The sequence below is a fragment of the Nicotiana attenuata genome, chromosome 6 (genome assembly GCF_001879085.1).
Source record: "Nicotiana attenuata strain UT chromosome 6, NIATTr2, whole genome shotgun sequence".
Lineage (NCBI taxonomy): Eukaryota > Viridiplantae > Streptophyta > Magnoliopsida > Solanales > Solanaceae > Nicotiana > Nicotiana attenuata.
This window is the reverse complement of record NC_031994.1, coordinates 14,473,176-14,545,264: the sequence shown is the minus strand read 5'-3', so window position 1 is coordinate 14,545,264 and position 72,089 is coordinate 14,473,176. Positions and strand designations below refer to the sequence as shown.

Sequence of the window (72,089 nt, the reverse complement as noted above, 5' to 3'; positions counted from 1 at the left end):
GTGATGACCCAAGGGTCATCACATAATTTTTTCAATTCTCTTGATAATTAAGTGAAACTTCTAATATAGTGACAAAACTAGTTCAAAAATTAAACATGTGCCTAAAATGGTCCTATTTGTGCAAATCACCCAACATTCAAAGGTGAAATCGGCCCACTTCAGTAAATCAACCAAAGGCCATAATGGAAAGAAAACTTGGCATCCTAGAACAACCTATAACAAGAATTGACAATTTTTTATCTTTATATTAGGTTTGGCAAAGATATTCCCAAACAATTGGCATTATATAGTCAAATCCTAAAAAAACTACTCTCTTTTATATTCTCTCTCATAAAAACTACAAGCTTATTTTGGCTTCCCTCCCCCTTTCTCTCCTTGTATTTTTTCTTCTATCTCTTCTCTTTTGCTCTTATAGTTTAGCAAAAAATCTTGAAAATTATGCAAAAAAAATCAGTTGGGTGAAAAGGTAAGGTTAATCTCACAGTAGAGAAAATCAGAAGCAAAAACTAAGAGAGAAAAAATATATTTCAACTTTGTTTTTCTTCTCTCTTATTTTTATTTGGTTGGATTGATGAGTGGGTGTGATTGAAATTGGTTGAAAATAACTTAACGAGGCTATATACAAAATTTGAGCAAGATTAGCAAAATCTAAGAGAGAAAAAATATATTTCAACTTTGTTTTTCTTCTCTCTTCCTTTTTTGGTTGGATTGAATGAGGGGGTGTGATTGAAAATACACAAAAGATACTATATACAAAATTTGAGCAAGATTAGAAGTGATTTAGACTGGTTTCAGGCAAAAAATCAGACATAAAAATCCAACTGCGACATGTGTATACCACGTAGTATATTGTGTACATCAGTGTATATCACACACAAGTTTTTAAGGACGTCTGTGTATATCACTTTGTATATCGATATACCACACAATTTTTTTATGGACGCCTATGTATATCACATTGTATATCGTATATATAACACAAATTTTCATGGATATACACAGATACACATAATATACATGAGATATCACTGATGTGCATAGAGATATACACAAGTTACAATAGGGGATACACATGTGGAGTCATCTTAAACTTGAGTTTTCAATCTGAAACGTGTTATACATAGAAGAAAAATAAAATTTTAATAATTGTTTTTGATATACACGTTATTATTATGTGTTATACACTGTGATATACAAATAATATAATTATTAATTATTTATCAAAAAAGGAAAATAAATTTTTGATATAGCATGTTTAAGCAAGTTCTAAAATATAAAAATAATAAATATAATTGTGGGAGAAAATAATATTTTAGTATATAAAGAAAATTAATTTTGATGTACACAAAAAAGAAAAATAAACGTATGCTATCTATTTTGGTATACACATGTCCGATGTGCTATACACTGTAATACACAAATAATACGATATTTTTATTGTGATATACATTGATATAAAGGCAGCAATAACTATATATATAATTTTATATTATTGAAATACAAAGAATTAAAATAAAATTTTAATATACATGTTGGTATAGACAAAGAAGAAAAAAAAAGTAGTGATATACATATTATTACTGTGATATACATTTATTGGCTATTTGATGCCAATATCTATAACTAGAACTATATGTTATCAGTCTGTATTGCTATAAATAAATAAAAACAATAATCTTTCTGAAAACAGAAACAGAAAGTTAGTAGAAATAAATTATGAAAAATAGTATTTGAACATCAAAATAAATTTCGAAAATGGTATAGGAACAAATCGAGCCCACTGAATACACAGTGTGTCCTTAAGGAAATTATTCCCCTCAAGTACCCGAGGTTCTGGAATATATCCTCCCAGGATAGAACGATTTAACTCACCGGAGTGTTGGTACCAAAAACGCCGATGAACAGCGAACCATTCGAAGGCTGTAAAATACACTGGAATTTTTGTGCAAAAGAAGAAGAAGATTATCAGAAAATTTCGTAAGTAAATATTCTGGGATTTGAAGGAATATTTATAGCCAATTTGGTACTGTTTCTAAAAAGGTTTGCAACCTTTCAGAACAACCATGGCTGGTGGAACACGTGTGACACTGTTTCAGAACAGCCATAGCTGTTGAAAATATTGCGGGAAATGTAAAAACGGATTTAAAATAATCCGGGAAAGAAAAACGGGCCAGACCGGACCGGGTCGCGGGTCATGGGTTATTCCGTATTGAATTTTCTTTAATTAATTTAATTAATTAATTAAATATTTAAAAAGAATTTTGTCCAAAAGATTAATCAATCAATCGATCTTTGACAAATCCAAATCCAAATCCAAATCCAAAGCCGAAGCCGAGCCGAGCGAGCGAGCGACGACGACGGCGCGAGGCTTGCCTTCTTCTTAGCTCTTTAAGAGCTAAAAGATGAGCTTCTCTTTATATACACAAAGATTTTCTTTCCTTCTACCAACGAGGGACAAAGTGCATTAGTGAAGTCATTCAAAATTTCTCTTCCCTCCATTTCTTTTCCCACCATTTTCCATTCACACTTCTTTTGTTATTAAACAAAAAAATCCAACAATCCCCCACATGAATGGGAAATGGCTATATACTTAAAGGCATGCACGGACGTGTGTGTGTTTTACATGCAAGAATTAATTGCATCTGGATAAGTAGGTTTTCCTTTGAACTTCCCGTAGTGAACTTATATCGGATATACTCGGTCAATCGGTAGATTTGATATCTTTGAACCGTCGAGCTTTATTGTATACCTAGACAACATAAGTCATACAATCAATCCTTAACCATCTATGGTTCTCACGGTTGTGTTCGTTTCAGCCATGAACACTGCCTGGTTTCATGAGTGCTTAGAGAATGGGCCTTTACTTTTATTTTCCTGGAAGCGGCTTACACTTCACACTCACATAGGTGATTCCTAAACGTGTAATCCTAAAGACACACTATCTGGTCATATCCTGCCAGAGTTAACATATCATTAAAAAGCTTTAAGCTTTATTGACTCGTCAAAAAGCCTTAATGCTTTACCTCATTTTTGAACATTATCTTCATCACGAGAATGGGTTGAGTTATTTGACAATGTTGAACCGTCATTCATAAATTTGTTTGATCTCTTTGAACCTAGCTCTTGGGATCTCCAGTCTGCTAGGTAGAGTTACCGCCATGATGACTTGTCCTAGGCCTTTAACTCCATTCCCTTTGATGATCTTTCAACTGCCTCTCTAGATAGGCCTTTTGTAAGTGGATCCAACACGTTATCTCTTGACTTTACGTAGTCAATTGTGATAACACCACTAGAGAGTAGTTGTCTAACGTTATTGTGTCTCCGTCGAATATGACGAGATTTCCCGTTATACATAACGCTCCCTACCCAATTGTGAAAACATATCCACTCGTGGATTTAACTTTAGATGATCCGGTGATCCAATTTGCATCACTATATCCCTCGATCACGGAAGGATATTTGTTATAATGCAAAGCATAATTTTGGGTATGTTTCAGATACCCCAAAACTCGTTTCATTGCCATCCAATGTATTTGATTGGGATTACTTGTAAACCGACTCAGTTTGCTATGCTATATCTGGTTGTGTACAATTCATGATATACATCAAACTTCCCAATACTCTTGCATAGTCCAGTTGTGAGTCACTTTCACCTTCATTCTTTTGAAGTGCATAACTCACGTCAATTAGAGTCTTGGCAATTTGAAATCCAAATACTTGAACTTGTCAAGTACCTTTTCAATATAGTGAGACTGTGATAATGCTAGACCTTGTGGAGTCTTGTAAATTCTGATTCCTAAGATCACATCAGCAACTCCTAAGTCTTTCATGTCGAATTTGCTAGCCAACATGCTTTTGTAGCATTTATATCTGCCATACTTTTGCTTATTATCAACATGTCATCAACATATAAACAAACAATGACTTCATGACCTGGAATATTTTTAATGTAAACACATTTGTCACACTCGTTGATTTTAAATCCATTTGCCAACATCGTTTGGTCAAATTTTGCATGCCATTGTTTGGGTGCTTGTTTAAGTCCATAAAGCTTGCACACTTTCTTTTCTTTACCAGGAACCACAAAACCCTCAGGTTGTTCCATGTAAATCTCTTCCTCCAATTGTCCAATTAGGAAAGTTGTCTTAACATCCATTTGATGGATTTCAAGACCATACACGGCCGCTAGTGCCACTAACACCCTAATAGATGTTATTCTTATTACTGGCGAGTAAGTGTCAAAGTAATCAAGGCCTTCCTTTTGTCTATAACCTTTGACAACAAGTCTTGCCTTATATTTGTCAATAGTGCCATCAGCTTTAATTTTCCGTTTAAAGATCCATTTCGAACCTAAAGGCTTATTCTGGAGGAAGATCAATTAATTCCCATGTATGGTTATCCAAAATTGATTGAATCTCACTATTGACTGCCTCTTTCCAAAATGCTGAATCAGAAGACGACATAGCTGCTTTAAAAGTTTGAGGCTCATTTTCAAGCAAGAATATCACAAAATCTGGTCCAAAGGAAGTAGATGTTCTTTGACGTTTGCTACGCCTTGAATCTTCTATATTTGGAGTATTTTCCTTTGGTTCCTCCCGAGGTCGTTTAGGTCTTTCACTTAACGACTCGCTTTCAGTTTTATACGGATAGATGCTTTCAAAGAATTCAGCAATATCTGATTCCATTACCGTATTATCATGTATCTCGGGATTATCAGATTTATGAACCAAAAACCGACATGCTTTACTGTTTGTAGGATATCCAATGAAAACGCAATCTACTATTTTTGGTCCGATTTTATTCTTTTTAGGTAAAGGAACTTGTACCTTTGCTAGACACCCCCACACTTTGAAATATTTCAAGTTGGGTTCTCTTCCTTTCCATTTTTCATATGGAATAGATTGTGTTATGCTGTGGGGAACGCGAATGAGTATTCGGTTAGCTGTAAGCATAACTTCCCCCCACAAGTTTTGGGTAAACCAGAACTTATCAACTAGACATTCATCGTCTCCTTTGACGTTCTATTCTCTTTCCACAATTCCAATAGATTGCGATGACTAAGGGGCAATCGTTTGGTGAATAATTTCATATTTCAAACAAAAAAAAAATTTATATTCGCGCCCCTATTACATTGTTGAGTCAACCACAAGAACTGTTGTTTGTTTCACGGCAGAGCTAGAATTAATAAATGGTGAAGTTTTTAATCTTCAAACCAATCTGACATATTCAGAATTAATAAACGGTGAAGTTTTTAATCTTCAAACCAAGTAACATCTGATACAACTAGACCTAGTAAACGGTGAAGTTTTTAATCTTCAAACCGAATAATATGTGACACAATCAAATTTAATAAACGGTGAAGTTTTTTAATCTTCAAACCGAATAATAAATTGGAGTAGAAAATCACTAAGATTTTAATCTCCAAAACGAGTATAAAGTCACTTAGACTTTAATTTCCAACAAATGAGTAGAAAGTCACGAAGACTTTTAATCTCAACGTACGAGTAAAATATCACGCAGATTTCGATCTCGAAGCAGGAGTAGAAAATCACGAAGATTTTATTCTCCAAAACAGGGGTAGACAATTGTGACGACCCAAAGGGGTCATCACCTGTTTTTAACTAAATTCTATGACTCCGAGGCCTTGAAAACCTCATTTAAAGTCACCTCGATTTGCGTGCGCAGTCCGGGCGCATAGCCGAAAAGCTTAAATATCAAATTCTGTGAAAAAATGCTAAGTTTTGATGTTAAAATGAATATATTTGACCTTGGTCAACATTTTGGGTAAACGGACCCGGACCCGTGATTTGACAGTCCCGGAGGGTCCGTAGGAAAATATGGGACTTGGGCGTATGCCCGCAATCGAATTCCGAGGTCCCAAGCCCGAGAAATGAATTTTTTAGTAAAATTGTTTTTTGAAATTGTTTAGGGAAATTGGAAATGAAATCTCATTTGAAAGCGATGGTATTGGGCCCGTATTTTGGTTCCGGCGCCCGGTACAGGTCTTATATATGTTTTAAGTCCTTCCTGTGGAATTTGGTTGAAAACGGACGTCGTTTGACGTGATTCGGACATAAATTGGAAAATTCGATGTTTTATGAAGTTTGAAAGAATTCATGGATTTTGAGGTTTAAGTCAATGTTTATGATGTTATTTTGGCGATTTGATCGCATGAATAAGTCCGTAGAATGTTTTTGAGGTTGTGTGCATAATTGATTTGGAGCCCCGAGTGCTCGGGTGAGTTTCGAGTGGGTTCCGGGATGCCTTAAGCTTAGAAAATCAGATGTTGTAGGTTCAGGAGTTACAGGTCTCTGAACCCTCTAACGCGGTCCGCGAGAAATCGCGAGCAACCGCGGAGGGGCCAGCGCGGCCGCGGTCGCCTTTGTGCGGGGCGCGGTTAAGGTTGTGCGGCCGCAGTCGGCTTTGTGCGGTCCGCACAGGGTGCTGAACTGTAGGTCTTTAGGTAAGCCTGTGCGGCCGCGGTCCATTTAATGCGGTCCGAACAGGGGGTCTCAGAGGGGCATAAATAAACGGGATTTTCAGTCATTTTTCACTTTTCAAAACCCTAAAAACATAAGAGGCAATTTTTCAAATAATCCTTCTTCTCCAAAACGTTGGTAAGTGATTTCTAACTTATTTTCTTCACTCCTTAACATCTTTTAACATGGTTTCAACATAAAATCAAAGATCTTCATGGGGGAAATTGGGTGTTTTGGGTAGAACCTAGGTTTTTCAAAAATTGGGGATTTGGACCTCAATTTGAGGTTCGATTTCAAACCAAATTATATATTTGAGTTCGTGGGGGAATAGGTAATCGGGTTTTGGTTCGAACCTCGGGTTTTGACCATGTAGGCCCGGGGGTGATCTTTGACATTTTGGGTAAAACTTTGGGAAACTCATTTTCATGCATTGGGGTGGATTCATTTAGCACTTATTGATGTAATTAAGTAACTTGTGACTAGATTCGAGCGAATTGGCGGCGGAATCGAGGGGTAATGCTATAATTGAGACTTGAGTTGTGTTCAAGGCATCGAGGTAAGTGTTTGGTCTAACCTTAGCTTGAGGGATTAGGAGTTGAGTCCTATTTGCTATGTGGTATTAGTCGTGTACAATGTATAGGCATGGTGACGAGTATCTATACGTTGGTGTCTAGCATGACCGTGAGTCTTTATATTGTGAATATCTTGATTTCATTGCATTCTTCATGCTTTGGTGATGATTTCTAGTTATTGTGAAAAGTTTGTGGAAGAAATTGAGTCCTTTGAACATCTTGGAGCATTAGCTCGAGTTATATTGTGAATTTTGAAAGTATATGAGATGATTGAACCCTTTGGAGCATTGGCTCAAGTGGTAAAGCGAGTCATGAAGAAAAATTGAAAGATAGAGAAAGAGTTATTGAAATGTCCCTTGCCAGGATTTAATTATTTAATTGTTGTTCCCTTGCCGGGATTTGATTGTTTAAATATTTCTCCCTTGCCGGGATTCCTATATGTTCTTATTTATTTTCCCTTGCCCTTGTTTATGATTGTTGTTTGGGTGAGGATGAGTGTTAAAGCACGAAGGGTGATGCCGTGCATTATTTGCTTTGGTAAGGATGAGTGTTAAAGCACGAAGGGTGATGTCGTGCATTGTTTGTTTTGGTGAGGAAAGAGAGTAAAAGCACGAAGGGTGATGCCGTGCCGCACGATGTACCATTCCGTGCCAATTCTATTGATTATATGTGAGGAAAGAGAGTAAAAGCACGAAGGGTGATGCCGTGCACCTTTTATTATGCTAATTGCTTTGGTGAGGAAAGAGAGTAAAAGCACGAAGGTTGATGCCGTGCACGTTTTCATTATATTATTACTTGGTGAGGATGAGAGTAAAAGCACGAAGGGTGATGCCGTGCACTTGTTTGATTTATGCTTCTTGTTGACATTGTAGTTATTTTGTTCCTTTCCTTACTTGGTGCTTTATTCGGAACTGTTATCTCCCCGCAACATGCTTCCCCCATCCCATCCTTATTTGTTTATTTCTGCTTGTTTTCGCTGTATGTTATATAATTGCACATGTTTATGTGGTAGTCTGGTCTAGCCTCGTCACTACTTCGCCGGGGTTAGGCTAGGCACTTACCAGCACATGGGGTCGGTTGTGCTGATACTACACTCTGTGCTCTTTTGCACAAATCCAGGTATCGGAGAGCAGCAATAGCTCGGGAGCCATCCTTCAGTCCACGAGATTTCGAGGTAGTCCTGCAGGCGTCCGCAGGCCCGGCATCTCCTCCATCTGTTTATGATCTGTTTCCTTTGTACCCGAGATGGAGTCTTATTTCATTATTTCAGACCCTTGTATTTAGCACTCTTAGATAGTCCGTGTATGTTGTGATACCAGGTGCTGGGTAGAGACATGTATTGGCTATTGTGCATTTTGGGTTTCCTATTTATCTAAGACTTCCGCTAAAAGTTTACTTTCCGCTGTTATTTAATTGCTTTTCCATTGTTAAATTAATTGCTTAACAGGTATAAAACGAAAAGGGTTGATGATTTTCAAAGGTTTGTGGCTTGCCTAGCTTCTACCCGTGCAGGCTTGCTTCCTGTAGCACCAGCCACTTCTCAGGCTGGAGGAGGAGTCCAGACTCCTGCTACTCCCCAGACTCAGACTCCAGCAGTTCAGCCAGTTGGAGCAGCTCAGCCGGGCGTGGTAGCCCAGGCCGGTGATGGAGCCGCTATGTCCGCCGATGCTTTATGGAGACTGGACAGGCTCACCAAGCTCTTCACTTCTACATTCAGCGATGCATCTACTGAGGATCCCCAGGATTATCTGGATAGTTTCCACGAGGTTCTTCGGAACATGGGTATTGTTGAGTCTAATGGGGTTGATTTCGCTTGTCTGGATCCGCCAAGACTTGGTGGAGGGACTATTGCTTAGCTAGGCCAGCAGGATCACTAGCCTTGACATGGGAGCAGTTCACACAGCTATTTCTGGAGAATTTTCTCCCTATTACACAGCGAGAGGCCTATCGAAGGCAGTTCGAGCGCCTTCAGCAGGGATCCATGACTGTCACCCAGTACGAGACCAGGTTTATTGAGTTGGCCCGCCATGCTCTTATTATACTTCCCACTGAGAGGGAGAGAGTGAGACGGTTTATTGATGGACTCATTCGGCCTATTCGTCTCCAGATGGCTAGAGAGGCTGGGAGCGAGATATCCTTTCAGGAGGCGGCCAATGTGGCCCGGAGGATTGAGATGGTATTGTCACAAGGGGGTGGTCATAGGGCAGACAAGAGACCCCGTCAGTCAGGCCGATTTGATGGTGCCTCGTCTGGAGGCAGAGATTCATATGGTAGAGGCCATCCTCCTAGGCCTTATCAGTCAGCACTTCAGGTTTCTCACGGAGCTTCAGGTGGCCGTGGTCCCCAGATGCAGTATTTCGATCAGCAGTCCTACAGTGCACCACCTGCTCCTATTAGTGCGCCACCGCTTCAGAGTTTTCGGGGTGGTCATTCGGGTCGCCAAGGCCAGCAGTCTCAGCAGCCGAGGGCTTGTTACACTTGTGGTGAGATGGGCTACATTGCTAGATTTTGCCCTCGAGCACCAGCAGCTCTCAGCATCAGGGTTCTCGTGCCATGGTACAGGCACCAAACGTTCCGCAGCCCGCCCAGCCAGCCAGGGGTAGAGGCAGAGGTGCTAGAGGTGGAGGTAGAGGTCCTAGAGGTGGAGCTCAGGCCGCTAGAGGTGGAGGCCAACCAGCAGCAGGCCGACCCAGAGATGTGATCCAGGATGGTGGGGCCCAGCCCCGATGTTATGCTCTTTAGGCCAGGCCAGAGGCTGAGGCTTCAGATGCAGTTATTACAGGTACGGTTCTAGTTTGTGATAGAGATGCTTCAGTGTTATTTGATCCGGGGTCTACGTATTCGTATGTATCATCTTATTTTGCCCCGTACCTGGTCATGCCTAGTTATTCATTGAGTATTCCTGTTTATGTGTCTACACCGGTGGGTGATTCTATTGTGGTCGATCGAGTCCATCGTTCTTGTATTGTGGTGATTGGGGGTCTTGAGACTTGTGTAGATTTGTTGCTTCTAGATATGGTTGACTTCGATATTATATTGGGGATGGACTGGTTATCACCTTATCACGCTATCTTGGACTGTCATGCCAAGACAGTGACCTTAGCTTTACCGGGTATGCCTCGTTTAGAGTGGAGAGGGACTCCTGGTCATTTTACCCGCAGTGTTATATCGTATGTGAAGGCTCGGCGCATGATCGAGAAGGGGTGTTTGGCCTATTTAGCCTACGTTCGTGATTCTAGTGATGAGGTTCCCTCTATTGATTCAGTGCCCATTGTTTGTAAGTTTCCTGATGTTTTCCCTTCAGACCTGCCGGGTATGCCACCCGACAGGGATATCAACTTCTGCATTGATCTGGTTCCGAGCACCCAGCCCATTTCTATCCCGCCGTATCGTATGGCGCCGTCGGAGTTGAAAGAACTAAAGGAAAAATTGCAGGAATTGCTTGATAAGGGTTTCATTAGACCTAGTGTCTCACCTTGGGGTGCGCCGGTGTTATTTGTCAAGAAGAAGGATGGGTCAATGATAATGTGTATTGATTACCGGCAATTGAACAAGGTAACGATCAAGAATAAGTATCCACTGCCGAGGATTGATGATTTGTTCGACCAGCTTTAGGGTGCCGGGGTATTTTCAAAGATTGACTTGCGATTTGGCTACCATCAGTTGAGGATTAGGGCATCCGATGTCCCTAAGACTGCTTTCCGCACTCGCTACGGGCATTATGAGTTCTTGGTTATGTCATTCGGGTTGACAAATGCCCCAGCAGCTTTCATGGACTTGATGAACCGAGTGTTCAGGCCTTATTTGGATTCATTCGTGATAGTTTTCATTGATGATATATTGATATATTCCCGCAGCCAGGAGGAGCACGAGCAGCACCTTAGAGTGGTTCTTCAGACTCTGAGGGATAGCCAGTTATATGCCAAGTTCTCCAAGTGTGAGTTCTGGCTGAGTTCAGTTGCATTTATGGGTCATTCAGGTGGACCCAAAGAAGATAGAGGCAGTCAAGAACTGGCCTAGACCAGCATCAGCTATAGAGATCCGGAGTTTCTTAGGGTTGGCAGGCTACTATCGACGGTTCGTGGAGGGGTTTTCATCCATTGCAGCCCTAATGACCAAGTTGACCCAGAAGAGTGCCCAGTTCAGATGGTCGGATGAGTGTGAGGCGAGCTTTTAGAAGCTCAAGACAGCTCGGACTACGGTACCGGTGTTGGTTTTGCCCACAGGTTCAGGGTCTTATACAGTCTATTGTGATGCTTCCCGTGTTGGGCTTGGAGCAGTGTTGATGCAGGATGGCAAGGTCATTACCTACGCTTCGAGGCAGTTGAAGATTTATGAGAAGAACTATCCGATTCATGATTTAGAGTTGGCAGCCATAGTTCACGCATTGAAGATTTGGAGGCATTATCTGTATGGCGTGGCATGTGAGGTGTTCACGGATCACAAGAGTCTTCAGTACTTGTTCAAGCAAAAGGAGTTGAATTTGAGGCAGAGGAGGTGGTTGGAGTTGTTGAAGGATTATGATATCACCATTCTATATCATCCGGGGAAGGCCAATGTGGTGGCCGATGCATTGAGTAGGAAGTCAGCCAGTATGGGCAGTCTTGCTTATATTCCGGTCGGCGAGAGGCCGCTTGCTTTGGATGTTCAGGACTTAGCCAATCAGTTCGTGAGACTGGATGTTTCTGAGCCCAGTCGTGTGTTAACTTGCACAGTCGCTCGTTCTTCATTATTGGAGCGTATCCGTGATCGGCAGTATGATGATCCCCATTTGTGTATCCTCAGAGACACGGTGCAGCGCGGAGGTGCCAGGCATGTTACCTTAGATGATGATGGAGTTTTGAGATTGCAGGGTCGAGTATGTGTGCCTAATGTGGATGGGCTCCGAGAGTTGATTTTAGAGGAGGCCCATAGCTCCTGGTACTCTATTCATCTAGGCTTTGACGCAGTATGGGTCATTGTTGATAGGCTGACCAAGTCAGCACATTTCATTCCTGTGGCAGTCTCCTATTCTTCTGAGAGGTTAGCCGAGATCTATATTCGGGAGATTGTTCGCCTTCATGGTGTGCCCGTATCTGTCATTTCGGACCAGGGTACGCAGTTTACCTCGCTCTTCTGGAGAGCAGTTCAGCGAGATTTGGGCACACGGGTTGAGTTGAGCACAGCATTTCATCCCCAGACGTACGGTCAGTCTGAGCGGACTATTCATATCTTAGAGGATATGCTCTGAGCTTGTGTTATTGACTTTGGAGGTTCGTGGGATCAATTCTTGCCCTTAGCGGAGTTTGCCTACAATAACAGCTACCAGTCGAGCATCCAGATGGCTCCCTACGAGGCCTTGTATGGTAGGCAGTGTTGGTCTCCGGTCAGATGGTTTGAGCTGGGAGAGGCTCGGTTGTTGGGTACGGATATGGTTCAGGAGGCCTTGGACAAGGTCTGGATCATTAAGGATAGACTTCGTTCAGCTCAGTCCAGGCAAAAGAGCTATGCAGACCGCAAGATCCGAGATGTGGCTTTTATGGTTGGTGAGCGGGTATTGCTCCGAGTGTCACCTGTGAAGGGCGTGATGAGATTTGGGAAGAAGGGAAAGCTTAGCCCTAGGTTCATTGGTCCGTTTGAGATTCTTGATCGAGTGGGAAAGGTGGCTTATAGACTTGCTTTGCCGCCGAGCTTATCAGCCGTGCATCCAGTATTTCATGTGTCCATGCTTCGGAGGTATCACGGCGATCCAGCCCACGTGTTAGATTTCAGCACTGTCCAGTTGGACAAGGACTTGTCTTATGAGGAGGAGCCGGTAGCTATTCTAGACCGGCAGGTTCGTCAGTTGAGGTCAAAGAGTTTCCCTTCTGTTCGTGTTCAATGGAGAGGTCAGCCTCTTGAGGCATTGACCTGGGAGTCCGAGTCCGTTATGCGGAGCCGTTATCCTCATCTTTTCCCCGACTCAGGTACTTCCTTCTTCTGCCTGTTCGAGGACAAACGGTTGTTTTAGAGGTGTAGAATGTGATGACCGAAAGGGGTCATCACCTATTTTTAACTAAATTCTATGACTCCGAGGTCTTGAAAACCTCATTTAAAGTCGCCTCGATTTGCATGCGCAGTCCGGGCGCGTAGGCGGAAAGCTTAAATATGAAATTCTGTGAAAAATACTAAGTTTTGATGTTAAAATGAATAAATTTGGCATTGGTCAACATTTTGGGTAAACGGATCCGGACCCGTGATTTGACGATCCCGGATGGTCCGTAGGAAAATATGGGACTTGGGCGTATGCTCGGAATCGAATTCCGAGGTCCCAAGCCTGAGAAATGAATTTTTTAGTAAAATTGTCTTCTAAAATTGTTTAAGGAAATTGGAAATGAAATCTGATTAGAAAGCGATGGTATCGGGCCCGTATTTTGGTTCCGGCACCAGGTACAGGTCTTATATATGTTTTAAGTCCTTCCTGTGAAATTTGGTTGAAAACGGACGTGTTTGACGTGATTCGAACCTAAATTAGAAAATTCGATGTTTTATGAAGTTTGAAAGAATTCATGAATTTTGATGTTTAATTCAATATTTATGATGTTATTTTGGCGATTTGATCGCACGAATAAGTCCGTAGGATATTTTTGAGGTTGTGTGCATAAATTGTTTGGAGCCTCGAGGGCTCGGGTGAGTTTCGAGTGGGTTCCGGTATGCCTTAAGCTTAGAAAATCAGATGTTGTTGGTTCAGGAGTTGCAGGTCTCTGAACCCTCTAACGCGGTCCGCGAGAAATCGCGTGCGACCGCGGAGGGACCAGCGCGGCCGCGGTCGCCTTTGTGCGGGGCGCTGTGAAGGTTGTGCGGCCGCAGTCGGCTTTGTGCGGTCCGCACAGGGTGCTGAACTGCAGGTCTTTAGGTAAGCCTGTGCGGCAGCGGTCCATTTAATGCGTCCGCACAGAGGGTCTCAGAGGGGTATAAATAAACGGGATTTTCGGTCATTTTTTACTTTTCAAAACCCTAAAAACATAAGAGCCGATTTTTCAAACAACCCTTCTTCTCCAAAACGTTGGTAAGTGATTTCTAACTTATTTTCTTCACTCCTTAACATCTTTTAACATGGTTTCAACTTAAAATCAAAGATTTTCATGGGGGAAATTGGGTGTTTTGGGTAGAACCTAGGTTTTTAAAAAATTGGGGATTTGGACCTCAATTTGAGGTCCGATTTCAAAACAAATTATATATTTGAGTTCGTGGGGGAATGACTAATCGGGTTTTGGTTCGAACCTCGAGTTTTGACCACGTGGGCCCGGGGGTGATCTTTGACTTTTTGGGTAAAACTTTGGAAAACTCATTTTCATGCATTGGGGTGGATTCATTTAGCACTTATTGATGTAATTAAATAACTTGTGACTAGATTCGAGTGAATTGGCGGTGGAATCGAGGGGTAAAGCTATAATTGAGACTTTAGTTGTGTTCAAGGCATCAAGGTAAGTGTTTGGTCTAACCTTAGCTTGAGGGATTAGGAGTTGAGTCCTATTTGCTATGTGGTATTAGTCGTGTACAATGTATAGGCATGGTGACGAGTATCTATACGTTGGTGTCTAGCATGACCGCGAGTCTTTATATTGTGAATAACTTGATTTCATTGCATTCTTCATGCTTTGGTGATGATTTCTAGTTATTGTGAAAAGTTTGTGGAAGGAATTGAGTCCTTTGAACATCTTGGAGCATTGGCTCGAGTTATATCGTGAATTGTGAAAGTATATGAGATGATTGAACCCTTTGGAGCATTGGCTCAAGTGGTAAAGCGAGTTATGAAGAAAAATTGAAAGATAGAGAAAGAGTTATTGAAATGTTCCCTTGCCGGGATTTAATTATTTAATTGTTGTTCCCTTGCCGGGATTTGATTGTTTAAATGCTTCTCCCTTGCCGGGATTCCTATATGTTCTTGTTTATTTTCCCTTGCCTTTGTTTGTGATTATTGTTTGGGTCATGATGAGTGTTAAAGCACGAAGGGTGATGCCGTGCATTGTTTGCTTTGGTGAGGATGAGTGTTAAAGCACGAAGGGTGATGCCGTGCATTGTTTGCTTTGGTAAGGAAAGAGAGTAAAAGCACGAAGGGTGATGCCGTGCTGCACGATGTACCATGCCGTGCCAATTCTATTGATTATATGTGAGGAAAGAGAGTAAAAGCACGAGGGGTGATGCCATGCATATTTTATTATGCTAATTGCTTTGGTGAGGAAAGAGAGTAAAAGCACGAAGGGTGATGCCGTGCATGTTTTCATTATATTATTACTTGGTGAGGACGAGAGTAAAGAACGAAGGGTGATGCCGTGTACTTGTTTGATTTATGCTTCTTGTTGACATTGTAGTTATTTTGTTCATTTCCTTACTTGGTGCTTTATTCGGAACTGTTACCTCCCCGCAACATGCTTCCCCCCTCCCATCCTTATTTGTTTATTTCTGCTTGTTTCCGCTGTATGTTATATAATTGCACAGGTTTATGTGGTAGTCTGGTCTAGCCTCGTCACTACTTCGCCGGGGTTAGGCTAGGCACTTACCAGCACATGGGGTCGGTTGTGCTGATACTACACTCTGTGGTCTTTTGCACAGATCCAGGTATCGGACAACAACAATAGCTCGGGAGCCATCCTTCAGTCCACGAGATTCCGAGGTAGTCCTGCTGGCGTCCGCAGTCCCGGCATCTCTTCCATCTGTTTATGATCTGTTTCCTTTGTACCCGAGACAGAGTCTTTTTTCATTATTTCAGACCCTTGTATTTAGCACTCTTAGATAGTCCGTGTATGTTGTGACACCAGGTGTTGGGTAGAGACATGTATTGGCTATTGTGCATTTTGGGTTTCCTATTTATCTAAGACTTCCGCTAAAAGTTTACTTTCCGCTGTTATTTAATTGCTTTTCCATTGTTAATTTAATTGCTTTACAAGTATAAAACGAAAAGGGTTGATGATTTTCAAAGGTTTGTGGCTTGCCTAGCTTCTACGAGTAGGCGCTATCACGACCCCCAAGGGTGGAAATTTCGGGTCGTGACAATCAAAATATTTTAATTTTCTTTTCAAATGGCCTTCCAACCAAACCATTGTAATCCCACATATTTTAATAGTTTGATATATTAATCTTATCAAAATAATATATGTATATCTTTACATATATTATATTCATGATCTCAAAAAATACTTTCAAGTATTAGTGTAAGCCTAGTTCACATCTTACAAATCTTGAAAATATTCTTTCACATAATTGTATGCATGTTGCCAAATTCTATATCAACAAATCGATTAAAAGGAATAACAAAATTAATCTTTAAATACATGTTATTCCCAATCATGCATATAACTCTAGATTTGTTATATGATATCATCTATCCATAAATCACAAAGGATAGAAACCAATTAAAAAATGATCAAGTGAAGAAATTATAACCCGGTTTGAATCGTCACCCCGTAGTTGACATTGTCTTATTGTTGGAATTTTCTCAAAGAGAATTGTTATATGATATCATCTATCCATACCTTTCATTATACCTTTCATATTCCAAGAAGAAAGCACCGATTCGGAAACAATGAATTAAAGAAGGAACTGATCGTTCCCTTCTTGCTCTCACAATTAGTGAGTTTGTTAATAAAATCCGTATCCTTCCGTCGATGTCAAACGTTGCACAATAGAGTTTGGTGAAACACAACATGACCAAGCATCTGCATTTATTAATACAAATTCAATAGAAGATGCAACCTCGTCATAAAATTTCTTTTATCCGAATGCGCACTGTACCACTTGCCACCAGGTAATTGAAACGAGGCCATGTTGTCACCAGTTGTTTGCAACACTTTAGTATATTGACTCTATATGGAATCTGGTTACTATAATTATAATTCCAAAAGAAGATGCAATTTTTGAGACGTATCAATTTAACTCTCTTTTGCAGAACGGCATGTCGGCATCACACGTTTCAGTGGTGCAAAACTTGCATAGACACTACAATGCTTCAATTTGCCATTTCTTCTAGTCATGATCCCATTTCTCCTTCAAAAAATGGAATATTCGGCTTCATCAGCAATAACGTAAATTTACTGCGCCAAGATCTTCTCTGTCATTTACTTCTTTCTCTTAATGTTTAGTCTCCAACAAATATTAATATGAACACAGAAAACAAAGTATAATTTCCTTAAGATTGTTATCAGTCTGTATTGCTATAAATAAATAAAAACAATAATCTTTCTGAAAATAGAAACAGAAAGTTAGTAGAAATAAATTCTGAAAAATAATATTTGAACTTCAAAATAAATTTCGAAAATGGTATAGGAACAAATCGAGCCCACTGAATACACAGTGTGTCCTTAAGAAAATTATTCCTCTCAAGTACCCGAGGTTCTGGAATATATCCTCCCAGGATAGAACGATTTAACTCACCGAAGTGTTGGTACCAAAAACGCCGATAAACAGCGAACCACTCGAAGGCTGTAAAACACACTGGTGTTTTTGTGCAGAAGAAGAAGAAGATTATCAGAAAATTTCGTAAGTAAATATTCTGGGATTTGAAGGAATATTTATAGCCAATTTGGTACTGTTTCTGAAAAGGTTTGCAACCTTTCAGAACAGCAATGGCTGGTGGAATACGTGTGACACTGTTTCAGAACAGCCATAGCTGTTGAAAATATTGCGGCAAATGTAAAAACGGATTTAAAATAATCCGGGAAAGAAAAACGGGCCGGACCGGACCGGGTCGCGGGTCATGGGTTATTCCGGATTGAATTTTCTTTAATTAATTTAATTAATTAATTAAATATTTGAAAAGAATTTTGTCCAAAAAGATTAATCAATCAATCGATCTTTGACAAATCTAAATCCAAATCCGAATCCGAATCCGAAGCGGAAGCCGAGCCGAGCGAGCGACGACGACGACGGCGCGAGACTTGTCTTCTTCTTAGCTCTTTAAGAGCTAAAAGATGAGCTTCTCTTTATATACACAAAGATTTTCTTTCCTTCTACCAACGAGGGACAAAGTGCATTAGTGAACTCATTCAAAATTTCACTTCCCTCCATTTCTTTTCCCACCATTTTCCATTCACACTTCTTTTGTTATTAAACAACAAAATCCAACACTATATTCTGCCAAGTATATGGATATGTTGTTATACCATACCAAAACCCCTTATGAAAAACCCATGACAAGAGTTTACAAACTCGGTACAATTAATGTGTCAAAGTTTGAATTCTTGATTACTTCTTCATCACTATTGCCAAGTTAAGACCTTCCCTATTCTCTTATATTCAACAATAAAAACAATAAATAAAATTAATATAATGACACTGATATCGTAAATACGTATGCTGACTAAATCTAATTTCTTTACTCTATCAAGAAGGAAGTGATGGCTGCCATATGGGGAGCAACTATCTATCACGTATGGACTGCTAGGAATAAAAAAATATTTCAAAATGAAAATGTACAGGTGGATATTATAGTTACACAGATCAAGAAAGAGATAAAAGAGAGAATATATATGATTAAACTGTAAAATAGAGGAAGTAGGAGTAGAGGATTCATACAGAGACTATTGTGTAATTAGAGATATGAAGTCCCAGTTTCTTTGTGGAACCTAGGAGCTCTTTAGGTCATTAGGTGTATCGCTTAATTTTGTTATCAATGGTAATATTCACAGTTGTTACAAAAAAAAAATAGAATTACCCCATTGACGAATTTATCCTTTGGTAGTGAGTGTTATTGGACGCGTTGCCATTTTCTCGGATTAATGTATCTTCACGTAAGAGATGAAAACCTTTTTGTCACGACATTTAGGCAGTAACGGAGCCAAAACTAAGAAGTTTGGCAGTTCAGAACAAAAAAATACTATCAATGTTAGCCCAAAATATATTACCAATATTAGTCATAATATTCATAAAATATTACTAATATTTGTCAACTGCTATTTGTATACTTGAGAAGTAGGGTCATAAGTAGGGGTGGACGTTCGGGCAGTTCGGATTGAATTTAAAATTTCGGTTGGGTTTTCGATTTTCGGATTGAAGAAATGACAATCCAAATCCAATCCAAATAAGTTCGGATTGGATCAGACTTTTAAGTTCGGTTTCAGATTAATCGGTTAGGATATTTTGGTTTTCGATTTTGAGCTTATAAGTTGAGATGTTTCTTCTTTTTACAAAAAATGAATATCCAAATGAAGTACTCATGTTAAATTACCTGAAAAGTTCCTCATTCTCACCGCAATCATCCAAATAATGTATTCAAGAAATGAAATTATTATCAAGAAAATGCAACAAAGACATTAATACGCCTGATAAGAAGTAACAATAGTAAACCATATTCAAAATAAAAAATATTCTGACAGTAACTTAGTAATTAATAGTGAATATATGAGATAATATCTAATGGGTAAGGTATCAAACTTATTTTCTACAGGCATATGGATAATGGACTAAATATAAAGTATAAAAATTTCGAATTTTCGAATATCCAAAAATCCGAAGTACCAAATCCAATATCCAAAATTTAAAAAAATTAAATCGAAAATTCATTCCGTAATCCGAAAATCCAAACAATTCGAATTTTGGTTTGGATTTCGTGTTTGCCCAAAGGCCACCCCTAGTCCTAAGAAATTTTATTTCCTTCGACTGACCCTGCCCAAGCCAAATGATGACATTCCTACATTTAATTCATAGAAGTAGTATTTAACTTTTTTTCTTTTTGTGGCAATTTCCATGCCTTTATGAAATAAGGAAATTAGAATCAAGCATATGAGCGAAGCTTGAGTTTGAGCTCCACAACATTTCTCGGACCCGAAGTTTAATATGCAATTTCATCTTCAATTAAACTCAGCCATAGAATTTAACTCGCAGTAAGATTTCTTAGTTTTCTTCTTTTCTAGTTTTGTGATATATGCATAATAAGAATGATGTTAGTACTTAGTAGAGTTTGAATTCTCAAGCAGACGAGGCTGCAACCTTGAAATATATGGTCATAAAAGTGAGAAAATGCTATTTGGCTGTTTGAAAAGTGAAGAAAATGAGCAAAAACTCAATTGAAAATTATTTAACAAACTTGGAGCTTGGGTTAAATATTTCAAATATGCGTGATTGTGATTTGTTTCGATTGGGAGTTATTGGATTATGTTGTAAACATTTTAAGGGGTTTGAATTTCAATTTCGGGACAACTTAGATTTGAGGTAGGTTGAGTTAATATTTGAGCTACGGTTCGAATGAAGAAAATGAAGTTTATGCATGTATAACTGTGTATCGATCCCTTGTGTATTCTATATGTATATCTTGTATAGTCTTTCTCTCTCTCTCTATATATATGTTTATGTGTGTGTATATCCATATATACCTTTGTGTGAGATATACATGAGTACGTTATATATGTTCGTAGAGAAATTTTTCGACTCAATTTCAGCAACGATTGCCTCGCCTATATGTGTTCAACGAATTTCAACAATACCCATTGAGAAAAATATTTTTTGCCGAGGTACTTTGATTGTTGTATATCATTGGTAGTTTTTTGTTGGCCAAAAATGATTAAATAGCATTCTACTGCTAAACTGCAGTAAAGGCTTTGCAAAAATGGTTCATTCTCGAATGTAAAAAACGAATTTGACAGAACTCAGTAACATACTTTGGTTCAATCTTATATATTTGTTAAGAAATTCATTGAATATCAACCTATAATAAATTTTAGCACCCATAAACTTTAAATTCAGAATTCAAAGGCAGTGTTGCGGCCAAACACACACGTACGTATACGCGGTCGTCAAGTAATAAAGTGACTAAAAGTCGGATATCGAACCCACGAGGACTTGTGATTAACGATTAACTAAATTAGCCTATCCTAACTATCTAAACAAGAATTAAAACTAGAAGTATTTGATTATAAACTAATTATAATAAATAAAACAAATAATGAACTTTGAACAGAGAAAGAGCAGATTTTTATGATATCAATGTAATGAAAACGATCTAGGGTTATGGGCTATCTAACATTCCTATTGTATTCTTCAATTGAATTGACTAACTAATTTATCTAGTTTATTGGTTAACAGGGTTAATATTGCTCATAAGAATCTGTCGAGTTCTTACTCGCCTATTCAAGCTAACCTAACTCCTATATGTCTATGGAATTAGAACTAACAAGAACGCATTTATAATTCCTGTAAATTAACCAAGCAAGGCAATTAGGTATATGTCTATCCTAACCGCAAATCTGTTTCCCGATGCCCAGGTTCAAGAACTTGCTCTATTCAATCCTATATGCAATCTAGAATTCTCACTTTCGAGTTCAATTCAAGATTCGTAGATAGTATTCAATTGGTGATCAAGCAATCAAATAATTAAGTGCAGGATTAAATAAATAAACCAATATGATAAACTAAGAAATCAAAATCAATATCCGAATAACAATAGTCATGAAAGAACCACAACCCTAGAACGTGAAGTTTAGCTCCACATAGACATGGTAGCAAAACAACAAATCATTCAAAGAAACATAAAAATTACAAAGTTTGGTGGAAGAAAGATGAAACCCGGCCTCCACGACGGCTCTGTGCTCTCCCTAGGTCGAATTCCCTTCAAAAGTGTGTTAGATGTATGTTAGATGACCTAAAATGGGTGTTTTTGGCCTATATATTGCGTACAAAAGTCGTGGGCCGAAGTTCTCCTAATCTTAGTCCGAATCAGCTTCAGGGATTGATGCTGGGGCGGATGCTGTTGGGAAAATTAGATGATTATGAAGAATAAAAGGTTTAGCTTGAGGCGTGTCAAAGACCTTGTCCTTAAGGATATTTTGCCCACACCGAGATGAATAATATTAGGTGTATCCCCCAGGATTCAACAAGTTCTTCTAGTATAACTAGGAACAGATACAACAAAGATTAACAAGAAGAAAACCCAGCACAAAAGAAAAAAAGAGAAGAAAAGTTGTAACTTCGTTTTTTCACTGCTTTACTGTTATGAAGATGAAGAGGTATATATAGTCTAAAATAAAAGTAGACTCTCTGTTCCATATTAGAGGTTGTTCAAGGAAAATCAACCAACAGAAACATTAAACAAAAAACTATACGTTTTGTCTTAAAGCCATTAGGATTAGACATTGCTTTTTCAATACAAACGTTATTGACTTTTCAATAACGTACAAATCCATAATAATGAGCATTCAATTTTTTAATTTATTTTGTCCCGAATTGAATTCAAAATTAACTAATTTTTTGTTACAAATAATTACTATAATTATTACTCATTAATATAATAGTAAGAAAATGAATCTAGACATAATTTTAGAATATTTCTTTTTGAGATATCAAAAGTATTTTCTATCAGATGCTTCGCATCCACCTCGTCCTCCGCTTCTCAGCTTCGCATGCTAAGGTGGATGCTTCGCATCCACCCTTTGTTCCTCCATCTCAGCTTTGCTCAGGTGCGGATGCTATGAGGATGCTATGGGCTGACTTCACTGCTAAGGGGTGCATCAAGTATCTTCTTTCCAAGGTTGGATGCGACGCATCCAACCTCTTTTCCTCTAGTTGGAGCACCTTTTCTTCATATTTTTGCACTCCAAACACCTAAATCATCACACACAACTCCATTAGTCATAAAACAAATAATTGAACCATGTTGGGCATTTTTAACACCAAAAAGCGGTTAAAACATGGATAAAGTACCATCAAAATATATAGAAATATGCCCACCATCAAAATATATAGAAATATGCCCAACATCAGACAGCTAGGGCATGTCATGCCATGTGCATATATGTGCTCTATATAACGTATATCCTTGCGTCTTTTCATTCTAATTCATTTTAATATGACATGTTGAGTTTAGGCTTTTAATTAATACATCTATGCCTAAATATTGGAGGCACGCTACAGTTATTTAAGGATTCAATTGATCGCTAATAATCAGTCGACATTAATGGCTTTGCATGTGCCCACTGGAATCACAGCTTTTAGATCTTCAAATACAAGTGATACGTAGAAGTGTTCAAGAAAATTTGTCAAACGACGTGAAAATCTAACATGTATTTGACTTGTTTAGTTTTGCTTTTCAATTGAACAAAAAAAAAAAAATTTAACAATACTTAGTTTGATTTGGTATTGAATGAATAAAACTGAATATGAAAATGATAAGACGTAGTGGCTTGACAATCTATATATAAGCTAGGAACGTTAGAAAATGATACTGAATTTGATAGGTCTTCTTTCGTATATATTCCAATTCCAGTCATATATATACTGGTCCAATTCTTTAAGGTTGAGGTCTGAATTCATCAGTGAAGGATAATCCAAAGTAGTGTTGGTCTAGACCTAGCTCTTAATCCAAAGTACATAAAAAAACATTCCAAACTCTTTTAAAATCTCACTTGTTAAGGAGAAATTTTAATATTTCTCTGATTTGTGTTAAGAGACAAGCAAATTCAGTTGCTCATTGCTTGACAAGAGAGTCTAGAAATTATATTAGTCCTTTTTATCGAGAATATGCCCCTCGTTTTATTGTATCGGCCTAATAAAGTTTGAGTTCAATAAAAAAAAAAGTACATAAATAGAAGTGCAAGTTGGATTTGACTTGACTTGGTCTAGAAGCTCAAATGATATTAACAATTATAGAAGTAAATGATTATTTCCTTGCTCTTTTTTTCAAAAAATAAAAATTATGCATAATCATATTCGTTACAAATTTTATAATGCGTTTGACAAAACTATCGTTTACTTTTAAAAAAATTATACTAAAGGATTTGGGAAGGGGGGCAGCAAATAGGGTTTTAATCTGAACTTTTATTTTCATCTAAATGTTATGGCATGTTAAGTTTTCAACTGTCTTTTTTTCCCTTAAACTTGAGTCTATTACTCACATGGTCACTCAATTATTCCAAATTATCTCCTAAAGTCACTTTACTTTCGTTTGTAACAACAAAGTCACTGAACTATGCCTATTGCACTCAGAAGGTCACTCAACAAGATTTTCCAAATTTTGGATTGCCAAATACCTATTTTACCCTCTAAATTATAAACATTTATCTTCTTTTTATTTTTTTTAAACTTTTTAATAGTATGATTTCCCCTTTTTAATTTATATTATGGACTTACCTATAGAATAAATAAATATTATTTATAAATCAAAAAAATAGAAAGTATTTAAGCATTAATAATATTGGAATAACAAAATAATGAGCATAGTAAAAAAATTAATTAGAATAATTTATTCGTAATAATAATTTTAGCATTAACAACAAAAATTTAAAAATTTATTTACACAATTCAGAACGAAAGAAAATAAAGGTTGTAAAATATATAATACATGCACGTAATATAAAAATAATCATTTAAATAAAGGTATTTTTTTAATATACATTATATATTCTTGAAAATTATGCTCAATTATATTATTATGTTTCTACCAACTTTCCGACGACACAAAGTTATATCACCCGAAATTCATTTTGAATTTTTGTTGTTAATACTAAAATTATTATTACTAACAAATTATTTTAATTAATTTTTTTTACTATGCTCATTATTTTGTTATTCCAGCATTATATATATGCTTAAATACTTTCTATTTTTTTAATTTATAAATAATAATTATTTATTCTATAGATAAGTCCATAATACAAATTAAAAAGGGAAAAACATAATATTAAAAAGTTTTAAAAATAAAAAAAGATAAATATTTATAATTTAGATGCAAAATAGGTATTTGACAATCCAAAATTTGGAAAATCTAGTTGAGTGACCTTCTGAGTGCAATAGGCATAGTTCAGTGATTTTGTTGTTACAAACGAAAGAAAAGTGACTTTAGGAGATAACTTGAGATAGTTGAGTGACCATTTGAGTAATTGACTCAACTTCTTAACTAGTTAAATTAAGTCAAAAAAATTATAAATAATAGAATATTGTTATGAAATACTTGATTATGGTGGATGTCCATAATTCCTAAGGGAGTAACACCCACTACTCTTCTCCATTAACCTCCCACTACTTCTTACCATTATGGATGTAACTCCCACACCTCCATGATCTTCCCCCATGTTCTCAATAGTTAATACCATGTTTATGGAGTCCCTTTGTATTACCTATATCATCCTATAAATAGAGGGTTTGGGCATCACATTGTACACACTTGAATACATGGAAGAAATAGATTCTCTCATCTCTTTCTCTCTATATCTCTTGTCTATTTTCTTGTTTTATGCTATTTCCTTGAGCTTAGTTTCTTAACAAATATAAATTAATCCATTTTCCAATTCCACTACTTATCAATTATCCAATAATAATTCTTTTTGTTTATTAAATGTACAACCATGCGGAGTCCGCGTCGCAAGTAAAGGCAAATTATGTCAACGGACTCTACCACGTGGGACAGAGTTCCATTCTCCATTCGCCAATCTGCTACCCAAAACTAGCAGCTGCATTTTTCATACATATTCTTTCCTCCTTCACACTGCTTTTTGATTGGCCAATCAGACTTGCAAGTAAGGCGACAAAATTTATTTACAAAAATATAAAATACATTCCCATGCGCAGCTATTGCAAGAAACAAGTCATAAATTCAGATTCTCTTTGTTTTTATTTTTGTGATACTTTTTTTTTTCTCGAATGGTCTCTCAGAACATATAGTGTATTTTTTCAGCAAAGTAAGTTCTAATCCATCCTTTCCCCTAGCTCCACTATGTCCAAAGAAATATGTGTATATCTAAAAATTCTTTCATATTGTGTCCAATTTCAAACTTGATTCTATACATATATAATATAAATACAATAATTAAGCGATGATGAGCAATATAAGCCATAAACCTTAACCCGAATCGTTTTAACCATTAACATCTTAGAAGATTTCAAAAATCTTTGTTATTTAGTTTTTGACTTTTCAAAAATATTGTCACGATCCGGAATTCCAATCTTGGAGTTGCGATGACGCCTAACATTCACTTGCTAGGCAAGCCGACGTGAGATAGTTAAATAGCCAAATTTTAACAGTTTAAACAAGGTGATGATAAATAACGAGAGACAGTAACTCAATCTAATACAAAACCAGCATAAGTCATGTAATAATAGCAAAATTCTACAAACAGAGTCTGAAATAAATACAACTGTTTCGAATGAAATGAATAATATAAGAGGGAAGAGGGAGGGGGCTCCTAGGTCTGCAGACGCTAGTAGATGTACCTCAAGTCTCTATATGCAATGATCCGAGTTGACCCACACCCCATGCACCGGTGGGACCAATACCAAAATCTGCACAAGAAGTGCAGAAGTGTAGTATGAGTACAATCGATACAATGTATTCCGTAATTGTCGAGCCTAACCTCGACGAGGTAGTGACGAGGCTATGACAGGACACTCACGTAATTGAACCTGTACAAACATGTATATGTGTACAACAACAACAAAACAAAGATTTAACAAGGTACAATTGGGAGGGGACATGTCATGACCCAATTTCACTTATAGGCCGTGATGGCGCCCAACGTCGCCGCTAGGCAAGCCAGCGGTGAACTAGCCATGTATCCATTCTTTTTAGTATTTTAGAAATAGTTAATTTTTAATTATTAAATAAGTAAGAGGTGAGGAAATTTAATAAAATAAAGTGTAAACAAGTACAAGAACAAGTGAGGTGAAATAATTACTCAAAATCATCAAGTGTCTACTAGCATAATTCTAAGACCTGGTGTCACAAGTGTATGAGCTACTAGTAGAATATGCAATACACTAAATTATTGTCTGAAATAAAGTAGATAGAAGGTAACTACAAAAGAGGGACTTCGGGTGCTGCAGAACGGACTCGGAAGGCAGCTCACCACTAAGTGCACCTGCCTCAGATCCTGCACGGTTAGTGCAGAAGTGTAGCGTGAGTACATAAATAACATGTACCCAGTAAGTATCCATTCTATCCTCGAAGAAGTAGTGACGAGGGGTCGATATCGACACTTACTTTGGACCAATTATAAAATGCAGGAATTTATAACCGGATACGAAACATGGAAATAATAAGGATAATAACACAATAACAAGCAAGAATAAATGATTCCTTAACTGATAATAAATTCCAAGAGTTTCTTCAACCATCACCTACTAATCCCAATTCATTTTTCTGTTATTAAATAAATTATAATCTCTCAAGCCATAAGATAATGTCAAGTATAATTAGGCTCCAAGTATTATCACGCACGATTTATACCGAGGTTGTACGGTCCGATCCAAAATATATACTATGTGCACTGCTGAGGATCGAACGGCACGAACCATAGATGCATCTATTAAGCTGCTGAGACGAACGGCACGCTCCCATGAGAGTATAGAAGTTTACCTCACTCGCGGAAATACTTGTGACGCGAGTGGACATGGATTTCTTAAAGTTATTATATAAGTTTTTATTTCTCCCCAAAAATAAGGAATCTAAACTGGAGACTTTAAATCTTAAAATCCTTAATCTCAGATCCATTTAAGACAATTAATATGCATAATCAACATAACAGTGCAAACAAAGCATGATGTAAATCTAAGACTACCTAGATATCACATGAAATATTGCTACGCGCGGACTCTCTTCACCTAGTGCGTACGTAGCTCCCCAAACAAGTAATTCACAATAAAATACACCTAAGGGGATGAGTTCCCTCTTACAAGGTTAGTCCAGAGACTTACCTCGTTCTCAAGTTCACTTCCGGTCCACAAATACGCTTTAAATCTTCAACTCGGTGCCAAACAACCCGAAACTAGCCAAACATTATTTAAATAAGTCAATATATACTCAAGATGCCATAATTTAACTGTTAGGAAAATTACCCACCCCTAATTGGAGGACTCCTAAAATTGACCTCCGGCTCCACATGCCCGGATTCAGAATTTTTTTGAAGACAAACGTTATCCATAACCTCATGAACTCAAATATATAATTTTCACCCAGAACCATAATTATTTTTGTGTTTAAATCCTATTTTTATCAAAACCTAGGTTTTTCGACTAAACCCATAATTTTTACAATTTTACATATTAAAATCTACCATAATCTATGTATTAAACTCATCTTATAGAAAAATTATTTACCTCAAAGTTCTAGGTGAAAACCCCTCTGCAAGAGCTCCAAAATCGCCCAAGAGATGAAAGGAAATGAGCCAAAATAGCCTAAGTCCTGTTTTTAAAAGTTGTTTATGCCAGTGGTCCTTATACGCAATAGTAGCCAAGCTCTCTCGATCACGAAGGCTAAGATGAGGAGCCCAGGAAAAAGGCTCTACGCGAATGCGAGAGGACCCATGCGAACGCGGTGCATTGGTTCGTCTACTCCTTGGGAACAAGGGGCCCATCACGCGAACGCTTAAGGCAACCGGGTTGCCTAGGCCCAGGCCCAGGCTTCTACGCGAATGCGGCCTGCCAAACGCGAACGCGAAGGACAAAAGGTCCAGGCCTCCGTGAACGCGGCCTTGCATAAGCAAATGCGAAGGGAAAAAGCCCCAGTCCCCAAATCCTTATTACGAACGCAAGGGTCTTTCCGCGTTCGCGAAGAAGGAAACCAGAATAGAAAATCTGGTGTTTTCAACTTAATTCCGGGTGGTCCGAAACACACCCGAACCACTCAGGACCCCGTCCAAATGCACCAACAAGTCCATAAACATAATACGGACCTGCTCGAACTCTCGAAACACGTAAAACAACAGCGAAACTAAGAATCGCACCCCAAAACCAAATTGAATTAAAATATGAACTTCAAGTTTCTAATTTGCTCCGAACGCACCAAATCATACTTAGAGTACTTGGGATGACACCAAATTTTGCGTGGAAATCTTAAATCACCATATGGAACTATTCCTAGGCTCGGAATCTGTAACGACCCGGCCGGTCATTTTTGGAATTTACACCCCGATCCCCTATTAACTGCTTTCCCCAAGTTTATTTCTGCTATTTTGACTTGCCGGGATGTTCGGTCTTGAGTTTCGGAGAGTTTTGGGACACTTAGTCCCTAAATGAGAGCTTAAGTGTTGGAAAACTGACCATAGTTGGAACAGTGTGAAGACGGCCTCGGAATGGAAATCCGATGGTTCCGTTAGCTCCGTTAGGTGATTTTGGGGTTGGGAGCGTGCACGGAATGTATTTTGGAGGTCCGTAGCTAATTTAGGCTTGAAATGCTGAAAGGTCGAATTTTGAAGTTTCCGATTCGATAGTGAGGTTTTGATCCGAGGGTCAGAATAGAATTCCGAGAGTTGCAGTAGTTCCGTTATGTCATTTGGGATGTGTGTGCAAAATTTCAGGTCATTCGGACGTGTTTTGGTTAGGTTTTTGATCGAAAGCGTATTTTTAGGGAGTTTGGAGTTCTTAGGATTAAATCCTTGATTAATTCAAGTTTCCGATGTTGTTTTAGGTGGTTTAAGGATTAGCACAAGTTTGAATGAGGTACTAGGTGTTATTGGTGCTTTTGGTTGAGGTCCCGGGGGCCTCGGGATGATTTCGGATGGTTGACGGAAAGATTTTAAGTTAAGAGATTTGCAAATTTTTGCTGCTTCTAGTATTTTCGCATCTGCGGTTTGGGGACCGCAGATGCGGCTAAGGAGACTGCAGAAGCGGATTTTGGTTGGTTCTTCAAGTTCCGCAGATGCGTGGATCTTCCGCAGAAGCGGAACCGCATCTGCCAGTAGAGGACCGCAGATGGAAGATTTGGCCTTTTAGTGAAAGTCGCAGATGCTACCCGAGTTCCGCAGAAGCGGGACCGCAGATGCAGTCCCTTGACCGCAGAAGCGGAAATCTCTGGCAGAAATATGAAATTCGAGGGTTTAGTTTCAAAAGTTAGAAAAATCAAATTGGAGCTCGGGAGAGGGCGATTCTAAGAGGGATTTGAAGAGGAGATCATTGGGTACGTTTCTTTAACCCTTTCTAGTTATATTCCATCAATCTATAGTAATTTTACCATTTAAATTCGGATTTGGGGATCAAAAATTGGGAAAAATTGGAAGAAACTTCTTAGACCGAATTATTGAGTTTTGAGTGGGTGTTTGACCTCCGATTTGAGAGATTTTTATATGATTAGACTCGTGAGAGTACGAGGGTTCTGGAAATGTTAAATTCATCCGATTTCGAGACGTTGGCCTGAGGGGCGTTTTGGTCATTTTACATAACTTCGCATATTAGCTTTGAATTAAATTGTAGAATCAGTTGCTTGAGATGTTATTTACGATATGTAATTGAATTGAATAGATTTGGGCCATTTGGAGTCGGATACTCGTGGCAAACGTGTGGTTTCGAGTTGATTTTGGAGCCGGTTCGAGGTAAGTGGCTTGTCTAACCTTGTGTGGGGGACTTTTCCCCTTAGGATTGATATTGTGTTAGTTGAAATGCCTCGTGCGTGAGGTGACGAGCGCACACTTGTGCTAATTGTTGAAAATCCGGTTTTACTTTAAGTATTTCGACTGAGTTCTTTTCTTACTTGTTCTATTCTACTTGCAAACATAGCATGTGTTAGTTTAGAAAAGCATGTTTAGTTGATTTAATTGCCTATTTGCTTAAACTGCCTTAATTGCATTACGTGAAGCATGTTAGGCTAGAATTAACTGTCTACTGGTTACGGACTTAGTATTTATTTCGATATTCTTGAGCTGCTGCTGTGTGTTTTAAATTGGGACTACGAAACGGTATTCCGGGGGATCCCCCTGCACTTTATTTTGGGACTAAGGGACGGTATCCCGGGAGCTCCCCTTTATGTTTACTTTGGGACTACGGAATTGCATTCCGGGAGATCCCCCTGCACATTTATGAGTTGGACTATGGGACTGCACCCGAGAGATCCACTGGACATGATATTTATATTTGGGGACTACAGGACGGTATCCTGGGAGATCCCCGGTTGTTATCTCGGAATTGAGTTATGTTCTTTCACTGTGTTTTGCTTGCCTTGTAATAGTTGTTATTGTCCTTTATATCATGTTATTAAATTACACTGTCATTTCACACTGTTAAACGTGTATCTTATTTAACCTCAGTAGGGCCCTGACCTTCCTCGTCACTACCAAACCGAGGTTAGGCTTGGCACTTACTGAGTACCGCTGTGGTGTACTCATGCCCTTTCTGCGCATGTTTTTCATGTGCAGATCTAGGTACTGCTGCACAGACTTACCACCCTTGAGGCAGGGAGCATTTCAGAGACTTCGAGGTACATCTGCCGCGTCCGCATACCGAAGAGTCTCCTTTTTTACTCTATCTGTAGTGTTAGCCCTTCTATCGTACTATTGATGTAGATGTTCTTGAAGATTAGAGCACTTTACTGTATTCTTCATAGCTTGTGTTCCGGTGAGTTTTCGGGTTTTGGGATAATAATGCAGGATGCTGTGATGTGGAGTTGTATATGCCGAGCGACATTTTATATACTGTTTCTCCTTTAAATTGTTTAGTTTTGACTATTATTCCGCAATTTAGTTATGTTTCCGCATTGTTAGGCTTACCTAGTCGTAGAGACTAGGCACTATCACGACATGGTCACGGTGGGTGAACTGGGGTCGTGACAGAATTCAAAACGGACCTCGATAACAACAAAACATACTTCAAACCAAATTTAAAGAACTTTAAAACCTTCTATGTGCTAACTTCCAGTATTAAGCGCCGAAGCGCTCCCAGGTCATCCAGAAACCAATCCGAACATACGCCCAAGTCCAAAATTATCATACGAACCTATTAGAACCATCAAATCCCGATTCCGAGATCGTTTACTAAAAATATTGACCCAAGTCAAACTTAACCCTCTAAAGCCAATATTAAGGAACTAAATGTTCCGATTTCAACCCAAACCCTTCCAAATCCTAAACTAACCATCCCCGCAAGTTATGAATTAGTAAAAACACATACGGGAAGTCTTATTTAGGGGAACGGAGTTTTAAAAAGTAAAATAATCGGTCGGGCCATTACAGGACACGCAAAAGGGGGGAAAAGATATGATAACTATGACAGGTATAACAACACAAGATAGCCAAATAAAGCATCAACCAATGAGGATAGATAATCATACGGTATAAAGATGGAACGACATCACCCTTCATGTTTTTACTCTCATCCTTACCATGAAATGATGACATAAGTAAAATGAAATGGCACGGCATCATCCTTCATGCTTTTACTCTTGATTTTTCCATGTATAAATGAACAATTAGGAAGAATGGCACGGCATCACCCTTCGTGCCTTTACTCTCGATCTCACCACATAACGATGAGTAAATGATATAGATGGAACGGCATCACCCTTCGTGCTTTAATTCTCTTCCTCACTATGTATTAATCAGTAAATGAGATAATGAAATGGCACGGTATCAACCTTCGTACTTCAACACTCTCCCTTACCATGTAGTAAAGATAATATAAATTCGGGAGATAAATAGTGCGGAGAATGTGCTTTACGAAAAATATGATTCCTAGATACCAAACTTCAACTTCCAAAGTACTCAACCATTACTAATTAAGCAATAATTACAGAAGGAATCATCTGATAAGTAATAATCTAATCTAAGCATAGATATCAAAATTAAAAGGCACCAAATCACAAGGAAACAAGTATCACCAGCATACTTTATTCCAACAACGCATAAATGGTCGTCACCTCACATATACGTTGAACCAACACGTTAATCACGTAGCAAATAGACAAACAAGTCCTAATCCCTCAAGTCAAGGTTAACCACGATACGTACCTCGCTCCACAATCAAATCAAAGCTCAACTGGGACCTTTTCTCTAAAATACGCCTCCAATTCAATAGAATCTAACCAAATATCGTTCAAACAATTCAAAATAAGATTTAGAAACTACCCACGAATGAAAGGATTCAATCTTTAGTGATTTCGGAAAAAGACAACCCCCGTTCCGCTTGGTCAAAACCCCGAGATTCGGACATAAATCCAATCACCCATTCACCCACGAGCCCGTTATGTAATTAGTTTCGAAATCCGACCTCAATTCGAGATCTAAATCCAAAATTTACAAAAATCCCTAATTTTTACAATGAAATCCCTAGATTTGATGTTGAAAACTTATGAAATGTAATGGGTAATTTAAAACAAATAGATTAAAGTAACTTATCAATGAATTTAGGAAGAAAATTTCTAGGGAAAATCGCCTCTAGGGTGTTTAGGGTTGAGAGTTTGAAAGAAATGAGCTAAATCCCGTTTTCCCCTCTTTTACCAAGCTGCAGTTATCGCAATTGCGACACATAGTTCACAATTGTGGTGATCGCAAAAGCAATCAACCCTTCGCAAATGTGAAAAGGTCACTGAGCCTGTTGTCCTCGCAAATGCGACAATTTATCGCAAATGCAAACCAGGGATGTCTGCAAATGCGAACAATCCTTCGCAAAAGCGAAGTAGTACCAAGTCAGTCATTGGTCACAATTGCGACTAAAACCCTCGCAAATGCGAAGATACAGAGTGCGCAAATGCGAAGAATATCTCGCAAATACGAACACTTCCCGTCCCAGCCCATGCTCGTAAATGCGACTCATTGTTTGCAAAAGCAAGGCTCGTATTGCGAGCCAGACCTCGTAAATGCGAGATCTGCAGATCACACGAGAAACAAAAGATGCATCAGCTATTTTCAAAGTCCAAAAATTTGATCTGTAGCCTATCCGAAACTCACCCGAGCCCCTCGGGCTCCAAACCAAACATGCACACAAGTGTAAAAATATCATACGAACTGGCTCATGCGACCAAAACACCAAAATAATACCTAAAACTACGAATCGAACACCAAAACGAATGATATTTTCAATGAAACTTACGAATATGAAATTTCTCAACCGGACGTCTGAATCACATCAAATCAACTTCATTTTGCACCAAATTTTGCAGACAAGTATAAATACTATACCAAGTTTCGGAACCGAAACCCGAATCCAGTTGCAACCAAATCAACTCATGGTCAAACTTAGAAATTCTTTAAACCTTTAAATTTTAGTTTTAAACAAATTGCGTTAATTCAAGCTAGGGACTTCTGAATTCGATTAAGGGCATATGCTCGAGTCCCAAATCACGATACAGACCCATAGGGACCGTCAAAATACTGATCCAAGTCTATTTGCTCAAAACGTCGATCGAAGTTAACTCAAATGAGTTTTAAAGCACGATTTCACATTTTCATCGATTTTCACATAAAAAACTTGCAAAAAAAGATACGGACTGTGCACGTAAATCGAGGAAGGCTAAACGGAGCTATTCGAGGTCTCGGAGCATTGAAATAAAAGGTAAAACTATCAATGACCTACCGGGTCACAAATTCTTATTTGATATATTTAAAATATTTTTGTTACGGTTTTATTTTTATACAATCTTGTTCTTTTCAAAATTTTATAAATTTATTAAACTATTCATTCATTTATGAGTTTCTTAACTACTCAAAAATCTTAATTTTGATCAACTTTTGATTTGATGTTTACTCTATGAGACTAATATTTTGACCTCATCCTTAATATTTCTTCTTCTACCATTTGACATAAAACGTAAGTTAACATTGCATCCGCGGGCGGAGCTGGGATTGCGAAATGGGGTTCAGCTGAACCCACTATGCAGGAAAATTATAATCTATATGCAAGTTGAAAATTATTTTTTATGTATTTATAGTAGATGTTGAATACCCTTAACTTCCTCGTGTATTTATTCTTTATAATTTGAATCCCCTTTAGTGAAAATTCTGGCTCCACTACAAATTGCATCCCATAAAATTAATACGAATTAGTTAATGCAGCCTTTGTGAATGTACAAGAGGGGAGGTGAATTGTCAATTTTTCTTTTTGTATCCTAAGTAGTTGACTAGTTTACTGATTAGTCAACTGAAAATAAAAGCAGAATCTAAATAAAAGCAGAAGTAAAAATGCAGGAATTAAAGACATCGGAATTTTTATACTGGTTCAGATTCAATGTGAATCGTACATCTAGTCCCCTTGGGTTTCAAGGGTGTTCTCTTTCAAGTATTTGAAGTTTCTTGATACAAGAGGGTTGGTGTTGTTATACACCAACAACTTCGTCACTATATTACTTCTTTTTTCGGTACTTGATACAATGCTTCACCAATGATTTTCTCTCTTTCTTCTCTTCCTAGTTACACAGTAGATCTAGAATAGACTACAGTGCTTGTTTGGAGTAGGTCAAAAAGATTGATAGTGGTTCGATCAAAGTATATGATTCTTCCTTGACATACTTCATTTTATACTTGAGCTTGGCTTGGCGAATCTTTGCAGCCCGTTGGGAGATTTGCAATCCCAAGGAATTGATCCTTGGAATTGAATCTGTTATGATTCATTCCAAGAATAAGTACAGAGCTTCCATAGATGGTCCATGACTGCCGGTCTTTTCCTTCTTCGAAAGAGGATCCCCTATAATTAATCTTTAAGTTGTTCCTTGATCCATGGGATTGATAGCCTTCCTTTTTGACACATATCTTCAGCAATCAGGGTAAGCGTAATTCTTGGTCCTTCATTCATTGTACCAATTATCCTGGTTGTCATATTGCTTAAATCTTGAACCCTCCTTACTGAGACAGATCTTTGCCTTGATTCTTTTACTCCTTCCTTTCTTGACTTCGTCCGTACATTATTGATATATTTGCTCGCATCCTTCTTTTCTTCTCACGTGATCCTCAACATAATAATATATTATTTTTTATCATTAAAATCTACATCTAACAATCTCTCTCTTTTTATGATGACTTAACATATAAAAGCAATTTACTTCCCTGTTGTAGTCGACTCCCATCATGTTGTAGTCGACTCCTTAGTTAGCTCCCCCTCAGCAAAAACTGTAAACTCCCATCGTGCTGCAGTCGAATCCCCCTCAATAGGATAGGCATAGTCGACTCCCCCTCAAAAAAATGTTGCTACTTGTCCTGCACTGTAAACTCACTTCTCCCCCTTTTTGACATCAACAAAGAGGGAATATGCACTTATAGAACAACAACAAAACATTGCAGACAGAAGAGTGCAATCATAAGTGTAGTGATAGGCATATAGAGTTAGTGAGAGTTCAACACAACAACAAAACAAAACAAAAAAAAATCCAATGACCGGTGAACCAATGAAATTATCTAAAACATCCACCCATACACAACAAACGACGCAGGAAGTAAGTGAGAGTGTTGCTAATAGCCTTCTTCAGACGATCAAAGCTGGTATGAAACAGACACCCCCATCGATCCTGTCATGCACCACCTTGAAAGGTTTGAGTGCATTTTATGCTAACTTGAGAATCTTGACCCTTATCTTTGATACATCGGACCCTGTCTCCGTAGAGATGACATGAATATTCTCAATGGTTTATTGAGTTGAAGAAACAAGGTCCTTGATGATGGTCAGCTTGTTGTCAATGGCAGTTAATTTTTCCACAAGGCCAGGGCCACTCACTCCAGGATGGGAACCAGAAGCTTTGACCTTTGATTCAGACAGAACAGTCTTGATTTCTCCATCCTACTTCTTCACCCAGTTACCCTTAACACACACATACCCCATACTGGCAAAAGCTCTCGAATTGTAATATTTGGGGACAGAGACAAAAGGGGTAATTGGAAATAGAGATATTATGGGCTTCTAGGAGATGAGTGATAACCATACCATGAGGTAGACTAGTGGGATCATCAGCACTTTCAACCATAAAGTTTATGACCCAGGAGGATAGTTTGATTTAAGCTTGGTCACCAGACAATAGACAAGAAAAGTATCTCGTTGAGAGAAAGTGGAGAATGGACCAGTGCGAGGAGAAGGGTTGTTGCTACAACGTGAGCGCGAACCCGAGTTTCAAAACTAACACACTGGGACCTAACTGGTTAGGAAGGGAATCAGAAGGAGACTTGGCTATGCAACGCTTTGCTTGATCAAAGGTAATTTTAAAGTCGTGATATTACTTCCCCCTATTCGACGATTCACTCTTCCTGGACTTGCATGACTCGTCCGAAAAAGAGAGAAAGTGCTAAGAAGAATTAGTTTCGCGCAGGGCACCTTTACTAATTTTCCCCTTTCTTTTATGATCACACTTTATTGTGACGATTTATAGAAAAACGGGGTATCAACGTACTTCACGGCTAACTGAAGCCAGTGCAAATAATACCTTTTCCGAATGAAATGCGATAAGGGGCTTCAAGCCAGGTATTTTTGAAAAGCATGAGAAAACCAGAACACTAAAATTGAGTCAAACAAGGCACAATCTAGAACAATGCGCTTTCCTAGAACTAATCATTCCAACTGGTCAATCTTGTTAGAATGAAGATTAGCATAAAACATCCTCACCAGGGATTCATAGACTTTAGGAGGCAGTAAAGAAAGGAAACTTGACCAACCTTAGAATTCGAAAAGTTCTTTTACCTTACAGTTGAGGGCCTCCATGTCATTCAGATCGATCACTCTGCCATGGGCAATGGGCTTCTCTTTGAGGATAATGAAGGAGTCTCTATTTGGAGTATCCTAGAAATTGAGGTCTGACTCTAGAGAACTCGAGAGGTCTATTTTGGATTTCTTGGGGATAAAAGATTCAGGAGGTTCTTCTATGGGTCGCTTTCCAAGGGCTTTCTCGTTCATTCGGTGAGTATGGTCAGACGACTCTACTGGAGAGGATACAAACCCTTCAGAATGATCGGAGCCTAAGTCTACTTATTCTGGGGGCTGAGAAGAGGGTTTTGCCCTGGAACGGGTACTTTTCTGGTGGAAGCAGATGAATTTTTTGAGTGTTTTGCCATTGAAGGATTCTGGAGAAGGGTTTTTGAGCGATAGGAACGATGAAGAAGGGGAGTTATTGAGAGGGTTAAAAAGAGGAGATTTGACGGTTGAGTATAGAAAAGGAAAAGGCGTCAGTGAAAGGACATGATGATTGATTTTCCTTTTTAGAGAGTTGTGACTAATGGGAAAAGAGAGGGAAAATGGAGGTGCTCAATTAATGAACTCTTACACAAAAGAAAACATTAGTCATATACGAATTAGAATTAATGTCACAACCCAAAAACCCTACGAAGGAGTCATGATGGCACCTAGTTTCTAAAACTAGGTAAGCCTAACATTAGCTAAAATAACAACAATATTTAACTGACATCGAACAATTTCGGAATGGAAATCTTTATAAAAAATTACAATCCCAAAACCGGTGGTACAAGTCATAAGCCTTTGTAGGAGTAATTATACATAATGAGTACATCACTTTTTCGGGATAAAGGAAACAATGGAAATAAATACAACAGAAGGTGACTTCGGAGCCTGCAAACGCCCAGCAGTTGTACCTTGAAGTCTCCAGCCTCACCAAGCATAAGTATCAAACCAACTCGATCTGAAGTACCTGGCTCTGCACAAAAAGATGTGCAGAAGCGTAGCATGAGTACACCATGGTGGTACCCACAAAGTATCAAGCCTAACCTCGGTAGAGTAGTGACGAGGCCAGGTCAAGACACTACCGAATATATATATACCTGCAGGATATGTCTTAAATCTAACAAGAAAGGACTATCAAAGCAATACCAATAGCTAAAAGATATCAAATTAGAAACAGTAGTAACGTAAAGAGGAAAACACGAAAGACAACGAGAATTAACCAAGTAATTAAACAACAACATAGTTGGGGTCCGGATGAAGCATAAAAGAGTTCAAGTAGGGAAAACAATGTTAACTCAACCAATGGAATCGTCTCTAATACACAATTCCAACAATCCTAATCCTCGTAATATCATACCATAATCATAACTTCCAAACCTTTAACACACATGTCACCTTGTGCCCACATGTTTCCATCTCACTTTGCACGGCAAAATCCACATGTTACTTAGTACATAATATCCGTGTCACATGCTAATTAAGGTGTTTAAGAGATTCCATTTGTATATCATAAAGTAATAGTACAGTTTCTAGACCAAGTAGGAAATCAGTAAGAGCGATGAGTTTATTTTAGAAATTATTTGAGTGAAGAAAAATAATATTTTCAAATAAAATACAACATCGAATAAGCTATTGAATTTAATATAGGATTTATTAAATTAAAACATAACAAAGATTCCTTTTTAAGTGAAATAAAAATCTCAGACAGGTTAAGGATATTAAGTTGAGAAATAAATTGAAATAAAATATAACAATTCTTAGAAATAGTAAATACCGAAACATACGGCAAGTCTTAACTTAGAAGTCACACAAGGTAGCATGATATTAATTCTTTTATTTTAAATTACTATATTACTAACAACTCAGCAGGGCAGGAGGTAATGACTCAACGTAGTAAATTCACCTTGAATATCAGTTCACCAGAATAATAGTATTAGGAAAAGAGCTCAGAAAATGACGGCAAGTGACACGACCCAGAATCCATTGAAGGTCGTGATGGCGTTGGACACCACTGTCAGGCAAACCAACACCAAATAACTAGTAATTTCTCGTTTTAATATTTTTGAAATCACTTCCTTTATACATTAAACAATAAATAATGAATTCCACTGAATAAATAATGATGTCTTCAATAAATTTAAATAGTGAATAATCCCATAGACATCCTAGAACTCGGTGTCACAAGTGCATGAGCAATTTCTAGGAAATAAAATGTAATACAATAACTGTCCGAAATATAAATTGGATAGAAAAGAAAGTATAATACTCTGAAGGAGACTCTGCTGGCTGCAGGTCGTCTCGAGAGATGCAGCTCACCTAAGTCTTCGTATCAACCATGCCATTGCACCCAACAAGGCCACTAGACATACATGTGCCAGTGCAACAAAAATGCACAGCAAGTGTAGTATGAGTACGAAAACAACGTGTACCCAATAAGTATTCCTTCTAATCTCGAAGAAGTAGTGACGAGAGATCGACTTCGACACTTACTAATGGTCCAATAATATTCCGATGATATAGTAAATCGAGGATTTTTATAAAAACAACTGTAACTAAATATCATGAAGCAAGTAAACAATTCTTTCATTAATAGGAAATTTTCAAATTTATTTTCATCATTTATACATTTTTCTCAAGTCAGGGAGGCAATATCATCATTTATAAATTTGCAAGTAAAGCAATACAAGCATGCGCAAATCATGCAGAGGTGGTATGGCCCGATCCAACAAATATTTAAACTGTGCACTGCCAGAGGGTTGAATGGCACGAACCATAGATGAATCTATTACCCCGTTCGTGAATCATACATGCGATGCAGTCAAAAATAAATATAAATAAACACATCAAACAGTCAATCAAGAATTCATCAGGGAAACAATTACCCAAAGAAATGGCAATTTCTCTTTAAAGGTCAAGAACATGATGTTTAATTTCTTAAGAAATTTTCTTTACCAATTCGATATGATTTAAACATTTTAAATTGACAAAAAGGTTTCAAAAATTACAAGTAAGCATGCTTTTGGGTCCTAGACTACCCGGATTTAAGCATAATAGTAGCTACGCACGGACTCTTGTCACCTCGTGCGTATGTAGCACCTACTAATAGGAGCACATATTCAATTATTTCACCTATGGGGTTGATTCCCTCTTACAAGGTTAGAAAGGAGACTCACCTCGCTCCGAAGTTCCATAACCGGCTTCCAAGCCCTTCCGATGATCCAAATCGACGCACAACGCTCCAAAACTAGCCAATAATTATGCAAACCCATTAATATATGCTCAAACACTCATTATAACCCAATTTAAAACAATTTCTAACCCCGAGCGAAAAGTCGATAAAAATCACCCTCGGGCCCACGTGCCCTGATTCCGAAATTTTTCGAAGATAAAGTTTACCCATGACCTCTTGAACTCAAATATATAATTTACTCTCAATTTCATGTCCAAAATCGTGGTCAAAATCCAAGAATATCAATTTCTAGGTTTTTCCTTAAAATCCCAAATTTCTACTAATTTTCGTACTTAATCCGTATCTAAATCATGTATTTAACTCAAAACTAGTATGAACCACTTACCTCATACTTGGTGATGAAATGGCACCCCAAAATTGCTCCAAGATCGTCTCCCATGAAAGAAAATGGAGTGAAAATGAGCCAACCCTCGTTTTTAAAAGAACACATTGCCTCCAGCCTTTTCGCACCTGCGGTCACTTGACCGCTTTTGCGGTTCCGCAGGTGCGGCCCCACTACCGCTTCTGCGGTTTCTCAACAGGCCCCTTACTTCGGTTCTGCGCTCCCCCTTCTGCAGGTGCGGTCCCGCTTCTGCGGCATGATGACCGTATCTGCGGTCCCAGCATTTTCCTTCACAACCGCATCTGCACTCCTTTGGCCGCACCTGCGGCCAAGACCTCGCACCTGCGGCCAAGACCTCGCAGGTGCGGTTACACCAGATGATAGCAGGCTTCAGCTCTTTCTCCCAACTCCAGTTCGATCCATTAACCACCCGGAATCCACCCGAGGCCCCCGGGACCCCGTCCAATCACACTAATCAATTCCAAAACACACTACGAACCTAGCCGAGCCTTCAAATCACATCAAACGACGCCAAAACCATGAATCTCAATCCAATTCAAGCTTGATGGACTTTAGAACTTCCAACTTCTTCATTCAGTGCCGAAACCTATCAATTCACGTCCGATTGACCTCAAATTTTGCACACAAGTCATGTTTGACATTACAGACTTCCTCCAACTTCCGGGATCGGAATCCGACCATGATATCAAAAACTCCACCTTCGGTCAAACTTCTCAAAAACCTTCAAATTCCTAATTTTAGCCAAATGACTCCAATATGACCTACAGACCTCCAAATCCACTTCCGATCGCACTCCCAATACCAGAATCACCATACGGAGCTATTCCCAGACTCGGAATCCCAAACGGACATCGATAACTTCGAAATGCACTTCAACCCAAATTTATGAAATTCCTCCAAAAATACTAACTTCCTCAATAGGCGCCGAAATGCTCCCGGGTCGTCCAAAACCCTATCCGGGCATACGCCCAAGTCCAAAATCATCATACAAACCTGCTGGAACCTTCAAATCCCGATTCTGAGGTCGTTTACTCAAAAATCAACCCTTAGTTAATTCTTCTAACTTAAAGCTTTCGAATGAGAATTTTTTTTCCAATTCAATTCCAGAAATTCAATTCCGACCATGTGTACAAGTCAATATACCTGAAGTGAAGCTGCTCGTGGCCTCAAACCGCCGAACGACGCGCTAGAGCTCAAAACGATCGGTCGGGTCGTTACAGCAAGGAAATATGTCAATGACAATAACTTGATCCTCAGAACATAGTGAAAACTAGAAATACAAATTATCAGAGTCTCGTATGAAGGAACTGAAGCCAATACAGTAAAACAGGGGATACCAAAATACAATATATTTTGCGGTGTACAACCCGATCCCACCATATAATATCAATATCATAATCCACCCTTATTTCACTATATCAATTCACCCTTATTTCACCTGTTGCAGTGTGCAACCCGATCCCACTGTACAATATCAATATCATAACAATAAATATAATATGTTGCGACGCGTAACCCGATCCCACCATATAATATCAATATCATAACAATAAACATAATATGTTGCGGCGCGCAACCCGATCCCACCATATAATATCAATATCATAATTTACCCTTATTTCACCATAATGAACCTTGGTCAATCTTTAAACTTCGAGCTTCTCAAATGAGAGTCACTTCTAAAAATCCTTTCCGAACTCCTCAAAAAGCTGAACCGATGATGCACGCAAGTCATAATACATTGTGTGAAGCTACTCGTGACCTCAAACTGCCGAACCGGACGCAATAGCTCAAAACGACATGTCGGATCGTTACACACATAAGTCCTAATTTTTTTGATTAAGCAAAATAATGACAAGTATTTCCCTCAAAGTGCGGAATCTATCCTCAAGCAAGGGCTTTGTAAAAATATCTACTAGTTGATAAATATTGCTAACAAACGATAATTCTATATCTCCCTTAATGACACGATCTCTGATTAAATGACGCTTATTATCTATATGCTTAGCTCTAGAATGATGGACAAGATTCTTTGAAAGGCATATAGCTCTAGAAATGTAATAAGATATTTGAATAGGTTTAAAAGATAATTCATAGTCACCTAGTTGATGAGACATCCAAAGTAATTGTGCACAACACTGTCCAATGCCAATGTACTCTGCCTCAGTTATGGATAGTGCAACTAAGCCTTGTTCTTGATGTTCCAAGATATTAATGCCTTTCCTAGTAATTGACATGTTCCACTGGTGTTTTTCCTCTCTTCTTTATCACCTGCAATATCAGCATATGAAAAACCTTCAAGTTCAAAGTTTTTAGATCGTGGATACCATAATCCATAAGAAATGGTTCCGTTGAGATAACGAATTATCCGCTTCACTGCTGTCAGATGCGATTCCTTAGGAGTTGACTGAAAATTTACACACACTGAACATGATATCTGGTTGACTAGCAGCTAAATAAAGTAAGGAGCCAATCATCCCACGATATTTTGTTTTATCTACTGAATTTCCCTTCTCGTCTTTGTCAAGACTTGTTGATGGACTCATTGGTGTACCAATTGCTTTAGCATTGTTCATGCCAAATTTTTGAATCAATTCCTTTGTGTACTTAGTCTGACATAGAAAAGTTCCCTCCTCAGATTGTTGAATTTGAAGTCCAAGTAAAAATGTGAGTTCTCCTATCATACTTAGTTCGAACTCACCCTTGTATGAGGTTAGAAAATTCCTTGCACCAGAGAGAGTTAGCATTTCCAAAAATAATATCATCAATATAGACTTGGGTAATCAGATTACCTTTAGATGATCTTTTGATAAATAATGTAGTATCTACTTTACCTCTTGTGAATCCTTGATCAATTAGGAATGAACTAAGACTTTCGTACCAGGCTCGAGGAGCTTGTTTGAGTCCATAGGGCTTTAGTCAACTTATACACATGGTAAGGAAATTGTGAGTTTTTAAAATCAGGAGGTTGTTTTACATATACCTCCTCATGAATAAAGCCATTTAAGAAAGCATTTTTAACATCCATTTGAAAAAGTTTAAAACCTTTAAAGGATGCATATGCAAGAAGAATACGTATTGATTCTAACCGTGCTACGGGAGCAAAGGTTTGATCATAGTCGACTCCTTCCAGCTGTGAATAGCCTTGAGCTACTAATCTGGCTTTGTTTCTGACTACCTTTCCATCCTCATTCAACTTGTTTCTGAACACCCATTTGTTTCCAACAACAGTAGCATTTGCTGGCTTAGGTAACAGTTCCCAGGCTTGATTCTTGTCGAATTGATCGAGTTCATCCTGCATAACTTTTACACAGCTGGAGTCTTTTAGGGCTTCATCAACTTTCTTTGGCTCGATTTAAGAGATAAGTGCAATATTTACCTTTATCTTGAGAGCTCCTCATTCCTTTGCTTGGATCCCCTATGATAAACTTTTGAGGATATTCTAGTTATCTTCTCTATTTATTTGTTTGTGTTCCCGCAACAGGAGTAGTTGGCTCTTTTTGTGGTTCAGTATGGATGCGAACAGGTTCACTAGTCGACTTTGTGACTATGTCTGTATTGTCAGTCGACTTTCGTGACTTATTTGTCTGTGATGCTTCTTGACTGACATCTTCATCACCTGAAATGATTCCTTTCTCGGCCAAAGTGTTATTCTCATCAAATATAACATGCACTAATTCTACTACTGATAAAGTATGTTTGTTATAAACTCTAAAAGATCTACTATTAATAGAATAACCGAGAAAAATACCTTCATCACTGCTTGGATCAAACTTTTCAAGGTTGTCCTAACCATTGTTGTGGATAAAATATTTACTCCCGAACGGATGAAAGTAGCCTATATTAGTCCTTTTACCTTTCCATAATTCATTTGGAGTATTCTTCAAAATGGGTATTATGAGACATCTGTTGAGGATATGACATGTTGTGCTTACTACTTCTGCCCAAAAATGATTTGGCAATGAATGTTTTAATATCATTGTTCTGGCCATATCTTGCAGAGTTCTATTCTTGTATTCAACTATCCCATTCTGTTGGAGTGATCTTGGGGCTGAGAAATTGTGAGTATATCCTTGATCGTTGCAGAAATCTTCAAAGGCTCTGCTTTCAAATTCTCCTCCATGGTCACTTTGAATGGTTGAGATGAGATACTCTTTTACTCGTTCAATTTTTTTTTTTTTGCAGAAAATCTCAAAATTATTCAAAGCTTCATCTTTATTAGATAAGAAAAATCACCCATGTAAAACGTGAGTATCATCAATAATAACAAAGACATATCATTTACCTCTAATGCTATCAGTTTTAGTGGGTCCAAACAAGTCCATGTGAAGTAACTGTAAGGGCTTGGTTGTGGACACAATGTCTTAGGGTTTGAAAGAGTTTCTAGTTTGTTTGCCAATCTGACATGCATCACATACATAATTTCTAGAAAAATTGAGTTTGGGAAGGCCAATAACTAGATCATGCTTGGAGATTTTTTCAATTAAATGCATGCTCGCATGGCCAAATTTTTTATGCTATAGCCATGGATCATCAGATATGGATGCTAAAAGAATATGACTATCTAGATTTTCAATGTCATCAAGAATGTATACATTTCCATACGTTTTTCCTGGTAGAATGATTTTACTTGACTTATCTTCAATGGCACATCCTGTTTTTTTGAATTTAACTTCATATCCCGAATCACATAGTTGATTTATGCTCAAGAGATTGTAGTTGAGCCCATCCATAAGGTATACTTTTGTAAAATTACAGTTATTGCTGAATGGAATTGTGCCAGTACCAACGATCTTTCCTTTTGAATCATCACCAAATTTGACATTTCCTCCATTTATTTTTGTGACTTCTTTGAATAGATTTTTGTCACCCGTCATGTGATTGGAACACGCACTGTCTAAGTACCATTTCCCTTCCGGACTCTTTCAGTAGTGTTCCTCGCTTGCTTCACCACGTTCCATGAAACAATTTTCAGTGTCTTCTTTGCATTCATCGTCTGATGCATCTTCATCAATCCAGCAACCAGAATATTTGTCCACATCATTTTCCAAAATAGTCATGAAGCACAGGTTTGCCATTTCTTCATGTTCTGAGCTATCTTCATCGCTCCAGCTTCCGGATAATTTGTTTTTATTGAACCCTCTGGAGACTTTTCTTTTAAGATCCGGGCATTCAGCTTGAACATGACCATACCTTCCACATTCAAAACACTTTCCATCATTTTTGTCTTGTTCTTCTAGATGACATCCTTCCCTTTTTTGTGTTTCTGTATCTTCTCATTAATCCATTCATGTTTCTTGACACGATGACAATTTCTTATTCAAGAGCTTCTGCATCATCATCAATATCGTTCTCAGGTCCTTCAGTTCTAGTTTTGAATGCAACTGTTTTCTTCTTCTCTTCTTGACGCGTTTTCTTAGATGTGTTTTCTCAGGTGCTATGAGATCTCCTTGCAGTTCTTCACATGATAGTTTGTCTAAATGTTGTGATTCAAGTGCAACTACTTTTGTCTGCTATGTGGTTGGCAAACTTCTCAGGAATTTTCAAACCCGATCACCACTTGAGTAATGTTTACCAAAGGCTTTCAGATCGCCAATGATTTTGCTGAATCTTGCAAACAATTCCTCAATGGATTTTCCTTCTTTCATCTGGAAGAGTTCATAGTCGTGAACCAACAAATTTATTCGAGTTTCTTGCACTTTGTTGTTTCCTTCATAAGTAACTTCCAGTTTGTCCCACATTTCCTTGGCTGTATCACAACTAGAAATTTTCTCTTGTTCTTCTCCACTTATAGCATTATAAAGCAAGTTTTGTGCCTTAGCATTAACTTGGAAAATATCCATTTGCTCGTTAGTGTACTCATCTACATCTTCAGGATCATCAGGTGATTGTCGTGCTGCTGGAACTGGATAATTTTGCTTTTTGATGACACACCATACTTTTACATCATAGGACTTTGCATAAATGTCCATGCGCACCTTCCAATGAGAGACGTGTTGTTCATTGAAATATGTTGGCCTTACTTGCCATGTCCCTTCTTGAAAGAGTGCTCTAATAGTTACTTGGTTTGACATGATCTTTTCTCACTAGCTGTTAAGCAAAAGATAAATATGTAAGAACTGTTCTGATACCAACTGAAAGTACAAGGGGGGGATGAATTATCGATTTTTCTTTTTGTATCCTAAGTAGTTGACTAGTTTACCGATTAATCGACTGAAAATAAAAGTAGAATCTAAATAAAAGCAAAAGCAAAAATGCAGGAATTAAAGACACCGGGATTTTTATGGCGGTTCGAATTCAATGTGAATCCTACGTCCAGTCCCCTTGGATTGCAAGAGTGTTCTCTTTCAAGTATTTGAAGTTTCTTGATACAGGAGGATTGGTGTTGTTATACACCAATAGCTTCGTCACTATACTACTTCTTTTCTCGCTACTCGATACAATGCCTCACCAGTAGTTTTTCTCTCTTTCTTCTCTCCATAATTACACAGTAGATCTAGAATAGACTACAATACTTGTTTAGAGTAGAAGAGTGGTTCGATCAAAGTATATGTTTCTTTCTTGACATACTTCATTTTATACTTGAGCTTGGCTTGGCGAATCTTTGGCAGACCGTTGAGAGATTTACAATCCCAAAGGAATTGATCCTTGAAATTGAATCTATTATGGTTCATTCCAAGAATAAGTATGGAGCTTCCATAGATGGTCCATGACTGCCGGTCTTTTCCTTCTTCGAAAGAGGAACCCCTGTAATTGGTCCTTAAGTTGTTCCTTGATTCATGGGATTGATAGCGTCCTTTTTTCGACACATATCTTCAGCAATCAGGGTAGCGTAAATCTTGGGCCTTCCTTCATTGTACCAATTATCATGGTTGTCATATTGCTTAAATCTTGAACCTTCCTTACTGGCTTCTGTTGACAGATCTTTGCCTTGATTCTTTTACTCCTTTCTTTCTTGACTTCGTCCGTACATCATTGATAGATTTGCTCGCATTCTTCTTTTCATCTCACGTTATCCTGTACATAATAATATGTTATTTTTCATCATTGAAATCTATATCTAACACTTTGTACTATAATTTATGCCTTCCCCTTAAATCCTATATCAAATTAGTAATATTTTGTTATATAAGTATAATTTAATTTCAAATTTTAATTAGAATGTAATGTTTTAGAAAAATAGTTTGAACATAATTTATTTTTTCCCCTCATTTTTTATGAGAGTGAGGCAGTGAATAGTGAGAAGGAAAAGTACACACACAAAAAAGGGAAGGATGTAATTCAAATTAAATGCACTTTGCAATGGCTAGATTACAGCTCCGATCAGAAATCATTTTTAAATATTGCGATTCACATGGATAAAGCTATTTGCTGTCTTTTTCTTAAAAAAAAAAAAAATATTTCTTTCCGTCATCGTGTTTAGTGGAAATTTATATGTTTCTCTCCGATCCCAAACGATTTATAAGTACCGCGAAGCACATGGATGGAATATTATTCCGAATTACTATGCTTAGCGCCAAATTTAAGGAATATTAAAGTGCCATAAAAATATAATTATATGGTAACAATGGTTCCATAACCAGTAAAAGAGAATTTATTTAATATGCTAATATTTTACATATTTTTAATATTTTCAGAAAGGAAATTCGAAATGTCATGAAGACATGAACAATATTCATGAAATTGCCCATAAAAATTTGGTGAATGAGTTAAAAGTCTTCCCTCCTATTATATGATCTATCTTTAAATTAAGTCAAAAGAATTGGATGCATACAACATGCAATATATGGATTCATAGCCCACAAATAATAATATTAATACTTACAAAATTCTTTCTGAAGTCAATGACTCTTCCAAATAAAATAAGATCTATAATATTTTTTTATATTCATTCTAAGGTCAGTGATTCAACCTATAAGAGTTAAGTATATAGGAACTGTGAAGCGTATTGGAAGTAAACTCTCATACTTTTGAGGGAAGAAGAACTGAAAAGGAAGAAGAAGAGGAGGAGGAGAAAGTTGCAGAAAATATGAAAATAACAATATGTCTTCTTTCATGTTTTTTTGCTCTATTGTTTACACCCATATTTGCCATAAAAAAGGTAACATACGTACCTGTCATTTATCGTTATAAATTGTGCATATATCATTACTAGTTAATTTGCAGCATTACTGCTCAAATAAAAATCTTATATATATAATTGTAGAAAATCATATTTTCATCGAATTTTTTTGAAATTGTTAATAATGAAAATGATGTGTGTTTTATATAGTCATATGTGGTGTACATGGGTGGACATTCACATGGAAAAGAAGCATCATCCATTGATTTTGATAGAGTGACTAATTCCCATCATGAGTTTCTTGGATCACACTTAGGAAGGTAACTGAATATTGTCAAACTTTAGCTATTCTTTTTTTTTTTTATTTTAATTATTTGAAATCCGAAATGTTTTTTTCTAACAGTATTGAGAAGGCCAAGGATGCAATTTTTTACTCTTATACTAGACACATCAATGGCTTTGCTGCCATGCTTGAGGATGAAGAAGCAGCAGCATTATCCAGTAAGCATTCTGAATTCTCAAATGGTTTGAGTTTTGCAACTATACTACCCATTTTTCCCCTCTTTTGCTTCAATATCACATTTTTCACTGTTCAAAGGCGAATTTAGGATCTAGAGTCCATGAATTACGTAGGCCCTATGGTGGCTAGTTCGTGAACACCATTAGCCAAAAAACAATATCGGTTAAATATTAAATATTCACGAACAACCTTAGCGATATTCCTGAGTTCCCTACTTATTATAAGTTTATATTTTAATTTTCTCACAAATATGTATATAATAACTCGAGCAGAAAAATAACAATAACTAAATTCAATTGACAAAACTCGCCTTAAATTTGCCTCTAACTGTGTGTATATGACCTCTTTTGCAGAGCATCCAGGGGTAGTATCAGTTTTCTTGAACAGGCATAAGGAACTACACACAACCAGATCATGGAATTTCTTGGGGTTGGAACATGACGGCAAAATCAGCGAAAGCTCTTTATGGAAAAAGGCTAAATTTGGAGAAGACATCATTATTGGCAACATTGATTCTGGTATGAGTTGTTTCTACTCTCACTTTCTATATTGGTCTCACACATCAGTTCATTTTCTGTGTCACCATGATCCAATTTTAAGGTCCTCTTTCACGTACGTAATGCTGGTTTTTCCACATTAGATTTACTATAAATAGTTACCCGTTAGTCGTACAACAGCAATATACCTAGTATAGTCTGTATGGGAGGTGGTGAATGGTGTGTAGCAAACCTTATCCCTACCTTGTGAAAGTAGAGAGATTTTTTTCGATAGATTCTACTCTCAAGAAACGCATAATCACAACAGTTAACATAAAGAAATATAACAAAGGAGTATCTATGTAAAGAGAAACAGTAGAGAATTTTATATCATAAAAAGTACGCCGTATTAGTATATAAAAGTCAAACTCTTTTTATTATAATTTAGAACTTTTCTTTAACTTCTTTCTTACCCATCTTTTAACTTCTTTGATTCATATATAATTTTTTTTTTTTTTTTTGCAATTTCTTATTGTAAATGAAGTTGGCTAGTAATAAGTTGCACAAATGCACGTGAATCATTGACTTTATTGATGTAAGATCCGGAATTTCTTATTACACTAATTTTAATATTTGATAATCACCTTCACCTTGGTGTGACCTAGCTAGTGTTAGAGTGTACGTCTAGAGAGCAAATATATATATATATATATATATTTTGATTATTTTATGTACCAGTCGACAAAAAAAGTATTTTATGTAGCAAGATCTGACTATCCTGCCTACCTTGGCTAATCCAATTTCACATACGACAACGACTTGTCTAATTTAGAAAGCTTGCTTTATCGACCATGGCTGCACCTTTCAACAGTTGAAAGAAATTGAGGACCAGATTATTAATTTAGACTAAAAAGAAGTGAAGAATAATGATTGCGTCCATCACTCAAAATTTAAATCTTGTGAAGAAACTGGTGCAACAATTATGCATAGCTCAACGACAACAAGAGTTCATTATTGTTATTTTCTTATAATAATGATGGTCGAGTCAGCTTAACAGACCTCGACTATTTCACTTGGTATCTGTCATTTATATATCACACACGTAATAAGTAACTTTATTTATTAAGGCTAAGCCGTATAAGAGAAAATTATCTAAATTTTAAAAACTCTAATGTCTTTTACGCTGGGATTAAACTCTCTTGTCTCATATAGTTGCATGGATTTTATTTTATTTCATTGACAGCTAAGTCCCACCCTTAAATAGATCAAGTAGTTCATTATCTTTCTTAAAATGTGATTGATGTTTCACCTTTTCTATGTGATGGGGTTGGAGCAGGAGTTTGGCCTGAATCAGAAAGCTTTAGTGATGAAGGAATGGGACCAATTCCATCAAGATGGAAAGGAACTTGCCAACATGGTACAGACGCCAGTTTTCGATGCAATAGGTACTCTATTTCTATTTTCATCTTCTCTTTCCATTTTTTCAAAAAAAATTCCCCATTTTATCTGCACTGCTCTGTCAACATAGGATAGTTTGCTCTTTTAGAAAAACCTCCTCAGGTGGCACACTCTTCTTTGGAAATATATGTCCTATTATAATATTGAATTGAGACGGGCTTAAATGGGACATGAATTGTGAAAATTCATGTAGTCCATCCTAACTTAATTCAGATTGAGGTGAATTAATAGTTGTTGTTATTATGGTATTTCTCTTGAAAAATCATGTAGTCCGACGTAATTTGCTTGAGATTGAGGTGTATTCGTAGTTGTTGTTATTATGGTACTTCTTTACCCATTGTGCACTTCGTTGGATGAAATGGAAACTTTCAAATTCAACTTAAATTTTGGAAAAGGAATCTCCAATTGGAAAATTTTGTTGTCCTCGTTCATGATGTTTTTGAAGTTAGAAGGGGAGCCTTGGAGCAACGATAAAGTTGTCTCCGTGTAACCTATGGGTCAAGGGTTCGAGCCGTAGAATCAGCCACTGATGCTTGCATCAAGGTAGGCTGCCTACATCACATCCATTAGGGTGTGGTCCTTCCCCGGACCCTGCATGAATGCGGGATGCTTCGTGCGTCGGGGCTGCCCTTTTATTTATTTATTTATGAATCTTTAGAAGATGATATTGATATCTACTGCTTGTTCTTTAACCTATATTTCACTGCTTAATAGTTTGGCTTTGAACAACAAACTTTTACCCTCTATCTGCTCTGTAGATTATATATCAAAGTTTTCTTCACTAGCTATGCCGTTCACATATAGGCAGAGAAGGCAAATACCAACTTGTTCAATCAAATTTCCTTAAGTATTCTCCTTTCGTTTTACGAAAACATCACATCAATGTTTAGTATTTGAGTAGTGTAGTGAATATGAATTATTGGAAGTTGTGAAAATTGTATAAAAACGATATGACGTCAGACATTTTGGAATGACACAAACAGAAAAGTTCGTCATATAAATTGGAAAGAGACGTGAAGTATGATTTATACAGCATTATGCTAGCTTAAGATCAAGATAACTTTTGAGTTTTGGAGTTTTCTTTAATCATGAAGGAAGTTGATTGGAGCAAGATATTTCATCAACGGATTCGCTGCTGCAGCAGGAGCTCTTGTGAACTCCAGCTTCTACACACCACGAGACACTTTAGGGCATGGATCGCACACATTGTCCACAGCCGGTGGTAATTTTGTGGAAGGAGCTAATATTTTTGGTTATGGCAATGGCACAGCAAAAGGGGGATCACCACGAGCACGAGTAGCAGCTTATAAGGCTTGCTGGCCTCCTATTATTCCAAGCGACTCGTGCACTGATGCAGATGTCTTGGCTGCCTTTGATATGGCAATTCATGATGGTGTTGATGTGCTTTCATTATCAATGGGAGGATTACCTGTTCCATATGTCAATGACAGTATTGCTATCGGTTCATTTCATGCTGTTAAGCATGGCATTGTTGTGGTAACCTCGGGTGGTAATTCTGGTGCTTATCCTGGTACAATAGCCAACACTGCACCTTGGCTCATCACTGTCGGGGCAAGCACCATTGATCGCGTGTTTGCTAGCTATGTCATCCTAGGAAACAATAAGCGCTACAGAGTAGGTTTCTCTTGTCCGCTATTCTTGATGTCTGCAAAAACATGTTTTCTTTGTGGGCGAGCTTTAATGCAACAGATCTCATAGCGAGGCTTGGGCCGTAATTTAACATTATGCTGGTTCTTTTGTTTTATAGGGAGTAAGCCTTGCAACTGAAGCAGTGCCCCACGGCAAGTCCTTCCCAATTATTACCGGTGCATCTGCTAAACTTGCCAATGCAACAGCCCTAGCTGCGTGAGTATTACTGCCTTTCCTACTGCTTAATACGGATCTTTACACAAATAGCCAATCGGCTTCACTGTTTACTTTTCCTAGCGAGTATATATATAATATACGTTAATTATACACGGGCATACACGTATTATACACAAATTATATATCTGCTTGCTATTTTTAGTGCTAACATTTATGTGTTTCTGCAGTAATTTTTGCATAGGTGGGACCTTGGACCCTAAGAAGACAAAGGGGGCTATTTTGGTTTGCCATAGAGGGGCTAGTCCAGGGTTTGATAAGTGCATGCAAGCGACTTTAGTAGGCGCAGTTGGTATCGTTATACTCAACAGTGAATTCTTTGGAAATGAAATGTATGCTGAACCTTACTACTGCCCTGCAACGCTTATTAGTTACTCCGATGGACTTGAAGTCTTGGCTTATCTTAATTCAACAAGGTATAACAGTCTAAGAATCCGGCGTTATGCTAAACATGATAGTTGAATTAAATCTTCATGGCACAACAAAATTAAGTTAGCATACACATGACTTAACCATGTTGTGTGAACAGGAAACCTACGGCTTACATTACTCGGCCAACAACTGAATTGGGAACAAAGCCTGCTCCAATTGTGGCTGCATTTTCATCAATTGGGCCCAATAGGGTTACACCAGAGATTCTCAAGGTTTTCTTTTAACCGTTTCAACAACGTTAGTTTCAAGTTTATTAAGGAAAATAATTTCATTTCAATGAGTTTTCATATGATACTATCTTTCCAGCCTGATATCATTGCCCCAGGAGTGAGCATAATAGCTGCTTATACTGGAGTACAACCGCCTACACAAATGGGTTTTGATGACCGCCGGGTTAAATTTAACACAATGACAGGCACTTCAATGTCATGCCCTCATGTTGCTGGTGTCGTTGGCCTTTTGAAAGCGCTCCATCCAACTTGGAGTGCTGCAGCCATCAAATCTGCCATTATGACCTCCGGTAGGATTACACAGCCCTTTCAATGCAACTTTTCTTAAATTCTTGATCATAAGAATAAGAACTAAATGAGTTATATGGAAACTTTTATATGATTTTCATGCCTTGATACTCTTATTCTTCTGCAGCAAGAACGCGAGATAATACTTTCAAGCCAATGACTAATTCAACTAACCTTAAGGTAACACCATTTGCATATGGAGCGGGAAACATATGGCCAAACCGCGCCATGGACCCTGGCTTGGTTTATGACTTAACGATCGATGACTATATGAGCTTTCTATGTGCCCAAGGCTACAATGAAACCCAAATCAATATCTTCTCACAAGGCTGCTTCAAATGTCCCGAGCCTATTAGTTTCATCAATTTGAACTTACCCTCAATCACAGTGCCCAAGCTCAATGACTTAGTCGTCGTGACTAGAACTTTGAAGAATGTAGGATCACCGGGCATTTACAAAGCTCGTATTCGCTCCCCAGCTGGGATCTCTGTTGTTATTGAGCCAAACACTTTGGAATTCAACAAGATTGGAGAGGAGAAATCATTCAAGCTCAATCTGAAAGTTAAAGGAAATAAAGCTCCAAAAGATTATGTGTTTGGACAGTTAATATGGTCTGATGGCAAGCACAATGTTAGAAGTCCCATTGTAGTGAAAGCTAGTTAAGAATGTATTTGGTAGATTTCATTTTTCTGTAAAATACTATTCATTGAGTTCAAAGTATTCAAACAGCTTACTTGTCCAATTAATAATTTGCCAACATTAGTTAGTTTCAGCAATGTAATAAATGGCAATCATCTTAATTAATCTTAAGTGCATTAACATTAGTTTGTTCCACGCTTTATCATGAGATTGTTTTTGTGAATGGCTCAATGAGTAATAGAGCTCGTACTGTAGTCTATTTATAGTGATATTTACATAGATGAGATGACTACATCATCTATATGAGATGAGTAGACACAACTCACAAGAGTAGATAAGAGTCCTAATATATCAATCATTGCCCCGACCAAACACAACTATTTCCTCCTTGGTTCTAGACTCTGTACTTGAACGATTTTCCACCTCACTAGCTCTTGTTTTTTCCTTTACTATTGTTGGGTAACGCCAACATCCTGTCTATCGCAATGTGCACTTCCGAGATGGCTTTGACCATTACTTCCGAGATGGCTTTGACCCTTTATATAATGGATTTGGTTAAGAAATAAAGTTGGGCTTTTGCTATCAACTATAATATTTGGCATGATGATAAGCATTGATCCTAACAACCATGTGTTAGCATGCGAATGGATCTAACCTTAGTTCCCAAAATTGCATGATTATATCTCTTATACCACTAGACATCCCCTTACAAACAAATAGAATCTTGTATACTCTATTTCAATTTATATGTTTTAAATAATTTCTTCTATAGTTAGGACAGCCCGGTACACTAAGCTCCAGCTATGCGTAGGGTCCGGGGAAAGACTGAACCACAAGGGTCTATTGTACGCAGTCTTACCCTACATTATTTCTTCTATATTTTGTTTAAAAAAAGAATGTCACATCTTATACTTTTTAAGCTTTTAATCTCGACATTTACATTTTACCAGTAATAACATTCTATTGTAGAAATAATTTTTCGTGTGTCATCCGAACATTTAGTTTAAGTTCACAAGATCCAAACTTATTTTTAAGGGAAACTATTAGCTATGTCCATTTATAAGTAGCTTATTATAAAAATTGACCAATTCATTGAATATTACTAATATTAGCCAATTAGCTATTTGAATAAAGAAAAAGGTCAAATTTTTGCTTTCTTTTGAGTGGGTGTTATTAGAATAGAATGGGTACATCTTAAGGAGTTTGAATCTCCGTTTTAGGATAATTTGGCGGAGTTTTGAGGTGGTTTGAATTGAAAATTAGAAGTCGAAGATGAAACATGAAAAAAATGATGTGTATCACATATGTATCATATTTGTATCAAATGTGTATCACATGTATATCTTTATGTGTGATACATGTTTGAATATGTGTCGTAGAAGAATTTTTTAAACTCGACTTTAACTATGAATTTTGGTACCAAATCACCTCCAATCTTCCTCAAAATTTGTATATTGACTCATGTATATGTTTTCAATGAATTTCATATATATATAGTATTTCATCACCTTGTGTTGCTAGCTCATCCATGAAATTTTCTTTCCGTCTTGCATCTAATGTTGTTAATCACGCTTAAAAATATGGGAGGAGATCTTTGCGTGTGATTCTTGGATACATAAGAAACTTATTTATTTGGATTTTTAATTTTTATATGCGTTAGTAAATTTATAATTAATGGGCAGAAATTAATAAGTTGGAACTTATTTGAGACATTTACGTAACATTTGTTGGGAGAAATTCAAAAATAGCCAGATTTACAAGTGGTCATTCAAAAATAGCCACAATTTTAAAAGTCATCAAAATTTAGCCACTTTTCACGTAAAGATAAATTTAAACTGTTCAAAATCCGGAAAAATACCCCAGCATAATATACTGGAATTCCAGTTTAATATCCCAGTATATTATACCGGAGCCAGCAAAGTATACCAGTCCAACATAACATGCTGGAAATTCATACATAGGTGCACCGAACTCCAGTATATTATGCTGGACCGGTCTCTATACAGCAAAATAGTGATTATTTTTCAATAATTTGGCAAACGCCGGCTATTTTTGAATGAGCAGACCGAAAACTGGCTAGCCCGTGCTATTTTGACACGTTTGTAACGGAGTAGGGTAAGATACATAAAATGAAATGAAGAAAATTCATAGAAAACCTTTTGGTACATAACTTTTTTTTCTTCTTGCCACGTCTTAACAGGAAGAAGGAAAAGAAGAGAGGTTTTTGAAATATTTACAGAGCCATTACCCCCTCTCTTTTCATCTTCTTCTGAAATATCTGCGATTTCTGTATTATATAATCTTTTATATACTTTAATTATATACAAATCCTATTTCTCCAGCTCATTATACATTCATCTACTATTCTCTCTTCAGATCTCCTTCTTCCTTACGTAATTCGTCAACCATGTCTTACGCCTATCTTTTCAAGTATATCATCATCGGCGATACCGGTAATTTTCCTTCCTTATTTTCAATTTCGATTGTCTTTTTAATTATTTGATTTATAAATCTCTCTTTTCTTTTTTATGTTGATATCCTTTTTTTTCATCCGTTTAAAATGTTCTCTGTTTGATTATCAATGATTTTAATTTAATTTGTTTGCTGTCTTTCGTTTCTTTATGGATCCGAAATTATCTGGAATGTGCAATTGCCATGATATATTCAATTTTTTTTTTTTTTGAATTTTGGATTTTATGATTTCGTGTAAATGTTTGCACTCCATATCTTAATTGAAATCAATGATAAATTCATAATGATTTGACAATTAATTGTTTCTGATAGAAAGGATTTTGTTAGGCCAAATTTGATGCTTTTGGTCATTTAGATATTTATGTTATCAAGTAAAAGAAAGTAAAGGCTCAGTAGCCTAAGCCTAGGTGGGCAATTTCTGTGCTGGTGGGAGGTAGTAGGTATCGGGTGAAATAAGCAAGGCGTGGGTAAGCTGGCCTGGAAGCCAATATCATCAGAGAAAATAGTAGAGGTCCAGTACGTGAGGCTGTACTTAAACTGCCAATTTGTTTATATTTGAAGTCTGTTTACTCAGTAGGTTTTTGTGTCTATGCAAAGTCTTGTGGATACAGTTACAGGTTACTATCTTCTATGTTAAATGTTCGAGGAGAAAAGTTTTTGAAAAGTAACAGGTCCTAGAAATATAACAAATCCAAGGTGAACCTTAGTTTAGAGTTCATTTATCTATTAGAAGGATTTAACACTAAAGGTTGTTCAGATGCTGCTTGCACTAGCTTTTGGAAAAAGCTTTTTGGAATTTCTTACTAAATAAAAAATTCATGCGAAATCTAGTATGTTAGTTGTAGTTTTTCAGAAGATACGTAAGTTTTTTGTGAGTGGAAGAAGAACATTTCTTTGAATACTACGCATAAACCATATCTTTGAAGAACAGTTTGTTTGAAAAAACTTTTGGCAAAAACTTAAATAAACATGTTTCTGGAAATTTCTTTTGCAAGATTTCAAAAAAAATTCATGAACAAATGCCACTAAAGAGTTTTTTCTAATGTTAATCTGGTCATGTGTTCCATAGTTTGGGGTTCTTTGATTTGTTCGGCCAGTCTATTTCTTAAGGTTTTATCGGATCCAACTTTGATTCAGCTTACATTTTGGGTGCTACAATAGTTAAAACTTAAAACTTGGGTAGCAGGCCCTTAGGTGTCTGGGGGGGGGGGGGGGGGGCAGCAAGTTAGGAGTCTTTGTTGCTGAAGTTTAAAAAGTCGTAAGGCAAGAAATTGCACCTGCAGAGTTCTCTTTATTCAGTGGCTTAGGTTAGTATTATATTCCTCAATCTGAAAAAGATAATTGTTTTCTCCTAGAACCAGAACACCTCTTCTCCTTTGACTTGTAGCATAACTTTGACATGAATTTGCTGACTAGGCACTTTGTAGAATCAATATATAAAGGAATTTGACCATGAGAAACAGAGTAGAAAAATAGTTCGAAAATATGTCTGCTTTTTTGCATATGGTGAAGTGATTATTGATAAAACTGTCAAGGCTCATAATAATAAAAACGTGCTTTAATTGATGAATTACATATGGATTATGGTGAAAATGGCTTCTCGGGACTGTTTCCACTATATCACAACAAGATTATGTGATGGTGATTATGCTGAGTGATTCCTCATGATTTGGTATTTTCTTAGTCGTATCTGCATACACAGAAAGCCATCTTGCAGTTTCTATTTTGCCCTTTACCAGTGTACTTTGCCCCTAGCAAATTTCTTATAACCATTTTGTTCTAATATTTTGTTTGTGATATTGATGTATGCATTTACTTGACATCATACATAACTTTACAATGTTTTGTTGCACAGGAGTCGGGAAATCTTGTCTTCTGTTGCAATTTACTGACAAACGGTTTCAACCGGTCCATGACTTGACCATTGGGGTTGAATTTGGGGCTAGGATGATCACAATAGACAACAAACCAATAAAACTACAGATCTGGGACACGGTTTGTGACACGTCTTGTCTCTTTCTCTTTTACTGTTAATATGCCGGATGTCCAAAAAGTGCTAAATTAGACCACAGTTCATCTGATCATCTTATTTTGGTCGTTAGGAGCTTGAGACTATCCTCATAAATGCCTTACATTCTGTCCTAAGCAGCAGAGTCATTGTTATTGTTTGCACGTGTGATCATTAATTGCTGGCTGCATGATTCTAATGAATGCTCTCCATTTCAGGCTGGCCAAGAATCATTCAGATCTATCACGAGGTCATACTACAGAGGTGCTGCTGGGGCACTACTTGTTTACGATATTACAAGGTATTGTCCTGCATACATCTTTATCACATATATGCACGGAATCCAGGATAATCAGCATAACTTTGGTTGCATATATGAGGATTACTTCTTGATGTGTCTCTTTGAGTTGGATCCATATTCCAGAAATGTTTCTTTCTTGGGAAAATTACCCAGTGTAGCCGCTCCTAAAAATAATAGCCAGCGAATGTATATTTTTTGTATACGAATGTATAATATACATAATTTGTACATAATTAATGTATATTTTTTATTTGGCAAGCTAATGTAATTATATTTTACCGATCAGCTAAATATCTTAAATGCCCATGTTTCTTTACACAAACTTTGTTGCCCGGAGTGTCATTTGTAAAGCAGATTTGGCTGCATCTGCAATATACATTATTGCCTTTTCACTAATTTCTTTTTGACTTATATGATTGTAAAACAATATGGTGTTCTGATGATGATACCTATATGTCTTTGACTGTCAAAGAGATGAATTAAATTTTTTTTTAAAGCTAATTATAACACTCTATCATGTTGTGTCATAAGTTTCTCTCTTACTGGCCATTACTGAATCAATTATCTTGTCTTCTGTATTAAACTTCATCAGGGAGTAAGTTGTAGTTGACACATCTTTGTTTGATTGTCTCCTTCCATCCCTCCATCCCTGAATGCTGATGCATATAATAATTGGTTCCTCCATATTTCTGTTGGTGATCATCTGATGATTCCTTCGCTCTTCCTGCTGCTGTAACTCTAAAGTACATTTGTTAACATTAATGTGTTAGTGATGAAGTGATGATTTTTTTTGTCCAAAACTTTTATAGGAGGGAAACGTTCAATCACCTTGCTAGTTGGCTGGAAGACGCAAGGCAGCATGCAAATGCAAACATGACTATAATGCTGATAGGAAACAAGTGTGATCTGGCTCACAGAAGGGCTGTAAGCACAGAGGAAGGCGAGCAGTTCGCCAAGGAAAATGGCTTGATATTTATGGAGGCCTCTGCCAAAACTGCTCAGAATGTTGAAGAGGTAAGGAATCCTATATTCTGTTACTTCCTATGAGCTTTGATAGTACACGATGGCAACTCTCTCCAAGAAATTCTTTTGCACCTTTTCAGGCTTTTATCAGAACAGCCTCAACTATCTATAAGAAAATACAGGATGGAGTGTTTGATGTATCAAATGAGGTAACCCATAACCTGACTACATATGTATAATCTGCTTAGTGATTATTGCTTTGTGCACTGAATGTTGTTAGTTGTTAGAGAAGTAACTTCTGTAAAGATATATTAATGTATGAAAGCAAACAAAGTAAGAAAATTTGGGAGCAAAGAAAAAACACTATTGGAACATCCCATGTTACCATGTAGAAGGACTGATGTGGTTCCTTCTGATCCTATTACCAGATAGTACTTTCCTTGCTTATTTAAGAAATGATAAAAAATATCTAGGGTGCCATCGTTCCTTTGGAAAACAATACGGGGTTTTATATTGAACTAATTAGTTCAATGGACCAACATTGCAAACAAAACAATATCCACATTTGGGGAACACCCCCTCCCAGGTGTATGTCTGACTTGTCCAACCTCCAAGGACGTATCTATCTGTGCTATCAACAGCTTAAATGCTGTTATAGCTTTTGAAGTCAACTGCTAATTTGCCTATCTTGTAATCTAGTTTCGAAGTTCATTTATATGTTGTGCAATCCAATTTGCTGCTAATATTTTGTTAGAAAAATTACATGTGTTTATAAAGATTGTAAAATTAGTGATTTGGCTTTTTTTTTTGCACCTAGATTGCTTTTTTAGAAAAACTCGGATGGCAATCTACAACATAGTGATGAATATACTAATCTTCGATATACAGGCAAAAAATATATTTTTAAAATGTAATTTAATTGAACTGATCTGGATTTGGACCCTTTCATCCCAAAAAGGATTTGATCTTTTGTGAAACCATGAAGATAGAACTATGTCCAGTTTGCTTCCACCAAATTTGAATTTTGGGATTTTCAAACACAGTTTAAGGATTTGAGTAAAAATTAGGCTTTTTAATTCATATAACTTTGACCTGTAAAAGTGCGATTAATGATGAGAGGGGAGGAATTTTGATACTAAATGAGAACCAGATTCCAATTCATACAAGTTAGGATTAGTGACCATGCTATCTTTTCATGGGGTTGTTTTATTTGAAGGGAGGTGAATGAGTTGAAAGTTATTTCAGAATCTGGTTACTAGGGAGCTTGTTATTGCTTGGTTTTGTCAATGGTGAATTTTTGTTGTGTATAAATCCCTGGTCTAAAGAGTTCAAATTTTTAATCGTCTTTTGCAGTCATATGGAATAAAAGTTGGGTATGGAGGCATTCCTGGGCCATCAGGTGGAAGAGATGGAGCTGCTTCTCAAGGTTGTTGCAGCTAAAAGTGTAACTTTATTCTTCAAATTTGATCATGTCCTGTGGTTATTTATTTGTGTTTAGCGTCTTAACATTGAGAGGTTTATTCAATTTGTTTGTTTTATTGTTAATATCTGCTCAAATATAATCAAACATCAGTAATATGGGACTTGTCTTTCTTCTTTGATTTCTCCTTGTAATATTTGACATTACCAAATGTGTATAGTGTTTCATAGATCTTTTGTGTTTGATTGAAATTCACTCAACCCCTCATGCCCTCCCCTTTTCCTGTCCGCCCGCCAACCCATGTTGTCGAAATGGTTTCTTGGCGTAACAATGGGGATAAGAGATCACTTGTGTTTGCATGGATTTGCCATAAAGCCAGCAAACATTGCCCCAGCGTTAAGGCAATTGCGCGGGTGCAAAGGTTTGCTGGTTGGCCAGCTTAACGTCGCCGAGTAACTGGAATAAGCATAGCCTGCTGACGGGCTAAAGTGCAAAAGTTGGGAAAGTTAATTCCCCTCCAAGCAAAGGGCTCGCGTATGTAGCAAAGGTCGTCAAGTGTCAACTGTAATGCAGAATTCGAATTGCGGATGATCGCACAGTTTTATATTGAGCGGGTTAAAATAAATTGACTCGCTAATCGAGCAACAACATGAGTTTTTTTGTTTTGTTTTTGTTGTTGTTACTGTTGTTGTAATAATTGTGCACATATTACCATTGCCAACAAAAAAAGAATACACCTAAATGTTGGGAATAAACTCCCCACAAAAATAATATTTACGATAATGACAGCGGAGTAATAACGTAGCATTGCGATAGGTAATCAACAAGAATAAAAAGAACAACAAGGACACAAAGATTTTAAAGTGGAAACCCCTTGTGAATAAGGGAAAAGATTACGGGCCCGTGAGGAGCAAAATAATCTACTATAATAAGAAATTTTACATCCAGTACTCCCAAGTAAAATACTCTAGGACTACATACTCAAAAAAAAGAACTCTCTTTTAATATTCCCATATCACTACAATGTCGCTCACACTCTTTATTTTCCCTCGCTGCACCGCCTGTAAATACCTCACACTGCTTTCAAATATATTTCTCTATGAGTTTTGGTGTAAGAAATGAGAAGCTGAAACCTTCCTCTTACAGGAAGAGTGACCGTCCACTCCAACCAATCAAATTGATTGGTTTGCAAGTTGTTGTTGCCAACTTGCCGAGTTGCTTTTTGCAAATTGTTTCCAAATCTAGATTTGGCCATTAGATTTGGCATCTGTTTCCTTCTTTATTTTTTCCCTTTTATTTCATTTATAGGGATGGATCCCACACTAAAGAGCACTTAATTTCATAATCACGTTCTAGGAAGGGTGCTACGAATATTAAGCCTTTAAGCAAACAATAATTACGTAGTAACTTTTGCAAAAAAAAAAAAAAAAAAAAAAAAAAACCTTCTAGATCTGTAAGCATTCTGTGATAGTTAAGTAAATCTATTTTTCTGTAACTTCTTTCTTAATCTGTATGACTACCTCTTCAGTATTTACAGTAAAATTGACTAATTAATTTATCTAGTTTATTGGATGACATGGTTAATATTACTTGTAGCATTCTTCCGAAGTACTCTCGCCTATTCAAGCTAACCGAATACTTTTATTTCTGGGGAGTTAGAATTAACAAGAACGCATTAATAATTCCTCTATAGTAACCAATCAAGACGATTACATATATTCCTATCCTAATCAAGAATCCGTTTTCCGATTTTCAGGTTCAACAAGGGAGTATCAGGAATACCTATAAAAACAAAATAAAAACAAAAAATTACCCGCTTCCACCCATAAAGAATTCCTACCCACAAGCTATACAAATTATATACCTATTGTATATAACCTCAAGGAAGGAAGAATGGACCAAACCAGATGCCTCCAAATCACAATGACTAAGCAAAAATGAACAAGGTTACAAGGAGAACATATAATATGAATTCAACTATGCCTCCCACAGAAATTTATATAACTTAAAATTAGAGACTAAGTGCTGGAGGAGATCTTTAGCTTGAAATTTTCGACCAAATCCACCTCAAATCAACTTCAAATGAACTCAAAGTTTATAATCAAATTCTTACAAATATTTGTGCAATAAGTTTTAATAATATCCACCCGCATTCAAAGTCCAACACTTATTAAATCTTCAATTCCGAAACCAAAAGCTTCAAAGCTCCTTTAATGGTGGACTAGTTTTGTTTGGGATAATTTCACATAAATACAACTCACACACCTGACTTGCAACATAATAGCTTATATATCACTTTGTAAATCTATAGCCCAAAAATAATAGGCTAATTCCCGAAAGACAACTTATTTCACACAATCAACTACGGTTATTGCTCCCTCTTTATACAACCTGTTGTTTTCATACACTATTATATGCAATTGCTGAAGCAATCCAACAGAATAAAAGAAAACTAAAACCTTGGTAAATGAATTGTAGATCCCTCCAACGCGTACAAAACTTTTTTATACAGCACATACACGAAAAAGAAGAAGAGAAAGAAGTGTCAAACTTCCGTAGAGGCCTCTTACACACTAACAATGTATATACATCCTTATAAACTGAAAAAAAATATATAATTATACAACATTATACACAAATATACACATTTATACACAATTATACAATACTGTATAACTTGTATAAGCATGTATAATAGTGTATAAGAGGTGTTTGTATATTCATATACACAATTATATACTATTATACAATGTTTATACAAACTGCTACATAGTTATCATTTTTATCCAAGCCTCGAGTTGTAGTAGAAGGTATTGGATGATTCAACTCGTCTATAGGTTAGCAATTTTGCGCCAACGATTCGGAATTCAACTCACAGATATGATACACCCAATTTCAGATTCGAGACTTCAAGAAGGACAACACACATATCACGGGAATCAATAACTTGCGATGAGCCAAGAAGGTCAACAAGCTTAAGAACAAGCAAGTCTAGAGCTTTCTGCTTCATCGTGTTGAAGATTGATTTAGCTTCCGATCTTTTCTCCTCGGTGCTCGACCAGACATTGGAAATTAAGGTTTGAAACTGCAAAGAGTCAGACCCAATTTCAAAAATCTTCAATATTCTTTTGCTTGCCACCACGGACACGGAGTAGGAGCCCGAGCCTTCTTCGAGCCATTGATGGAAGAACTGCGTAGGGGGCATGTGAGGAGGAATAACGGGGGCTAGGTTAAGAGAGGATGAGGGATCTATGTGGGTTGGAAAGAAAGAAGCAGAGGCGGTGAGAGAGAATTTGGTGTGCTGGGAATGAAGAAAGAAGAAAATAATAAAAATCCTATAAATGTGTCTTTAATAATGGGTTAAAGGCTAAAAAAATTTCTTTCAAGTTATGTACAATATGGGTTAAATAGGGTAAGAGCTTCAAATCTAGACCATTTTCGGTTGGGCTGTTAGGCCAAGTGACAAGGGCTGTAATTCTTTCTTTTATTTTTCTTCAATTATCAGCCACCAAATTTGGACTATAACTATAATTTTAGCTTTGTACAATAGCACCCAGATGATAAAATAATAGCAATTAAAGTATGTTGTTAAGTATATTGTATATTATTACAGTATATTATATATTATTATAGTATATCGTTGCAGTATATTATATGCTATTACAATATATTGTTGCAGTATAATTATATATTCTTATAGTATATTATATATCGTGGCGGTATATTATTGGGTAACTGTAGTCTTCTTTAAATTTCAGCTGAAAAATTCCTTCTCGAGTACCTCAAACCAGCTCCAAATGCGACCAAATTTCACTATGAACTTTCTAAATGTACTATAAGCAATATTTGATCCAAGAAGCTTAATATATAACCACAACAACACATGAGTTAAAAAATACAAATAAATACACGAAAAGAAAGCGTTTGATTAAAAAAATATTTATACGAGAGAAATTTGAAATATATTAATATAGAAAGAGGATTTTGGAATGAAAATCATTTAAAACAATATGAAAACTTGTCTTTTAAAATTTATATAGAAAATTCTAAAATGTAATACATGGGTTTGTATTGGGTTTTCATCATCCATTAAAAAGACTTAACTATGAGTGTTTTTGAAAGGGGAAGGGAACATTTAGGTGTGTGACTATGCTTGTTTAGAGAAATTGAAAAGGAGAAACTTACACAAATGTCCCAAATAAATTTCAACTTACCAATCTCTAGCCATTAGTCATAGACTTACCAAAACTAGCCAACAAAAATTGAAAAACCAAATAATAGGGTTCTTTCTCTCAAAGAACCACATGCAAAAATCACCTTCCATATTTTTAAGCGTGATTAGCAACATTAGATACAAGACGGAAAGAAAATTTCATGGACGGGGTAGCAAATAAGATGATGAAATACAAAAATCTATACAATTTTTCAAAAATCTAAACGAAAAAGGAACTTTTTCAATGGGTATAGTTGAAATTCTGAAAATATGTACATAAGTCAATATACAAAATTTGAGGAAGACTGGAGGTGATTTGGACGGGTTTTGTATCAAAATTCGTAATTATATGGACCAAAGGGAATATTCAATTGCTGATCAAGATAATTATATAAATATAAAATAATAATAACTCCAAGCTTCCAACCTCAACGTACATGGAGCACCCTAACCCTAGAACTAAGGAACTATAAAATTAAGAAAAGATAGGAGGGAAGAAAAACTCGTTGAAAAACTACTCATCCAAATAAAAACTGACCATTTCATAAACACCTCTTTAATCATGGGAAAGAATTTTTAGCTTCTGAATGTTACGTTCCTCATTTAAAGGAAAAAAGAAAAATTCTATTGATTATGTTACTTGCTGTAAGTTTTTGAAGGTTGAATAGAATATTAGGTCGAGTAAAATATGAACTCAATGTTTTTTTTCTCTCTCTATCTTCTCTTTATTATAATCATCCGTTTCCTTCTGTGTTCATCTCATGAAGTAACTCTTTAATTTTTAACTCGATCTCCATGGAAAGATTCAGGAAAAGATGTACTGTAGTTATTAAGAAGACAAACTAAGTAAAATTTATTCTCATTGCTTTCATAGAAAAATATCTTAAACACAGACAAACAATGTCTTCTTATTATATAAGTGGGAAGCCCATAACAAAATAGAGGTCACCATATATATGTTGATCCAGTTACATACATAATCCATCAAACAGTAGCTAGTGATGTACATGGTCATTTACATTAGCTGCCGGAGCAGGATAGCTCCCTCCCGGCGACTCCCTGGTGCTCCGGCGGTTGCTGCGGTCTAGTCCGCCCAGCCTTTGCGTCACTGCCAATTACGATTTCACAACACATTCAAATGTCTAAAACACATACTTTTAACACACACACACACACACACACACACAGAGTTCTGTCTAAAATCAAAAGGAGAGATCAAGTGTAAAAGGGAAGATATACAACACCTGGAATTGCAGAGAAGTCTAAGAAGATTCTTGATGCTTCACCATATTCACACCACGAATTCATGCAGAGTACAAAGAAAACCAGCATTAACAGAGGCCATGTAACTTTGTTCTTGTTGATAGACATTTTTAATTTCCTCGCCTAGGCTTCACTATATACCTATATATCTTGTTCCACTTTGCCTCCAAATATGATTTTTTTTATAGCAAGTCCAAAGGGTGGAATCAGCTTATCCATAAATTATGTGTGGGTTCAGTATGACAGAATTTAAGAAAAATATTTCGTAGTATAAGTCATTTTTTGACTTTTGGATGGGCGAATGTATAATTTTCAACCCTATTGAGTCTGAAAATATTATTGATCAGTGTAAGAAAAGTCTACCAGCTTATGCTACAGAATGTTATTTTTAGTTCCCTTGTAATTTCCTGAAAATGCAATAGGGAAAAAAAAAAGATACCACCTTGCTTCTTTGGTAAATAAATAAACATACTATTCGACATGTGAAAAAAATAAATTCTAGGAGCAAAAATTAAAGGGTTTATTCTAGGTTTATTGAGGGGTTGATTTTGGTTGAATGAATAAGCATGGAAAGAAGAGGAGAGAAGAGCGTTTTTCTTTTCATTAAGAGCGTCTAATTTTTGTTAATTTTTTCATTTATTAAAAAGAGCGTCTAATTTTTTGTTAAAAAATAATAAAGCTTTACTTATTTTTCTCCACTCCACCCAATTGATGAAGAAGGGGCGTTAATGGGGTGAGCATATATAGTGAAAGATCAAGCGATATAAAAAATAAGGAAGAATTAGTCAAATAATTCTTATTATTAATTTTTCTTAATGTGTAAAAGAATGATGTGACATGTCAGTAGAATCTTGAGACTATATTCAAGAATATTAAAACAAGATGGAAAATGCAGCCAAGCATGTATACTGGAATTAAATACCAATTAAACACAACTGTCCTGTTGCTGTTGTCCGTCACATTCGTGAAATAGATTTTCAACAAATTCGGCAGTTCTTTCTTAAAGAAGAAGTCAAAGTCAAAAGAAGCTATTAAATTATGGAAGCTACCTTATCTAAAGATCAGACTTTTAAAGAGGGACCATTCTTTATATAGTTTGTTTAACGTCTTAGCGCATCCTTTTATATGGAAAAAAATCCAGTCAAAGTACAATTAGATGAAATTGATAAATTGAGAAACGTTAAAGCGTGAGTTTTTTTTTTTTTTTAGCAAATATACCACTAGACAGTGGCTAATAAATATATATANAATCAGCCCAAAATTGAAGGTCATTTTAGAGGGAAATTTAGCATATAAAAGAGTGCATAAACATTAAGCATGCGAGGCTGAACTCATGCGAAAGAGAAACATCATGCAATAGCAAGCACAGAGTCAGTAGCTAGTGCACACGGTAGTCACATAAGTGATTTTAGTAACTTTGTAATAGAGAAAAGGAGGGAGTATCAAATAGCATGCAAAGGGGTCAAGTAAAAAGACCTTATAGAAAAGTTTAGCAGGAAGTCAAAATCACATAAAGAAACAAAAGATTTCGAAATTCAGTCGAGCATAGATGAAGCAACTCGAATAGGTCTAAAGCAAATTAGGGTTTTGAAACCAATCGAATTCAGAGCATGACGAACAAGTAAATCACATAGCAGGTAATCTCAGAAATCGAATGAACCCCAAATTTTAGGGTTTTCACCATCAGTCGAGTATAGAGATGAAAGACAAGTAAATTTGACAGAATACTAACAAAATAAATTTAGAAAATCTCAAAAAGTAACTAAGACCTTTATCATGCACATTCCAACAGAAGAACAACATAAAGACACACGTAAAAAATCAGAGAAAGCTTCGAAATAACTAAACAAAACCCTAAATCGGAAAAGAGAAAGGTTCAGAAGGTAAAGTTTTGAAAGAAACCTTAAAAAAAATGTTCAGAAGCTTAGAGTAAACACAGATCTAAAACAGATCTAAAAGAAACAGAAGAACCTCAAAGGTTAGGGTTTCAAAAGAAACCCAGATGGTGATAAAGGCTTGGAAAAACATCGGTCTAAGCAGGAGAAGTCAAGAATCAGGCTTGAATAGCCATGGCTGGCCGGAGCAAAGTCAGAGATGACCGGAAACAGCCATAGAACTGAAAATGAACAAAGTCTGGGCCAAGCTTCTTCAAGTCTGGCCTTGAAACTATGATAATCGAGCATCTAGGAGTCATAGGAGGTAGATACAGGTCTTCAATGGCTTTGGAAGTCATGGATTTGTGAGATTATCAGGTGGTAGTTGAGGGCGGCGGCTAGGGTTTGAGAGGGGATTGAGAGTGAATTGAGAGAGAAGGAAGGTTTGAAGGCGGCTGCAGATGAGAAATGACTAGGGTTTGGGGGTAATTGGGAATTAAAAAAGGAAATGTTTAATGGCGGCCATTGATCATTTTGATCAACGGCTTGGATTGAATGGGAATCCGGGCGGGTTGTTTAAAAATGGTCGTGGGTCGGGTAGGCCTAGGATTTGGGCTGGGTGATTGGGTTTTAAAAATAGGGTTCAAAATCAGGCTCAAATAAGGCTAAAATTGAAATAAACGGGGCTAACATTTAAATAGCTATTTTTCCTTTATTTGTTTTAGAAAGAATAGTAGAATAATTTCTGAAAATAAATTAAAGGTACTAAAATGATTAATAATACGTAATTATCAAATTAAAAAATACTGGAGTCAATTTTATAATTATAAACACAATTAAACCTTAAAAGAGGCTAATATTGCAATTATATGCAATTTATCTTTTAAAATACTAAATAAATTTGTAAAAATGTGCAAAAATTATGTTATCTATATTTTAGTATAAATATGAGAGTCCAATAAATAAATCACCAAAATAATAATGTTGGGAGTAATTATTGGGCTTTTCTGGATAAAATGGGGCAATAAATTGATTTAAGAAATCTTTTAAAAATTAAGGAAAAATAATAAAATATTTGGACATACCTATATATGCTATTTTGAAAGTATTTTGCATATTAAAATATATAGGAAAAAATTGGGTATCAACATAGAGCATTGGCTCAAGTTGTGAAGTAAATGTGAAAAAAGAGAAGATGATTATGATATTGTCTCCCTTGCCGGGATGTTATTGCTTTTAATGTTATCTCCCTTGCCGGGATGTTGTTGCTTTTAAAGATTTTCTCCCTTTCCGGGATGTTGTTGCTTTTGATATTGTTTCCCTTGCCGGGATATAATTGTTGTGCTATTGTTCCCTTGCCGGAATTTTTAGTGTGATATTATTTATTTTCTTGCCCTTATTGTTTGTGATTGTTGTTTGGGTGAGGAAGAGTGTTAAAGCACGAAGGGTGATGCCGTGCATTATTTTGGTGAGAGAGTGTTAAAGCACGAAGGGTGATGCCGTGCACGATATTGGTGAGAGAGTGTTAATGCACGAAGGGTAATGCCGTGCCGCACGATGTACCATTCCGTGCCTTTATATGAGTGATAATGCACGAAGGATCATTCCGTGCCATGATTATGTGAGGTAAAAGCACGAAGGGTGATGCCGTGCCGATTATATTGATTTTTGGTGAGAACGAGAGTAAAAGCATGAAGGTTGGTGCCATGCACTTGTCTTAATTTCCTGATTATTGTTGATATTGAGTCATGGTGTTCTTTACGGTTATTCATCTGTTTTCTGTTGTTACTTGATTTCCCCGCAGTATGTTTCCCCCTCCTATGTTTACCTGTAAATTTCTGCCTTTATTTTTCCGCTATATATGATTTAACTGCACAAGTTTATTTGGTAGTCTGGTCCTAGCCTCGTCACTACTTCGCCGAGGTTAGGCTAGGCACTTACCAGCACATGGGGTCGGTTGTGCTGATACTACACTCTGCACTCTTTTGTGCAGATCCCAGTGTTGTAGCTTTCGGACCGCAGTTAGGTTGCTGCTCCTAGTTCGCCAGGCGACCCGAGGTAGTCCTATAGGCGTCCGCGGGCCTTGGCGTCTCCTTCTATCTATTCATTCTGTTTCTTTCATGTATTCCAGAGACAGTGTCGTTTTAATCTTTCAGACCTTTATTTGTAGTATTCCTAGACAGTCTGTGAAATTGTGACACCAGTTCCGGGTAGTTTGTTTGTGGATTGGTATTGGTAGCATTATTAAAATATTATATTTTAGTCTTCCGCTTATTAAATTTTGTTCTGTATCAAATATTGGTTCTTAATTGTTAACGAATTAAAATGAAAACAAGGTAAATAATTCATTTGATTGGCTTGCCTAGCTTTCACGAGTAGGCGCCATCACGACCCCCGAGGGTGGGAAATCTGGGTCATGACAACTATATTTTGGGAGTCTTAATTTTGCGAACAATCACTAGAAGAGGGAATATATCGTTTCTTAATCTTAGTTATATAGGCGGAGCTCTAACTTTCAACAGAAATTATATTGTGCAATAAATACGCGGCAGTTGAAGACAAATAGAATTTCAGTTATAAGATTGCTCTATTATGCTTTTACTGAACAATTTCGTAACAACATTGTCAAACTACAACACCAATCGCAG

At 37.1% G+C, this 72,089-nt stretch overlaps 2 protein-coding genes and 1 long non-coding RNA gene across 3 annotated transcripts; 2 read left to right on the top strand and 1 right to left on the bottom strand.

Moving 5' to 3' along the window:
• LOC109226623 (subtilisin-like protease SBT5.3) lies at positions 48,860-55,112 on the top strand. Its single transcript, XM_019391444.1, has 11 exons — positions 48,860-49,039; positions 49,211-49,320; positions 49,404-49,501; positions 49,874-50,038; positions 51,333-51,441; positions 52,549-53,089; positions 53,223-53,320; positions 53,509-53,754; positions 53,868-53,982; positions 54,077-54,290; positions 54,416-55,112. Exons 1-11 carry the CDS (start codon positions 48,968-48,970, stop codon positions 54,949-54,951), a joined length of 2,304 nt encoding a protein of 767 aa, XP_019246989.1. The 5' UTR covers positions 48,860-48,967; the 3' UTR covers positions 54,952-55,112.
• Positions 57,112-62,333, top strand: LOC109226622 (ras-related protein RABB1c-like). The gene is made up of 6 exons (XM_019391443.1): positions 57,112-57,380; positions 59,255-59,394; positions 59,626-59,708; positions 60,518-60,722; positions 60,812-60,880; positions 62,025-62,333. The coding sequence occupies exons 1-6, from the start codon at positions 57,335-57,337 to the stop codon at positions 62,109-62,111; spliced, it is 630 nt and encodes a 209-aa protein (XP_019246988.1). The 5' UTR covers positions 57,112-57,334; the 3' UTR covers positions 62,112-62,333.
• On the bottom strand, positions 67,148-68,247 carry LOC109228185. Its single transcript, XR_002068323.1, has 2 exons — positions 67,549-68,247; positions 67,148-67,412 (listed from the first exon to the last, which is right to left on the bottom strand). It is a non-coding gene; the product is annotated as an uncharacterized LOC109228185 (long non-coding RNA).

Coding starts and splice junctions, on each gene's coding strand:
- LOC109226623 (XM_019391444.1), top strand. CDS start 48,968: ATGAAAATAACAATATGTCTTCTTTCATGTTTTTTTGCTCTATTGTTT. Junction 49,321..49,403: donor CTTGGATCACACTTAGGAAG/GTAACTGAATAT, acceptor TTTTTCTAACAG/TATTGAGAAGGCCAAGGATG. Junction 51,442..52,548: donor GCCAGTTTTCGATGCAATAG/GTACTCTATTTC, acceptor TTAATCATGAAG/GAAGTTGATTGGAGCAAGAT.
- LOC109226622 (XM_019391443.1), top strand. CDS start 57,335: ATGTCTTACGCCTATCTTTTCAAGTATATCATCATCGGCGATACCG. Junction 59,709..60,517: donor CTTGTTTACGATATTACAAG/GTATTGTCCTGC, acceptor AAACTTTTATAG/GAGGGAAACGTTCAATCACC. Junction 60,723..60,811: donor CTGCTCAGAATGTTGAAGAG/GTAAGGAATCCT, acceptor GCACCTTTTCAG/GCTTTTATCAGAACAGCCTC.